The sequence below is a fragment of the Heteronotia binoei genome, chromosome 4 (assembly GCF_032191835.1).
Source record: "Heteronotia binoei isolate CCM8104 ecotype False Entrance Well chromosome 4, APGP_CSIRO_Hbin_v1, whole genome shotgun sequence".
In the NCBI taxonomy this organism is placed as follows: Eukaryota; Metazoa; Chordata; class Lepidosauria; order Squamata; family Gekkonidae; genus Heteronotia; species Heteronotia binoei.
The window spans coordinates 17,165,291-17,217,993 of record NC_083226.1 but is presented as its reverse complement, the minus strand read 5'-3'; the positions used below and the strand labels follow the sequence as shown (position 1 = coordinate 17,217,993).

The following is a 52,703-nucleotide window of genomic DNA, read 5'->3' as shown; positions in this document are numbered from 1 at the left end:
GAGAGTGCAACTGAAATGGCAACAATCAAAACACACGGCTGGAGGAGGTTTGGAGAGACAGACTAACTGGGTCTCTGAGTTACTTTTCAACTTGGATTAATAGACTGAGTTATTTGGTAGAGAAAAATGGCATTACCAAGCAAAATGTTTTGTAAAAAAGATATAATGGTTACCATAACTTCTCTAAAGCAAGATCTTGGTTCATTAACAGAGCTGATAAAAAAGCAAATGGGAGCTTTTGTGTTGAAAGCTAGAGAAATCTCAAATTTACATGAGCAGAGTGTTAAAGAGCTCTCGGTGACGTCTGTGGAATTGGAAATGGAGAGTGATCCGCTGGGAAACGAACAGAAGAAAACCAAAACGGAAGCTTATTGTGCAGTTAAAAAGAAGGATCGGAAATCGAGACTGACTGAAGTTTTTTCGAGAGGAACCAGTGGCGTGGGATCCTTACTATTTTTACCAAGAGGGATGACTGTGCTAAGGAGAGAGAAGGTACATCTCAGCAAAAAATTTAAGACGTTGAAACCTTTCAGAAAGAAGGGTCTTTGAACTGTTTCTCTTTCTGTGGGTAATTGGATACGGAATTCCCAACAAGAACTGACATGCGATTTTAAAAGGCCAAGTGAGATTTTTGGGTCATATTAGATTGTTCCTCCTAGAGCAATACGGATATAAGAGTTAAAGGATTGAAAAGTTTTGAAAAGAATTTTATATAAAGAAATAGTTAACTTGGATCAATTTTAAAGAAGGCAGACAACACAATTATTCTGTAATCTGATAGATCTTCTCTTAATATGTTTGTTTGGAGAAATTGTTTATACTGAGACAGATAAATTACTATGGTTTTTTTCTGCTTATTATTTTTTTTCCTCTACATTTTTGATATTTTAAATCTGATTTTTTTTTCTTTCCGTTTGAAATAAGTTAGGATAAGTTAGGATATTTGTTTCTTATCCTCATTTTAATGACGACATTGTTAAAATAATAAGTTAGTCTGTATTTTTAATATGGTTAAGCTTAGCCAGTTAGTTCTGTCTTGAGACTTCTCTGACTTTTTTATACTTATATGTACTGAAGAATAATAGTTTAGACTTGTATTTTAAGTAATAGTTCAGTAAAAAGTGTATAATGAAAGATAAAGATGGTAAAATATAAGGAGAAAATTTAATACTTGCAGGTAGAGAGAACTAGGTATTTCATTTGGAGGTAGAAATGTAACTGATATATTTGCATTTTTTTTTGTTTCTGGTCTCCCACTCTGTATCCACCCCTCCCCCTCTTTAATGCTTCTGTATCGATGCTTATGCTTTTTCTTTTTATAGTTAAAATCAATAAAAATTATTTTAAAAAGAGATGCCACAAGACCCAAGGGTTCTTCCTGATAGCCAAGGTCAGCTTCCAGCACTCACATTCTCGAAATCCTGGAATGGGGTGAATGGGAAGAGAGGAACCAACTGGGGACCCACAAATACAACAACAAGAAGGTAGGCACCATCTTTAGCTTCTTCCAAGTCAATGGACTTCTTCTTTCCTTCTCCTTGGGGCTGAGGTCCTTGCCCACAATAGAGAAAGCCCTGCTGCACAAAGCTGCCCCTCTTGAGGGGATCACAAAGTTGTGTACTCGTCTCTGCAAGGCGGCAGTTTCTAGGGATAGATCAGGAGAAGAAGTCAAGGGATGGAGAAAGAGAGAAAGGTCAGAAGGGGATCCTGCAAATGTCCAGGGTTCCCCTCAACAGTATACAGAGGACCACTTCAAATGGGATCAGGAATAGAAGAGCTGACTGCTGTCATGGGGGCTCTCCATATTCTGGGCATGGGGAGGAAGGAAGGCCTGGCCAATGAGAAAGATACTGCTATTGTGGGGTGGAAAAGGCATGGTTTCACTCACTTTCTCCACTCTGCTGGAAACCTACCAGCCCACAGCTGGAGATCTTGAGTGCCAAACCATTGTTCACCGGAGAGTCAGAAAGCTTGAGGCTGCCGTCGTTCCCAAGGATGCTGTGAAGGGAATGGAAGAGGCCGCTGAGAAAGCCCCTGGGAGCGCGGAAGGAGATGCTCTAGCCTATTTGAGAGCAAGCCCACCTCTAGCTGAGAGCGGCCAAATTTATAAGAGATTGCAGAGAAAAGACCCCTGAAAGATCACAGGCCTGGTGCCCACAGGACCACCCAGCAAGGATGACCTTTCCCTCTAGCTGTGAAGGAGCTTCTGAGCTCTGGAGGGAGAACATAACGGGAAGAGAGGGAAGGAAGGAATCACACCTCCCCCCCCCCCGGCCTTTCAGTGGGGGGTCTCTCAGCTGCCTTTATCAACTACCCTCCCTCTTTTACCTCAGTGTCCACCAACACACATTGCCTCTCCCTGGTCCCTCCTCACAATCCCTCACCTCAACCATGTCAGTGATGAGTTTGTAGCAGGAACCGGAGTCTAACTGAAACTCTCCTTCTCCTGAATGCCTCACTGGAAGTAGAGGGTCATGCAGCATTGTCCCTGTGCAAAAGGAGCGATCCCCAGTGAAGGAAGATCCTATGAAGACCTCCAGCCCCCCAGGCTCCACCCAGAGAAGACAGTCCCTGCCCACACTGGCCCCAACCAGCCCCATGCTAATACCCACCCAAGTGTGCTTTCACAAGGCAGTTGTTTGTGTGGAGGCGTTTCCCAAGCTCCCCTGCGTCAACCTTTTCCTCACTTGTGAGCTGCCGGGGTGGAGGGGGGCAGCATCCATTCTGGGTGGGTCGATGCAGGCCCTGCTGAACCAGGCAATGGGATGCCTCGCATCTGGAGCCGGGCAGGAGAGCGTCACTTCTGCTGAAGCAGGCCCACCGCTGTTCCCCAGAGGAGACTTGGATGAAGCAGCCAACGGGAACATTAACCCTCGAGGTGATCTGGGATGGTGCTCGTGGGGTCATCCCCGCTACATCTTGCAAGCCTTGCCCGTGGAAGTGCCTGCTCAACTTGGTTCCACAGGAGGCCACGACCACACAGCCTGTGCCAACCTAAGTGCACTATGTTTTGACTTGGCCCTCGGACACTTTTCTTTGTTCTGGAGTGCTGGGAAAAATTTATCTTCCTGTGTGTGTATTTGCAAGGGGGGGGGGGGGAGCAAATTCTATGCAAATCCCCCAGATCAACCTTCTGATCTCCCCCTCCCCTTTCCCAGCCACCCTGGAAACTTCTCCATCCCATTCCAGCTTCCAATTGCAAGACATTGGAACACAACCAGGGCTTTTTGGCACCGGGGGGGTGGGGTGGCCTAATATGCAAATGAGTTCCTCCTGGGCTTTTTCTACAAAACCAGCTCTGAACGCAACACATATATTTCCTGTGGAGAGGGTCAGAATGAGTGAGGGATGCAAAGGATTTTGAGGTCTCAGACAACCAAACCACGATCAGCACCTGTGATCTCTCCTGAGCTAAGCCTTGGATCTGTTCATCTTCCTGCTGTGTGTCTTGAGCAGCGGCTGGACAGCTTCCCAGCTGCGGACTAGTTCCGGTGCGTCCGTTTCTTTTCCTTCTCCTTTTCAAGGTACCTGTGCAGAAGGCAAAAGGGAGGCTTCTCCAGAGAATTAAATGGGGGTTGGGCTAGATGGCTTGTATGGCCCCTTCCAACTCTATGGTTCTGCAACACAGACGGAGGACGACAACTCCCATCAGGCCGAGTGGGAAAGTGTGCGTGCAAAAGACCTCAATGATAATGCAGAATGAAATGAACACCAAATGCTAAGACTGTTACAAAAGCACAATTTTAAAACCGCTGTTTGACCAATGAAGTTGCTCGATGTTTGTTTTTATGAATGGTTTCTGAGTTGCGAGCAGAAATAGGTACATGAGGGGAGGGAGGAGGACTCCGATTTGGATGTGTGAAATACTGCAGTCTGCATTGACTTGTTTGATTACGCAAAAACTTACCTGGGACGGAGGCCTGAGATTCTCCAGAACGGCTGAACTGACTGGCAATTCATCAGTCCCCACTCCAATCAGCATGAGGATCATGAGATGAACTAGTGAGTTCATCCCTACTTAGGAGTGACCCACCTCTCAGACTGGAACCACCAGTGGGTGGAAGGGTGCCCTGGGGATGGTGTAAGGAATGCCTATCTCAAAGCAAAGCAAATTACCCATGTTTCATTTGCAGCTCTTGATTTGCCCAGTGTCTGGCTCTGAAGACAAAGGTGTCCAACTGGCTAAGCTGAGGAAAGAACTCATTCAAAAACCACCCAAAAGCAACTCTTAGGTGAGGATGGAGAAAAGGACACAAGTTGTGGTACTTCGGTTCCAGTTCCTTCCCCCTTTCCAAGCTGCTTTTGCATCTGTGCAGCAGGGGAAACCCAGGCTCCTCCAGATGACTGAATGACACGGAAGGAGGACTAATCCCATAAGGCTGAGTAAAAATATGCATGTGTGAAAACCCTCGACAACAACAAAGAATGAAATGAACACCAAATGGTAACACTTTTTTTTTTTTTTTTAAATACATAATTATTACTGCTGGACTGATGAATTGGCTCTCTCTATATTTCTAAGATTGGCTACCATGCAGTTAACAGTGACGGCGGGTCCACAAGAGAGGAGGAAACCAAGACTCCCATTTAGATGTGTGAGCACATGCAGATGTGAAATAATGCCAGTGTTTTTGTATGACTATGCAAAAACGTACCCAATGGAAAGATGTCAGCGGCTTGCAAAGAGCCAAACTGCTCGGTGGAGAACCAGCTCTGTGCTCCCAACCAGAGAGCAGAACGTGAAGCAAAATGGAAGGCGTTTGAACATTCCTGCTGACGGTTGCCCTGGCTGGCAGACGGATCACCACTGGAAGTGGCAGAGGGGATGAAAGGGCTTCGGAAGGGCCAGTGTGGACAAGCCACTGACAGCACGTCCCTCTACCCCGGGAAGCCCCCACTCTTACCACAGGAGGGGTCATCCATGTCGAAGACACAGGGCGGGTTGTCGAGAGGAGGGCTCCCCTTCTTCCAGCGGACGGGCCCCAGCCACTCGATCTGCTTGTCTGCTCCCACGTAATGAGCCACCACCTGTGGGAAGGAGGGGCAGGATTCAGACCACAGACCCAGGATGTACATCTACTGTGACCTCCCAGAATCCTGTCCAAACAGAAAGGCCTGGAGACCTTGGTGTTTCAACTCTCACCACCCTCTGGTCCTCTACTCCCACTGAGGGGTCTTGAGTGCCTATTCAGTGCACACAAGTCCCATCGGAGACCCAGGGGGGCTGCTGAGGGACCCTCCCCCACCTAGCATGGCTGACACCTCCCCCCCCACTGCCCACACCTGGTATTCTCCGCTCTCCACATCCCTCATGGCCCACAGGTCGAAATCCATCTCTCTGTAATTGTAGTTGTTGATGTTCACCGTCCCAGTGACACCTGGATGGGTGGGAGCAGAGATGGGGAGCCAGTTTAGCATAGTGGTTAAGAGCAGCGGACTCTAATCTGGAGAACCGAGTTTGATTCCCTGGTCTTCCACATAAAGTCAGCTGGCAGGCTGACCCTGGGTCAGTCACGGTTCTTGAAAGAGCTCTCTCAGCCCCACTGACCTCGCAGGGTGTCTGTTGTGAGGAGAGGAAGGGAAGGAGATTGTAAGCCACTCTGAGACAACTTTGGGTAGCGAAGGGTGGTGTATAAAACCAACTCTTCTTCTTTGAGGACCCTGGCATCTGTTGTCACCCGTGAACCATGGCTGAGTTTGCCTCTTGGAAGGGCTCTGGGGCAGCTGCTCTCTAACGCCAGCCCCCTCCCCCATTATTCCCACCCCCTCCTGGCCTGATCTGTCTCAGCCCAGGGCATCCACTTGCTGCCTCCCCCAGCCCCAGTTCCTCAGCAACCTCCCCATCCTCCGGCCCCACCTCTCTTTTCCCTCCGCCAAACCTCCAATACCCTGGAATTTCTGGCCCCTCATCTTCTCCAGGATGCGGCTGGTGTTCCGCTTGGTTCCACCTTCCTGCAGCGTCTCGTTCAGGGCCTTGAGATACAGCAGCAGCACGTCGTGGAAGCAGCCGGCCACCAGCGTCCCCTGCCACAGGGGGACACAGAGAGGGAGAGAAACAGTATGGAACTATCCTGAGAGCCAGTTTGGTGTAGAGGTTAAGTGCGCGGACTCTTATCTGGGAGAACCGGGTTTGATTCCCCACTCCTTCACTTGGAGCTGCTGGAGTGGCCTTGGGTCAGCCATAGGCAGTTTGGTGTAGTGGTTAAGTGTGCCGACCCTTATCTGAGAACCGGGTTTGATTCCCCACTCCTCCACTTGCAGCTGCTGGAGTGGCCTTGGGTCAGCCATAGGCAGTTTGGTGTAATGGTTAAGTGTGCGGACTCTTATCTGGAAGAACCGGGTTTGATTCCCCACTCCTCCACTGGCACCTGCTGGAATGGCCTTGGATCAGCCACAGCTATTGCAGCAGTTGTCCTTGAAAGGGCAGCTGCTGTGAGAGTTCTCTCAGCCCCACGCACTTCACAGGGTGTCTGTTGTGGGGGTGGAAGATAAAGGAGATTGTAGGCTGTTCTGAGACTTTCCTTGAAAGGGCAGCTGCTATGAGAGCCCTCTCCAGCCCCACCCACCTCACAGGGTGTCTGTTGTGGGGGAGGAAGGTAAAGGAGATTGTAGGCCGTTCTGAGCTGTCCTTGAAAGGGCAGCTGCTGTGAGAGCCCTCTCACCCTCACCCACCTTTCAGGGTGTCTGTTGTGGGGGAGGAAGGGAAAGGAGATTGTAGGCCGTTCTGAGACTGTCCTTGAAAGGGCAGCTGCTGTGAGAGCCCTCTCAGCCTCACCCACCTCACAGGGTGTTTGTAGTGGGGGGAGAAGATGTAGGAGATTGTAAGCCGCTCTGAGTCTCTGATTCAGAGAGAAGGGTGGGGTATAAATCTGCAATTCTTCTTTTTCTTCTGCACCCCCCCCCCACTCCTCCCTGCTGTCAGCCACTGGCTTGGCAGTGCCAGATTAAACCCTGTGGAGGCCTCTAGGCAGTCAAAACCTCAGGGGCAGGGGGCCCTTGCATATTATCTCAGTGAGAGCCCTGCTGCAGCCTCCAGACACCTTCTCGAAAGCCCCTTTGACAAAGCTGCGGGGGAGAGGCGGAGAGAAGCAAACTTGACGACACCACCAGCAGCAGCTGCACCAGGAAAGTGGGGCAAAGAGTGGCTCAGTTGCTGGCTGCGCGCGCAGGCTGGGAGGGCTGCAAGCAGGAGGAAAACCAGGGGTGGTGGGGAGCCAGCCCGGGGTCCCTACAGGCTTGGGGTCCCATAAGGCAGTGCCTATTCGGCCTAACTGTTAATCCAGCCGTGTGCCTTGGAGGTCATCACCAGGGCCAATCTAGACACAGCTCTAGTGGACTCCTGAGAAATGCCCTGTGGGGGCCCATGAAGGTGTAGCTCAAATGTCTGGGAGCCAGAGGGCCCCTGGTTGGCTTCAGAACAGTGGCTTCTCCTTGGCTGGGGCAGGCGTCTGAGGCTGGGAATCCAGGGGTGTCTCTTGGTCTCTGCGGGTCTGGTGACCCCCATGCCTCAGGCCTAAGAGTACTGAATGACATCGGGAATTAATCACACTACAGAGAGCGCTGAGGTCAGCAGGGAAGAACCAGCTGAATATCCCCGGGCCAAGGGAGGCCAGATTGAAGACCACCCGGGATCGGGCTTTCTCAATTGCAGCTCCACTGTTATGGAATCAACTCCCGGAGGAGGTACGGGCCCTGCGATGCTTAGATCTATTCCGCAGGGCCTGTAAGACTTACCTCTTCAAAATAGCCTTCACCCAATGCTGAGCTAAGAAAGTGTCGCTGGATATGTTTTTAGCCACAGAGTGTATCAAGATTTAAGTTATAGCACCATAATTAATTTTAATACAATTTGTAAATGGATTTTTGTCGATTTCATAATTATAAGTGTAAGTACTATGTATAATTTTATAATTTTATTGTATTGTATTCATATGTTGTGAACCGCCCTGAGCCTGCCCTTGCGGGGAGGGCGGGATACAAATAAAAAGTATTATTATTATTATTATTACTAGCACCAACATTGTTTTAATTGTTTGTTTTAACTTGTCAACTTGTGGAGCTGACGAATTGCTCAAGTGGTTATTTATTGTTTTTACCGTTTTACTGTTATGAGCCGCCCTGAGCCTGCTTCGGCAGGGCGGGCGGGATATCAATCTAATCAATCAAATTAAGGTTAGATCTGACAGCCCACCCGAGAATGAAGCCTGAGATTCACCCTCCTTCAATTACGACATGGAAGAGACTCCTGGACCACAATATCCAGCTGGGTGGCAGATCAAGGACGGATGACCAGTCCAGACCTGGGTGACGAGAGGGAAGCCTGGAAGCACACAAGAAAGGCAGAACATGGGGGCAGTGCAGGCTGGGTGTGGGGCGGGAATGTGAAGAAAGGGGGGGGAGGGGGCAGTGGTCAGCCATAAGGCTGAAACACACAGCACAGGGAGCACAAGTGAAAACATGTTCAGGACAAAAACCGAGAAAGCCGGAAAGGAAGAAGCAATCGTGGTTGCTCAGAACAGAGCACTACCAAGAAGGCCATTGCAAACTCTCTGCTTAAGTTGACCAGGATCCATCAAGACAACCCCAGTAACCCACCTGCAAAGGCAAGCCTCAGCTGCCTTCCTCAACCCCAAACCTGGGGAGTCTCCTGGGTTAATTCTATGTCATGCTAGGAGATTCCCAAGGCCAAGGTGAAAAATGATTTGGGCCTCAGAAGGCCGCTGATCTCTCTCATTTCAGTCTATCCCATAATACCAGAGCTCAGAAGAAGGCATGCAAGCAGGAGTGTGTGGATTTACCGCTGAGTCGTTAACAGCCACACCAAAGTCTTTCTGAGCACGCAGGAACAGCTGACTCTGGAAACGCCGGTATTCGGGGGTTTGCGGCTCATGGGAAGTGATTACTAGCACCGTCTGCAAATAGAAGAAGAGATTGGATTTATATCCTGCCCTCCACTCTGAATCTCAGAGGAGTTAAAAATCTCATTTATTTTCCCTCCCCCCCCCCACAAAAAAACCCCCACCCTGTGACATAAATGGGGCTGAGAGAGCTCTCACAGCAGCTGCCCTTTCAAGGACAACTCCTATAAGAGCTATGGCTGACCCAAGGCCATTCCAGCAGCTGCAAGTGGAGAAGTGGGAATCAAACCCAGTTCTCCCAGATAAGATTCCGCACAATTAACCACTACACCAAACTGGCTCTCTACAGATTAGAGACAAAGGTCAAGGGAGCTCCAGCTGTCTGGGACTCCTCCAGGAACAACAGAGCAGGTCTGGGCAGCTCAGAAGACACACTATCAGGACAGCCAGGCCAGGGTTCTCCTAGGGCTGGTCTCCTGCATGATCGAAAAGACTCCCCATCTCAGAGGGCCAGCCTCCCCTTTCCCCCTCTCACCTCCCTTTGGGTCAAAGGATTCTGACCCAGAAACTCGTCTCTACACATAAAATTGAAGCCAGAGGCTCCATGGGGTTTCATCCAGGTGAAAAGCATTGTTGCACTTAAGTGTCACTGCTGTTTGTCAACTTGCCTTCTGTGCAGGCACACATCTAGGCCTGGACCTGTACAATCCCAACTGTGGGACTGCACAGAAGGCCAAAAACAAACCATCTCTTTGCCTGCTGAAGGAGGCCTTTCTTAACAACCCTTCCAAGTACCCAGCCAGGGCAGATCCCCAAAAACGCCACCTTCCTTCGCAGGTCACCCTCCTTCACAGATGGGCTGTGGCTCAGTCTGGAGGAGCCCAGAAGCAAACTCCCCTTCCCTGCATGTCGAGACAAAGAGTCTGGCTTTGGGGACTTACTCCTAAAAGGAAAGATCTCTGCATCTGCTCAGAATCACTTCAGGACTCATTTGTGCTTCACGTCCCCTGCAGCTTATAGCTCAACACATTAAACTGTGGCCTACCCTAATCCCACCATGCCCTTAAGCTTGCATTGCAACACACCTGGGGAAGGCAATATCCTTTGGGGTGATTCCAGCACTGATCCTCAGCTCCCAACTTTCCCTTTCCTTCCCTCCCTCCCTGCAGCAGAGACTGGGACTTACCTGGAAGGCCTCTCGGAGCCCTCCTGAATCTTGGCTCTCCTTGCTCTGCCAGGGCTTGGCTGCCTCGCGATGCCCCTCAGCTCTCATGCTTTTCCCCCAAATGTCCAGGTAGAAGAAGACATAGTCACCCCTGGTCATGTCCTGAGCCTGTGCCAGGCTCATGATCTCCTGCAACATCTCCAGGGGCCCCCAGATGCAGACCACTAAGGAGAAACCACACCAACCAGAGGAGTGCGTGTCAGACATGAACAACGAATGGAAGGCAGGCAGTGAGGTGTGACGTGCCCCTCAGCCATGCATGGAGTGCAAGGATTGACTTAAGATGCTCTGCATTATCTGGCTCTTTGGCTCCTCATCACACGGGCATTGTGGAGCAGTCTCCCCTCCCCAGTCCCGGCAGCCAGGTTCTCATCCACGTCCCCCCCCCACCCCCATAAGAGAAGCCATGTTGGATCAGGTCAATGGCCCATCCAGTCCAACACTCTGTGTCACAGAAGAACATAAGAGAAGCCATATTGGATCAGGCCAATAGCCCATCCAGTCCAACACTCTGTGTCACAGAAGAACATAAGAGAAGCCATGTTGGATCAGGCCAATGGCCCATCCAGTCCAACACTCTGTGTCACATAAGAACGTAAGAGAAGCCATGTTGGATCAGACCAATGGCCCATCCAGTCCAAACACTCTGTGTTACATAAGAACATAAGAGAAGCCATGTGATCAAGCCAATGGCCCATCCAGTCCAACACTCGGAGTCACAGAAGAACATAAGAGAAGCCATGTTGGATCAGGCCAATGGCCCATCCAGTCCAACACTCTGTGTCACACAGTGGCTGTAAAAAACCAAGTGCCATCAGGAGGTCCACAAGTGTGCCCCCCCACTGTCCCCCCCCCAAGCACCAAGAATACAGAGCATCACTGCCCCAGACAGAGAGTTCTAACAATACGCTGCGGATAATAGCCAGTGATGGACCTCTGCTCCATATGCTTATCCAATCCCCCCTTGAAGCTGTCTATGCTTGTAGCCGCCACCACCTCCTGTGGCAGTGAATTCAATGTGTTAATCACCCTTTGGGTGAAGAAGTACTTCCTTTTATCACAGGGGTGGGGAACCTTTTTTCTGCCGAGGGTCATTTGGATATTTATAACATCATTCGTGGGACATACAAAATTCTCAACTTAAAAAACAACAACGACCTTTATTGGCATAACAGCATAGATGTGCACAATCAGCAAGGGAGGAAGCATATATTACCCCAACTTAAAAAACAATGCTCCGCTGAGGGAGAATGATTCAGGCCAGCAAAATTAATACAAAAAAATTGTTTTTCTATTTGAAGTCATGTGGGGAAAGCCTAATTTGGCATACACCCCCCCAACCCACCACCCTAGGCAAATGCCTAGGTCCAGGACTTTTTTTGTAAAGGCCACCGCATGGCTTGGCTCTGCCCAGCAATCCCCGAGGGCCAGACCAAGCGATCTTGAGGGCCATAAACGGCCCTCGGGCCGGACATTCCCCACCCCTGTTCTATCAGCTCAATTTCATTGAACGTCCACGAGTTCTTGCATTGTGAGAAAGGGAGAAAAGTACTTCTTCCTCTGCCTTCTCTATCCCATGTATAATAATCTTGTAAACCTCTATCATGTCACCCCGCAGTCGACGTTTCTCCAAGCTAAAGAGCCCCAAGCGTTTTAACCTTTACTCAATGAACAAGACCATTTCCCCAGACTGCACTCTAACGCTCATGGACCTAGCAGTTCCTGGTGCCACAATGGATAGATTCTCATGACCTTTACGTGGTCTCCACTGAAAGTCACTTTAAAATTATATCTCTCAACATCCATAGACTGAACCTGAGATAACAAAGATCTAACACTTCATGGTGCCCAAAAAAACATGGATTCAAGGCAGAAATCTTCATGGCTCTTTAGGATACTTGCATTGCAACCCACAACATACACAGAAAGTGTACAGTTCCCATTGATTTCCAGAAAGTGCACAATAAAAATATGCATTCAGGTCTTTGGCTAGCCCCATGGTACAAAAACATGGATTCAGGGGACAGATCTTCATGAATTCATACCATTTTTACACAAGCCCTGTTCACAAGTTACAGTGGACACAATTACAATCCTAATACACAGGATACCTGTGTTCTTTGTAGGTGTGTTGAGTAATTCTCCTGTTACAGTTAACGCATGCACAGCTGAACGTGTGCTACAAACCCCACATTTATCTAGTACCGGTTCCCAACATCATTGGTTGAGTGAATATATGTTGGGTCTTCCTTATAAATAGATGAATGGATGTACACTGGGCTGTATGTGCATTTACTCAAAATAGATAAATGTTAGATGTTTGAGAGCCACAAGCCATGAACATCAGATGTTTGAGAGTCGCAAGACAAAGAGGGGCGGAAGAAAGGTGGGAAAAAAGCAAATAAACAAGGCAGGTGGAAAGAAAGCATCTTTAAATGCATTCTCCAAACTGCCAGCTGGCTTGACTTAGAGACTTCTCCAAGCTGGCCAACGGGGCAGTGGGGACTTCGAGAGCCACACAATATGTCTGAAAGAGCCACAGTTTGGCCACCCTTGATCGAGCATTTCATGGCCCTGCCAAAGTATAAAACTATGGGTGCCCTTTTTGAGTTCTTAAAATTTTTTATCAGGACTCCATCCACATGAAAACACATATCACACCCACATCAATGAACTGGATCACAAAAAATGCATTAAAAATATGGATCCTCTTCCAAAAAATGTACAACAGAATTTTATTTAAACCAGAATTTTTCTTGTGGAATATTATGCCAGACGTAACAGATAAGAGTCTGAAACACGTGTATGTACACTTAGTAATTGCAGCTAGAATTTTGTACGCCAAGAAGAAGATATTGGATTTATATCCCGCCCTCCACTCCGAAGAGTCTCAGAGCGGCTCACAATCTCCTTTACCTTCCTCCCCAACAACAGACACCCTGTGAGGTGGGTGGGGCTGAGAGGGCTCTCACAGCTGCTGCCCTTTCAAGGACAACCTCTGCCAGAGCTATGACTGACCCAAGGCCATCCCAGCAGGTGCAAGTGGAGGAGTGGGGAATCAAACCCGGTTCTCCCAGATGAGAGTCCACACACTTAACCACTACACCAAACTTAACCACTACACCAAACTAAGACCTTGAAGAAGGAGGAGACACCAGCAAAATCAGAACTAATTGTACCTGGAAGTAGTAGAGACGGACACTCTTACTGATTAATGAAAGAAGATAGCAAGAGAAACTTGGAGCAAATATGATCACTTCTATACATATGGCTGGAAAACCCTGCCAATAAACTCTTGCAGATAGTGTTAGAGGAATACTATAGAGCCTTGGTGGCTAACCTATGCCACGGGTGCCAGAAGCGGCACTCAGAGCTCTCTCTGTGGGCACGCACGCTCCCTCCCCCCCCCATTCCGCGCATGAGGCTCTGGGGTCATATCTCATTGAAGCTCCTCTTCTCCCCAAACTCAAGCTCCTTCCCCCAAATCTCCATGTATTTCCCAACCCAAACCTGGCAACCCTAACTGGGCCTCCTTCAGAGAGACGATGGGCACTCCAGCCTTTTTGAGCTCATGGGCACCTTTGGAATTCTGACGTGGGAGAGTGCAACCACAATGCAGCCCCCAAGCACAACACACAGAGGAAAATTCCTTGTGGGTGTTCCTGCAGTTTTAGGGAGGGGGTTAGATGGAGAGGGTCTGGCCAACCACTAGGGCAGGGTTGGCCAAACTTGCTTAACATAAGAGCCACATAGAATAAATGTCAGATGTGTGAGAGCCACCAGACACAAATGTCAGATGTCTGAGAGAAGAAAGTAAGAAAGGAAAATAGGTGGGGAGGGGGAGAGAGAGGTAGAAAGAAAGCAGCTTGAACTTTAAATGCCTTCTCCAAGCCACTGGCTGGCTTGGCTTGAAGAAGTGGTTTAAAGAGACAAATGCCTTCTCTAGTGGGGGCTTCAAGAGTGTGAAAGAGCCACATGTGGCTCCTGAGCCACAGTTTGGCCACCCCTGCACTAGAGAGATGGGTATAAAGCAGTTTCACGTTTTTATGCGGTCAAGACCTGGTTGCGTGTCATATTTCAAAACTTGTGGCACGGTCCAAGCCAAAGGGAAGAAGAGAGCATCGGTATGTGGGGTGGGGAGGAGAAGTCAGGACCTTGAATCAAGCATGTTTTTTTGAAGGGATGTGGGTTTATTACAGGAAATGTTGGATCCCACTAATCTGGCAGAAACAGCGGCCAGGATCGTCTCTGGTTTAGGAGTGGAAAGGGAGGAACTGCAGGCTTCCTTGCTTTCAAATACGATGCTTCTGATAACAGTATCTGAGCAGAGCCCTTTCAAGCTACAGGGACTATGGTTGTCCCTGTAGGCAAATTGTTGATAAGCTGTTTTTGACTGTTACATTGCTGTTCTGGTTTCTCAGAGCATCCCTGACAAGTATTTGTCCAGCCGCTGCTTAAAGACTGCCAGTGAGGGTGTTGATTGCACTGTTGAACAGCTCTTACTGTTAAAAAGTTTTTCCTATGTCAGTCCTCTCCTCTGCTGCCAGCTCCCTGCCCTCCTCTATGTGGCAGTCCTTCTAATACTTCAAAAGAACAATCATGTCTTCCCCCTCAACCTCCTCTTCTCCAGACTGAATATCCCCAAGTCCCTTAGCCTTTCCTCATTGGGCTTGCTGTCCATGGTTACTCGGAAGTAATCTACAGTGAGCACTGTGGCACCTACTCTCTACACATGCACAGGATTGCAGTTTTAGTTTAAAGAAAGAAGAAGATATTGGATTTATATCCCACCCTTCACTCTAAATCTCAGGGTCTCAGAGCAGCTCACAATATCCTTTATCTTCCTCCCCCACAACAGACACCCTATGAGGTAGGTGGGGCTGAGAGAAGCTCTCCCAGAAGCTGCCCTTTCAAGCTCTGTGATATCTATGGCTGACCCCATTCCAGTAGCTGAAAGTGAAGGAGTGGGGAATCAAACTCGGTTCTCCCAGATAAGAATCCACGCACTTAACCTCTACACCAAACTGGCCCTCCTTTCTCAAATCAGATTTTCTAGTTAATACAATTCAGACTATCCCTGAAGTTTTCAAGGGTAGCCTTGCTGGTCCATAGTAGAACAACTAGATTCGAGCCCAGGAGCACCTTAGAGACCAATAAAATTCGGGGGAGGGGGCACAAGCTTTCTAGGATTAGAGCTCCCTTGATTAGATAAAAGGAGTTTTGACTCTCAACAATCTTGTTCTCTAAGGTGCTGCTGGACTCAGATTTAGCCATATAAATCAGTGGACTCCTTTCATCAACTTAATTTGTTAACGAACATCATGTATCCCCTGCCTTCCTCCCCCAAAAGGACACTGAAGTGGTTTGACACACTCTCCCCTTCTCTTTTATCCTCACAACGAACCTATGAGGCAGGTTAACTCAGAGTATATTACTGGTCCAAGGTTTCCCAGCAAGCTGCCAGGGCAGAGTGGGCGTATGAATCAGGACCTCCCAGATCTGTTCCGGACACCCTAACCACCAGCTCCTACTAAACACACTATATTTTAATGTATTCTTTTTTCCCTAATGGCAAGCTAGAATGATGTTTATAAAGCATGTTGCATGTTCAAAAGTAAATTAGTTTGTTAATTTCACCATGAGTTGTTTTTTTCTAAACTAAAACCTCAGCATTCAGGTTAAATTGCTGTGTTGGCACATTGCGATAAATAAGTGGATTTTGGGTGCAGTTTGGGCGCTCGGTCTCTAAAAGGTTCGCCAGCGCTGCTATAGAGGTTCAGAGTTTGTTGACTTAAAATTGAAATGATGATAGGTATATAAACTAATTGATGGAGAAATATGTAAACCTTTATTAATAATGTGTGTGTGATCCCCTGTCCCCATTCTTTCCCCCTATTTCCCCCTTTTCTTTGTTTCTGTACCCTTCCTAACCTATAACATTAATAAATTGTTGAATAAATAAATTATGGTTTGTATATGGATTCCTGCAAACATAGCTTGGAAGACCCATCATGGAATGAGTGTTTACTAAAAAAAAAAAAAAGAGGTAAAGGCAGTCCCCTGTGCAAGCACCAGTTGTTTCCAACTCTGGGGCGACGTTGCTTTCACAACGTTTTCACGGCAGACTTTTTAACGGGGTGTTTAGCCATTGCCTTCCCCAGTCATCTATGCTTTTCCCCCCAGCAAGCTGGGGACTCGTTTTACCGACCTCAGAAGGATGGAAGGCTGAGTTAACTTCGAGCTTTACCGACTTTGGAAGCATGGAAGGCTGAGTCAACCTCCAGCCGGCTACCTGAAAACCCAGCCTTCGCTGGAGATCGAACTCAGGTCGTGAGCAGAGTTTAGGACTGCAGTGCTGCAGCTTTAACACTTTGTGGCACTTAAACACTAGACAACATGTTTAAAGTGTTAATGACCTTTTAGTAGCTTGAAAATATAATAGAAGTTCCAATAGAATAGAAGTTCTTTATCTCCTGGCAACCAATATTTTCAGACCCAGTCCGCCACTGTTTCTAGGCTCACCCATTCTCTGCAATGGGCCTTCCTCACCCTGTGCAAGCACCGGCCGTTTCCGACTCTGGGGTGACATTGCTTTCATAACGTTTCCACGGCAAACTTTTTTACGGGGTGGTTTGCCATCGCCTTCCCCAGTCATCTACGCTTTCCCCCCAGCAAGCTGGGGACTCATTTTACCGACTTCGGAAGCATGGAAGGCTGAGTCAACCTTGAGCCGGCTATCTGAAAACCCAGCTTTCACTGGAGATCGAACTCAGGTCGTGAGCAGAGCTTAGGACAGCAGGACTGCAGCTTTAACACTCTGCGCCACTTAAACACTAGGAAAAAGGAAAGGTCCCCTGTGCAAGCACCAGTCGTTTCCGACTCTGGGGTGATGTTGCTTTCACAACGTTTTCACTGTAGACTTTTTACGGGGTGGTTTGCCATTGCCTGCCCCAGTTCTCTACACTTTCCCCCCAGCAAGCTGGGGACTCATTTTACCGACCTGGGAAGGATGGAAGGCTGAGTCAACCTGGAGCCAGCTACCTTAACCAGCTTCCGCTGGGATCGAACGGTCGTGAGCAGAGGGCTCTGACTGCAGTACTGCAGCTTTACCACTCTGGGCCACGGGGCTCATCAATGACCTTTTAGTGGCTTGAAAATATAACAGAAGTTCCAATATAACAGAAGTTCCTTATCTCCTGGCAACCAATATTTTTAGACCCAGTCCGCCACTGTTTCTAGGCTCACCCATTCTCTGCAATGGGCCCTCCTCACCCTGTGCAAGCACCGGCCGTTTCCGACTCTGGGGTGAGGCTGCTTTCACAACAGACTTTTTACGGGGTGGTTTGCCATTGCCTTCCCCAGTCCTCTACACTTTCGCCCCAGCAAGCTGGGTCCTCATTTGACCGACCTCGGAAGGGTCGACCTGGAGCCAGCTACCTGAACCAGCTTCCGACGGGATCCAACTCCGGATCCAACTCCCTGCGGGCTGCAAGGCTGGAGGGGGGGAAGTGCAATACCCCGGGAGTGTGAAGGGGGGGGGGCTGACTCACCTCGCCCCTTGGTCTGGATGAAGCGGACGGCCTTCTCCGGCTGCCCGTCGTATTGGTGAACGGAGACCGTGACGTTGGCGGCACCGGGGATGTGTTGTTGGAAGACCAACCCGAAGGGGAAGTGCTCCCCGTAATCGTTCTGGGGGCTGGCGAGCAGAACGGCGCGGGAGGTCCAGTTGAAGCGGCGGAACAGCTGGCCCGGGAAGCCGCTGAGCTCGGGGGCGGGGTGCGAAGGGCCGGCGTACACCGTCGTGGTGGGATCTATTTCAATCTGGAAGAGGCCGGCTCGAAGGAGCGGCAGCCGCCAGTGCTTGACTAAGTGCTCCACGGTGTGGAAGCAGCCCAGCCCGAGCAGCACGTCGGGGTCCCGGGAGATCTTCAGATCCGCGGCCTTCAGCAGAGAAGTCGTGTAGTCGCAGGCGCCGCCGTGGTCCTCGGTGGAGGCGAAGGCGGTGCGCACGTCGAGGCCTAGGGGGCGCAGCTGGGGCTGCAGCGCCTCCAGGGCCAGGCTCAGGGCGGGTTGCACGCGCGGCCAGGCCCAGGGGTAGCTCAGGTTGCGCCCGGGCAGCAGCACCCCCAAAGTCACCTCCACCGACGGGGCGGCGCTGGCCTGAGCGGAGGAGGAAGAGGGCCCCCCCAGCACGGTCCCCAGCAGGGGCCCCAGGAGCAGTAGGGGCGTTGGCGCAGCCATGGACGGGGCGGGCGAGGAGTTCTCACCACTAAAAGCTAGAGCCCGTTTGTGGGGCGGCCTCCGCTGCGCTCCGTCGGAAAAGGCGACTCTTCGGCGGCCCTCCCGGGGGCGGGGCGAAGTGGCTGCATCTATCTTTGCGCCCTCCCGCGCAGCTCTTAAGGACAGGGGTGGGGAACGTTGGCTCGCCAGATGGGGTTTTTTGCCTACAACTCCCATCAGCCCCAGCCAGCATGGCCAATGGCCGGGGCTGATGGGAGTTGTAGGCAACCCCCCCCCCCCCCCAAGTCTGGAGAGCCAACGTTCCCTACCCCTGCCGGCAGCAGCGGTCCATGCGAGGCCGGAATCCGGCTCTTCCAGATGTCCTCCTCGCCCCCTGTTACAAAAGATCCCATACCAAACCTTTAATGGCATAATAGAATCAGATAAAAACACACAGAATATAAAAATTTAAACATTGGAGATAAAATCAAGATAAAACCGAGCTTACAGATGCATTCAAACATGGTCAGAATTAAATTTAAGGATGTCAGCCAGAAATTTTGCCACAGCCTCACTGACCACCCCCTCAGTATCACTCAATAAATAATAACAGGGTGGCAGAATGGACAAATCTGGAGAAAAAGAAAGCTTGCCAAATAAATCTTTACGGAGGTTATGGTATAAAGAACGATCAAGCAATATATGCTGGATTGAGTCAGGGGTATTTGCTCCACAGGAGCAAAGTCTGTCGGCTAAAGGGACTCGCTGATATCTCCCTTGTAAAACTTTGGAGGGAAACGCGTTTAGTCTAGCCAACATAAATGCCCTGCGATGACTTGGAGTGGTTAGGTCTGATAGATAATTGGGCATTTTGCCACAAAAAGCATAAAGACCTAAGGAAGCTGGAGAGCAAATATAAGGGTCATTCGCCTCCTCCTGCCCCCCATTCCCCTTGATCCTCAAGTCACCTAACGCAACCGCAGGTAGATCCAAGGGGGCAGCCGTGTCGGTCTGAAGTAGTTGAACAAAGCAGGAGTCAAGGGGCACCGTTAAGCCCAGCCAAGTTTCATTCAGAACGTCTTATTTAGAACAATACCTGACCCCCTCGTCTGATGAGTGCTTAGAGAGCGCACGAAAGCTTACGTTCTGAACAAAACTTGGTTAGTCTTAAAGGTACCACTCGACTCCTGCTTTGTTCAACTAACGCAACCGTGTTTGGAGACTGGATCTCAAGCCCACCTCCCAAAAGCGCTGCTTTATGAGTTTTTCAGGAGGGGGAGCAGAGGCTCTGACACAGGATTTCCCCTCCCCAAGTCAAGTTCATGCATACACATACACCCCTCGCCGCAGGCCGGTGCTTCTCTCGTGCTGCACCTGTGGGATGCAAGGCAGGCCCTGGCAGCACAAAGCCAAGGCCCCAAGCGCTTAAAGTCAGGGGGGTCAAACTCATTTGTTATAAGGGCCAGATTAACTATTAGGCCAAGCAGGCATTGACCTATGGGCCCCCACGCCTCTAGGGGCCCCTGGACGGCTCCCCCCCTGGTTTCCCCCTCGCTTGCAGCCCGCACAGCCAGCTGCTGAGCTGCTCTTTGCCTGGTGCAATGGTGCTGGCATCGTCACCGAGTTTGCCTCTTCCCTGCAGCTTTGTCAAAGGGGCTTTGAGAAGGTTACTCCAGGCTGCAACAAGGGCCGAGGGCAGTGAGTGGGGCGGGTGCTCGGACTGAGATAATTCCCACCCCTCCCCCAAGATTCAACTGCCTAGGGGCCTCCGAATCTGCCGAGGGGCCTCCGAACCAGGGTTTAATCTGGCACTGGCCAGATTTGACATAAATGAGACCTTGTCGGGTGGGGCCATGTTGGCTTGGGCCGAGCCTTGTCTGGTGGGGCCATGTGTCTAGCAGAGATATAAATTCGATAAAGAACACAGACAATACAAATATATAAATATTTAAAAGACTTAAAGCGTGCTTAAAACATTAGCACTCATTGGTATTAAAAATACTTCCTCTGTATTGCTGGGCAAAGGAAGCTCTGCCTCTTTCCTTCCTTCCCTAGGGGGACCAGGAGGGGGAGGAGCCTCAGCCAACAGAAGGAAGAGAGGCTTGGCTCAGCAGTTCTGCTGTGCAACTGAGAGAGCCTGGCAAAGCAAACTATTCCTCCCCCCCTTCCTCGCCAAGGGAGGAGCCTCAGCCAATGGAGAAAAGAGGCTTTGCTCTGTAGCTCCTGTGTGATTGAGCAAGCCTTGCAAAATGAGTTGTTATACAGAAGGAAGCAAGAGAGAGGGAGAAGGAAGCAGATGACAGCCAGATCCTTGGAGGCCTGTTAGGAACCCTCCAGAGGCCTGATTCAGCCCCCTGCATGTTTGACATCCCTGTCTTAAGTGGTGAAGAGGCAACGGAGCACATGGGGAAGAATCCCAAGGAAAAATATTCTCATACCAGCTCCACCACAGCCCCTCTCTGTCCTTGGTAGAAAGGTTGAAAAGTACCATTTGAAGCCAGGGGTGTCGAACAGGCCCCCAGAGGGCTCCAATCAGGCCCCTGAGCAACTGGCTGTCATCTGCTTCCTTCTCCCTCTCTCTTGCTTCCTTCTGTGTAATAGCTTGCTTTGCAAGGCTTGCTCAATCGCACAGGAGCTACAGAGCAAAACCTCATATCCTCCATTGGTTGAGGCTCCTCCCTTGGGCAGGAAGGAGGGGAAGGAAAAGCTTGCTTTGCCAGGCTATCACAATTGCACAGCAGAGCTATTCTCTTCCTTCTGTTGGCTGAGGCTCCTCCCCCTCCTGGTCCCCTGGGGAAGGAAGGAAAGAGCTGGAGCTTCCTTTGCCCAGTTCCCTGAATCCCATGGGAGAAATACAAAGAAAGCACCTTTAAGGCCTATGAATGCTAATGTTTTAAGCATGTTTTAAGTTTAAAAAAAAAAATCTTTGTGTTTGTCTGTGTCCTTTATAAAGTTTGTATCTCTGCTATCTAGTCTTAAATAGGTACACGTATGGCCCGGCCCAACAAGGTCTCATTTATATCAGATCCGGCCCTCATAACAAATGAGTTTGACACCCCTGATTTGAAGCCATTCCACTGCCTTTCCACCCCCACCCCCCTTTCTGTTCTGCAGGCTTGTTGGAAAACGCTGCCAAGAGTGGCCATCCTCCTAGAACACAGGAAGCTGCAAACCACAATATGGATCCCTTTACGTATCCATACAAAATATGCAGGATCTTTCAGAAGATCCCACAAGGTGGAAACATGCTATTTGAAACCATTCCACTACCTCCCCCCGCTTCTCTTCTGCAGGTTTGTGGGAAGACCCTGCCCCAGTGGATATCCTTTTAGAATACAAGAAACGGCAGCCACTGGCCCCAACCCAAGACAAGTGGACCGTCTGCTCTCTTCTTTGGTCCCACTGATTCCAGTAAGAAGCATTTTAAAAACTTTTTTTTCGTTGTTCATTATAAACAGAAAAAAAACCCAAGAAAACCTGCAACCACTACAAATACCCAGTTCGCCACCCCACCACATTGCTGCTCGTATTACTGCCAACTTACTTCAATAACATCAAAATAAAAATATTGTCTTGTATATCTTTGCCTCTCCACCCCAATTTAGAAGTTTCTTTTCCAAAAATGTGATGATGGGCCACCATTCTTCCAAAAATTTATTCTTTTTTGGCTCCCATTTTGAATTCTGACTTCTTTTGACAAGTTTATGGATAATTATAAGGTCCCAAACTTTCAGAATCCAGTCCCGTTCAGATGAAAGGTCTATTTTTTTCACTGTTGCGTATTGACAAGATGAGCTGCTGCTAATAAAGTCTGGATTAACTCTCTCTGTATAGTATGTCCATCATTTATATCTCCTAACAACATTGTCAGCGGGTCAAAACTTAGCTGTATCTTCTGTATGTCCACATGAATCAATCTCCAGAACGTTTGCATGTTAGTGCACATCTTTCCAACATAATCATTGACCAGCTTTATATAGCCTTTTCCTTGGGATAAAATAGCAAAAACCAATAAGCTTGATTTTTTTCTATTAAAACATAAGGATACATTAGAAGCATTTAGCAAATTGTTTGCCAATCCTCCTCTGCTATTTCCAATTTTAGCAATTTCCCATCTTTTCATATATTACGTCTTTATATTGTGTGTGTTTTTAACAGAATGTTGTGGTTTCAGAATTTTGCAGCATCTTCTCAAATTCTGTCAATGAACAGGTAATCCTGTAGTTTCACCAAATCATTTTCTCTTTATTTCTTGTTGTCATGATCTGAGGCCTAGTGCGGCCTAGAGGGGAGGGAGAAGCCTGCCCCAGAGTAGATACAGGGGTCTACATCTCCCAGAATCCCTTCTGTCCCTCTAATTGGGTAAAGATGATTTGGAAGGAAAACTAGCCTAAGGGTGGGATCTGGGAGAAAAGCATAAAAGGGCCAAACACCAGACAGGGTGTTTTTTTCTCTCGGGAAGGCTGAGCTGGAGAAGGCAGCAGGAGAGATCCCTTATCCCTTGGGGCAAGTTTGGTATTAGAGGAAGGGAATGTCTAGCTAAACGTGTCAGGGCTTCTGTTTACTTGTAGCAACCTTTACTGTTTCACAAGTGCACTAAATGTTTATCGCCCATTTATTGTTTTAGAACACTAATAAACTTTTTTGTTGTTATACTGCCTGGGTCCTCACGTCTCCTTGGTCACAGCTAAAAGGTTTTAATAAAAGATACAGGGTTTTTTTGGGTGCTCTGGGCCCTCCCATGCGGACCCTTACCAGAGTGGTGGCAGCCAGTAAAAGGCCCTCCTAGGCCCATGCTATGAGACACTTGTATTTGTATATATTCTAACTATGGCAATTTCACATTTTCTGCCAATTGTTGGAGCAATTTTTTATGCTGATCCAGATCCGCTTTTAAGATTAGCTTTTATCCAGACCAAACAATAACTTGGTGACAATTTGCCTTGGAATAACTGAAGTTGTGAAAGCCAAATTAACTGGGAGATTCCTGGAGATTAATATTGCCTCCATTTATCCTATACTTTCAAAGTAGTACATTATACTTCTTTATTATTTTGTTTGTCGTAGGATAGTTTCCAGTGACGTGGGAGAGACTCGATTTTGCTCTATTTCAGTCCACAAAGGGCCATAATTGGTCTTTCTCCTTTTCAATATTTTGGGACAACTATGATGCAGCATAATAATATGGCAAGTTTGGCATCATTATTCCCCCATCAGATATTTTTCTAAAGAGTTCAGGTCTGGACTCAAGGCCTCTTATTATTCCAAATAAAATTTAAACACTTTCTCTGCCAGCTTTGCAAAAATTGATCTGTAATCATTATTGGGAAAGTTTGAAACCATCTTTTCAATTGTAGCCTCTTTCCCAAGCTATGATAAGTTTAATCTAGACAAATCTTTCAATTCTTTATTAATATGTTTCAACAATGAGCCACAAATATACCCAAACAGTGGTGATAACTTTTCCATTACTATGGTAACGTTTCAGCCAATCGTTGCAAGCCTGTTCTCCAGCTTCTCAGGTTAAGTTCCTGAGTCCGTCACAGTGCCTTTGGCAAGGGCAGGTTCACATTTGGTTCACATGATGCTGAGAAACCTCCTGACGTGAGCAACAAGGTGCTCCCCAAAGCACACCACAGGCCAAGAGACTGTGAGGGAAGCCCCTTCTCCCCTGAAGGTTCCACACCTCCTCCTGGAGAAGACCCAAGAGTCCTGTTAGCCAAGGTCACCTTCCAGCACTCACAGTCTTGAAATGCCTGGCATGGGGGGAATGAGAAGAGAGAAACCAGGTGGGGACTAAAAAATGCAACTACAACAAGGCAGGCTTTGGCTTCTTCGAAGTCAAAGGAGATCTTCCTTCTTCCACCTCGAGGCTGAGGTCACTGCTCTCCACAGAGAAAGCACTGCTGCACACAGCTGTCTCCTGAGATGATCCCAAAACTGTACTTTTCCGCTTCTCACCTCTATAAGGTGGCAGCTTCCTGGGATGGGCAAGGCGGAGAAAGCAAGGGATGGAGAGAGAGAGAGAAAGGTCAGAAGGTGATCCTGCAAATGTGCAGCATACTGTCAGACTATGTTTCATTGAAGTTGTTTTGATTCCTGAAATTATATTTCTTTATTCAATACTAACCTAAGTGCTTAATAAACCTCTATGCTACTAACCCAGGTACCCTGCATAGCAAAGGGGGGGAGTGTAACCAGGATTTCAAAGGCCAGTAAGACCTTTGAAGTGCAGAGTGCTCAGCTAACTTCCCTGGCGCCTCCTGAGCAGAGCAAGGACACCACCGGGAGGGGGATGTAACCACCAACTGTGAAAGATAAGCGGGCGTGTGAAATGTGTTACTTGCAGGGTCAGTCTGTACTTTTATTATGAGAAATAGTTTAAAGCTCAAATCCTTCGAAGTGTAATCATAAATGCCAATGGTTCGAGCTATCTGCCATTAGTTCCAAGGAATCCTTGCTAGAGTAACATTGTAGTTACCGATAAATGCAACTTAGTTTTCAAAAGAAACAAGTCTGATTATGTTGTGAACTTCAACGAACCCTTTGCTGACACATGCCGAGGCCCACTTCAAATGGGCTCAGGAATAGCAAGGCTGAGTGCTTTCATGGGGGCTCTCCTTTTTCTGGGGATGGGGAGGAAGGAAGGCCTTGCCAATGGGAAAGGTACTGCCACTGTGGGGTGGAGTGTGGAAAAAGTTGGTTCGACTCACTTTTCCTGCTCTGCTGGAAACTGACCAGCCCACCACTGGAGATCTTGAGGGCCCAGCCGTTGCTCACCAAGAGTCAGAAGACTTGAGGCTGCCGTGGTTCCCAATGATGCTGCGAAGGGAATGGAAGAGGCTTCTGAGGAAGCTCTTGGGAGCACGGAAAGAGAAGCACCAGCCCACGAGAGCAAGCCCACCTTTAGCTGAGAGCTGCCAAATTTATAGGGGGGGGGCAGAGAAAAGACCCCTGAAAGGTGACAAGCCTGGTGCCCGCAGGACCACCCAGCACGGATGACCTCTCCCTTCAGTTGTGAAGGAGTTTCTGAGCTCTGGAGGGAGAACATCAGTAGGAGAGAGGGAAGGAATCAACCCCCCAGCCTTTTTGTGAGTGGTCACTCAGCTGCCTTTAGCAACTGCCCCTTCCTCTCTTACCCCGGAATGCCCTTCAGCTCTGCACGCACAGCTCTCCCTGGTTCCTCCTCACAGTCCCTCTCTTCAACAAGGTCAGTGAGGACTTAGTAGCAGGAACTCCGGTCTCCACTGAAGCTCTCCTTCTCCTAAATGCCTGGCTGGAGGGGGGGGGGGGGTTAAGAGTCATGGTCATGCAACATTGGCCCTATAAGGAGCAATCCCCAAGGAAAGAAGGATTCTATGGCGACATCCAGCCCCCCAGGGTCCCCCCACAGAAGGCTGTCCCTGCCCACACTGACCCCAACCAGCCCCCTTGCTGGTCCCACCCCGCAGTGTGCAGTCACAAGGCAGCTGCTTGTGTGGAGGGGTTTTCCAAGCTCCCCTACTTCAACCCCTTCCTCACCTGTAAGCTGCCAGGGGTGCAGCACCCATTCCGGGTGGGTCAATGCAGGCTCTGCTGAGCCAGGCAATGGGATGTCTCGCATCTGGAGCCGGGCAGGAGTTCATCAGTTCTGCCGAGGCAGACCCACAGCTGGCCCCCAAATGAGACTTGAACAGGCCGACGATGATCCGGGATGGTGTTCGAGGAGTCACCCATGGAGATGCCAACACAACTTGGCTTCACAAGAGGTCACAACTACACAACCTGTGCCAATTTGAGCTCTGTGCACTATGCCCTCCAATACTCACTTGACCCCCTGACACTTTTCTCTGTTCTGGGGCGCTGGGAAAAGTTGTTCTTCCTATGCATGTATGCGGGGGGGGGGGAGGGGGGAGAGGAAGTCAACTCTATGCAAATCCCCCAGGTCAACCTTCTGATCTCCCCCTCCCCAACCACCCTGGGAACTTCTCCACCCCATCTCAGCTTTCATTTGCGAGCCACTAGAATGCAACAGAAACATCTCCTGCGTGGAGGGTTAGAATGAGTGAGGGATGCCAGGAATTTGAGCTGAACAGGACAATGAAAGTGTGTTCAGCAGCCATGATCACTCCAGAGCTGAGCCTCAGAACTGTTCGCCTTGCTGCCATGCACTACGGAGCTCTGGGTTAGTTGTGGGGCTTCCATCCCATTTCCTTCTCCCTTTCAAGGCACTTTTGAATCTGCACAGAAGGTGAAACTGAGGCTCCTCCAGAGAATGACACAGAGGCAGGACGACAACTCCCATAAGGCTGTGGAAAAGCGCAAGCAGACGACCTCGACGGTAACGTGGAATGAAGTTAAGACCAAACAGTAAAACTATTACAGAAGCACACACTCATAATCACTGTTTGACCAATTAATTTGCTCAGTGTTTATTTTTATGACTGGCTGCTGAGTAGCGAGCAGAGATAACAGGTTTCTTGGGCGAAGGTAGGACTCCCATTGGGATGTATGAAGTACCACAGACTGCATAATACTGCTTGAATATGCAAAAACTTACCTGGGACGGAGGCCTGAGATTCTCTGGAAAGGCTGAACTGATTGGAAATCAGTTCCCACTCCAATCAGCAAGCACATCATGAGATGAACTGATAAATGTTAGAACATCCCTATTTTGGGGGGGGGACTGACCTCTCCGATCAGAACCCCCACTTCAGGCTGCAGAGTGTGGGTGGAAGGGTGCACCGGGGATGGCATCATGAATGCCTGACTCAGAGCAGAGAAAATTCCCCAGGCTTCACTTGCAGATCTGAATTTGCCCAGTGTCTTGCTCTGAAGACAAATGCGTCCAACTGGCTAAGCTGAGGAAAGCGCTCAGCCAGAAACCACTCAAAAGCAACTCATCGTTGGGGATGGAGAGAAGGGTACACGTTGTGGCACTTTGGCTTCATTTCCTTCTCCCTTTTGCATCTGTGCAGCTGGTGAAACTGAGGCTCCTCCAGATGATTAAATGACATGGAGGGAGGACTACAATGTGCATGTGTGAAAACCTTCAATGATAACCAGGAATTAAATGAGCACCAAATGGTAAAAAACAATCATTACTGTCAGGCTGATTAATTTGCTCTCTGTCTGTTTTCAGGATCGGCTGCCATGCAGTGAGCAGTGACGGCGGGTCTACGTGAGAGGAGGAAACCAGAACTCCCATTCAGATGTGTGAGAACACACAGATGTGGAATAATGCCAACCGTACTGTATGAATATGCAAAAACTTACCCAATGAAAAGATGTCCGCGGCTTGTGAACCGCCAAACCGTTTGGTGAAGACTCACTCTGTGCTCCCAACCAGAGAGCGGAACGTGAGACAAAATTGCCTGCGGCAGGCCAGTGAGATGAATCTAACCCTTGGACACACCCATTCTTACCACAGGAGGGGTCGTCCATGTTGAAGACACATGGTGGATTGTCAAGAGGAGGGCTCCCCTTCTTCCAGTGGATGGGCCCTGTCCAGTTGATCTGCTTCTCTGGTCCTGTGTAATGAGCCACCACCTGTAGGAAGAAAAGGCTGGATTCAGACCACAGACTCAGGGGGCACCTTCCTCCACATCTATTACAATTTCCCAGAATCCCATCCCATTGGAAAGGCCTGGAGTCCCTGGTGTTTCACCTGCTACCACCCGCAGGCCCCCCCACTCCCACTCAGGGCTCTTCAGTGTCTTTTTGGAACACACCAGTTCATTCAGAGACCCAGTGGGGCTGCTTGGGGACTCTCCCCCACCTATTGTGGCAGACACCTCCCCCCCCACCGCCACACACACCTGGAATTCTCCGCTCTCCACATCCCTCATGGCCCACAGGTCAAAATCCATCTCTCGGTCATTGTCTCTATTGAGGCTCACTGTCCCAGTGACACCTGGAGGGGTGGGGGCAGGAAGGGAGAGGCAGTTTGGTGTAGTGGTTAAGAGCAGTGGACTCTAATCTGGAGAACCAGGTTTGATTCTCTACTCCTCTCCCATATGAAGCCAGCTGGGTGACCCAGGGCCGGCCATAGTTCCCTCAGAGCTGTCCCAGCCATAGGCCCGTATATAGGATTTTTTTCTGGAGGGGGCTCCAGGGGACGCTAATTTAATTAAAGAAGCATAAACAAGGGGAGGGGGGGAGGGGGATCAGGAATGGGCGCGTCTGGCAGATTTAGGAGGGGCATTGCCCTCATGGACCTTTCCTAGTTTCAGCCCTGCCCATCTACCTCAGAGGCTGTCTGTAGTGTGAAGAGGAAGGGAAGGTGATTGTAAGGCCCTCCGAGACTCCTCTGGGTAGTGAAGGGTGGGGTATAAAACGTAACTCTTCTTGTTCTATCCCAGCATCAGTTCTCACTCATGAGCCATGGCTGAGTTTTCCTCTTGGACAGGCTCTGGAATAGCTCCTCTCTAAAGCCAGCCCCCCTCCCCTCCCTCTCCTTATTCTTCCTGGCCCAATCTGTCTCAGCCCAGGGCATGCATTTGGTGCCTCCCCCAACTCCCAGCCCCAATTTCTGAGCAACCTCCCTGTCCTCCAACCCCCTGCCACTTTTCCCCTAAGCCAAGCCTCCAATACCCTGGATTTTCAGGCCCCTCATCTTTTCCAGGATGCGGCTGGTGTTCCGCTTGGTTCCACCTTCTTGCAGCGTCTCGTTCAGAGCCTTGAGATACAGCAGCAGAACATCATGGAAGCAGCCAGCCACCAGGGTCTCCTGCCACAGGGGGACAGAGAGAGGGAGAGAAACGGAATGGAACTATCCTGTTCCCCACAGCCTCAATGAAAGTCACTCCTTTGGACCTGAAGGACAATCTAGACAGAACTCTGCTATTGGAGTCATGTGAAGTGACATGTGCTGGCCCCTGATGGTCTAAGCCAGGGGTCCTCAAACTTTTTAAATAGGGGGCCAGTTCACTGTCCCTCAGACTGTTGGAGGGCCGGACTGCCGTTATTGTACAAGGCCGTGGGCCATCAGTTCTCCGTCTTCTGCATCTCTCTCCCTTCCCCACACCACACACCCCGGCCTGGGAACTCACCTCACCTCGATATCGCCTCACACTTTGTCTCCGCCGCCTCAGCCCAGTGCCGGAAGTGTGCGTTGCTAACGCGAGTTTAGGTCGAACGTCACTTCCGGTCTGATTTTGCCATAACCCGGCGGGCCGCATAAACGTCCTCAGCAGGCTGCATCTGGCCCGCGGGCCGTAGTTTGAGGACCCCTGGTCTAAGCTCAAATATCTGGGAGCCAGAGGGCCCCTGAATGGCTCCAGACCAGCAGCTACACTTTAGCTGGGGCAGGAGTCTGATGCTGGGAATCAAGGGTCTGTGTGGGTGTGGTGATCACCATGCCTCAAGCGAGCCCACCAGAGATAAAAGGCCTGGGATTCACCCTCCTTCAACTGTGACATGGGGAGACTCCTAGACAACAACATCCAGTTGGGTGGCAGATCAAAGAGGGAAGACCAGTCGAGACCTGCGTGACGACAGGCAAGCCTTGAGGCATGCAGGGAAGATAGAACACGGAAGCAGTGCATGCTGGGTGTGGGAAGTGAACAGGAGGAAAGATGGGGGGAAGGGAAAGCGGTCAGCCACAAGGCTGAAACTCACAGCACAGGGTGCAGAACTGAAAATGCATTCAGGAGAGTAACCGAGAGAGCCAGGTATGAAGAAGCCACAACGGTTGCCCAGAACAGAGTACTACCAAGAAGGCCTCTGCAAACTCTCTGTGTAATAAAGGGTTAATGCTGACGCCAACCCCAGTGACCCACCTGCAAAGCCGAGCCACAGCTGCCTTCCTCAACCGCAAACCTGGAAAATCTCCTGGAGATTTCCAAGGCCGAGGTGAAAAATGATTTTGGCCCCAGAATGCAGGCTGACCTCTCATCTCACTTCTCACAAAGGGCCCTGCGCCCCATCCCATAATAACAGCGCAGAAGACAGCGTGCAAGCAGGGGTGTGTGGATTTACCATGGAGTCATTCCCAGCCACACCAAAGTCTCTCTGGGCACGCAGGATCAGCTGGCTCTGGAAACGCCAGTATTCGGGGGTTTGGGGCTCATGGAAAGTGATTACTAGCACCGTCTGCAATTCGAAGAAGAAGATACTGGATTTATATCCCACCCTATACTCTGAATCTCAGAACGGCTCACAATCTCCTTTACCTTCCTCCCCCACAACAGACACCCTGTGAGGTAGGTGGAGCTGAGAGAGCTCTGACAGCAGCTGCCCTTTCAAGGAGAGTCTCAGAGCGGCTCACAATCTCCTTTCCCTTCCTCCCCCACAACAGACACCCTGTGAGGTAGGTGGAGCTGAGAGAGCTCTGACAGCAGCTGCCCTTTCAAGGACAACCTCTGCGAGAGCTATGGCTAACCCCAAGGACATTCCAGCAGCTGCAAGTGGAGGAGTGGGGAATCAAACCTGGTTCTCCCAGAAAAACTTACCGCACACTTAACCACTACTACAGCAAACTGGCTCTCTACAGATTAAAGGAAAAGGTCAAGGGAGCTCCAGCTGTCTGGGACTCCTTCAGGCCTAGGCAGCTGAGAAGAAACACCAGCAGGTTAGGAGGGCCAGGGTTCTCCTAGGGCCAGTCTCCTGCAAGAGGGGAAGGACTCTCCATCTCGGAGGGCCAGCCTCCCCTGTCCCCCACCCCATCTCCCTCTAGGCCAAGGGATTCTGACCCAGAAACTCTTGCCTCTACGCATTAAATATAGGCCGGAGGTTCCGTGGGGCACTATCCAGGTAAAAAAGAGGGTTCCACTTAACTGAAACTGTTGTTTGTCAGGTTGCCTTTTGCGCAGGCACACTTCTGGGCCTGTGCAATCTCTAATGCGGGACTGCAGAGAAGGCTGAAAAGAAACCATCTCTTTCCCTGCTGCAGGAGGGCTTTCCTGACACCCCAATCCAAGTGCCTAGCCAAGGCAGACCCCCAAAAGCCCCACCTGCAGGTCCCCCTCCTTCACTAGACGGGCTGCGGCTCAGTCTGGAGGGGCCCAGAAGCAAAAAGTCTGGCTTTGGAGACTCACCCATAAGGGGAAAGATCTCAGCACCTCCTCAGAATCACTGAGGATTCATTTGTTCTTCACCAGGGCTTTTTTTTTTTTGAGCAGGAACACAGTTCCAGCTGGCTTGGTGTCAGGGGGTGTGGCCTAATATGCAAATGAGTTCCTGCTGGGCTTTTTCTACAACCCCTCCTCCGTTCTTCACATCTCCTGTGGCTTGTAGCTAAACACCTTAAACTGTGGCCCTCCCCAAACCCCACCACACCCTTAAACTTGCATTGCAACACATCCAGGGAAGGCAATATAGTTTGTGGTGATTCCCGCATCTATCCTCAGCTCCCAACTTTCCCTTTCTTTCCCTCCCTCCCTGCAGCAGAGTCCTGGACTTACCTGGAAGGCCTCTCGAAGTTCCCCCATATCTTGGCTCTCCTTGCTCTGCCAGGGCTTCTTGGCCTCACGATGCCCCTCAGCTCTCAGGCTTTCCCCCCAAATGTCCAGGTAGATGAAGACGTAGTCACCGCTGGTCATGTTCTGAGCCTGCGCCACGTGCATGATCTCCTGCAACATCTTCAGGGGCCCAGTGATGTAGACCACTAGGGAGAAACCAGAGTGACCAGAGGGCTGTGTGTCAGACACGAGCAAGGAACAGAGGGCAGGCAGCAAGGGGCAAGGTGCCCCTCAGCCATACATGAAGCACAAAGCTTGACTTAAGATGCTCTGCATTATCTTGCAGCTGCTGGAATGGCCTCAGGTCAGCCATAGCTCTGGCAGAGGTTGTCCTCGAAAGGGCAGCTGCTGTGAGAGCCCTCTCAGCCACACCTACCTCACAGGGTGTCTCTTTGGCTCCTTGTCGCATGGGCATTGTGGAGCAATCCACATTCCCCAGCCCTGGCAGTCAGGTGCCCACCAATGTCCACCCTACCCCCATCAATGAACAAGGTACATTTCCCCAGACTGCACTTTAAAACTTCTGGACCCAGCAGTTTGGTGTCATGGTTAAGAGTATGGACTCTTATCTAGGAGAACTGGGTTTGAATCCCCACTCCTCCACTTGCACCTGCTGGAATGGCCTAGGGTCAGCCATAGCTCTTGCAAAGTTATCCTTGAAAGGGCAGCTGCTGTGAGAGCCCTCTCAGCCCCGCCCACCTCACAGGGTGTCTGTTGCGGGGGAGGAAGGGAAAGGAGATTGTGAGCCGCTCTGAGACTCTTTGGAGTGGAGGGCGGGATATAAATCCAATATCTTCTTCTTCATGGTGCCATAGTGGATGGATTTTCATGACTTTTACCTGGACTTCACTCAGTGGACTCCTTTCCAATCCTTTAAAGAGGCTTCTGATGAACTCAACTGGCCACATTCCAGAATTTACCATTATTTAGTCAATGGCAGTGTGGCGCACATGCCTGATAGAGCATCAGAGTAGGTTCTGGGAATCCAAGTTTCGAACCCCCTCCCCCCACACCACAGAAGCTTCGGGAAGTCCTACACTCTCAGCCTCTCACAGGGTTGTTGGGAGATATAAAATGGGTGACAGAAGAAACCTGTCTGGCGCTTTGGGTCCTCACTGGGGCCAAGAGGTGGTATCAATAAAGTAAATGAAATCAGTAGTTGTTCCCTAAAAGGGAGAGGGGCTTGAGTTGTTCCTTGACACCACCGCAGTCGTTTTTTTAATGATTAGGGTTTGTAGAATCTTTCGGGCTCAAGTGCCGTGTTCTACTGGAGAAAGTTTTCCTTCCAGACGTTTCGTTCTCAGCTGCGGAGAACATCCTCAGTGGCGTTGCAGCCGGAGCAGGCGCTCTGACCTTCTTGGCTGCTGTGCATCGAGTGAGGGTTTTTTTAATGTTTCCCCATAATTATTTCTTTGAAAAAACCTCAGTGAGCCATCAAGGTGAGCAAGAAAAACGGTCAAGAAGCAACTTGAGGCAAGAAGGAAAACGAGACAGTCTCCCTGAAACGCCTCCAGAGTTTAGTGCCAGACAAGAGTTGCCGTTAAATCACAAAATATCTGTTCATCAGGTCTAGAAAAAAACGCGGAAATAATACAAAACACTGGAATTCAGTGGGCAGGTAATTAAGTCATGGGGATTTATGAGTAAAAATTATGTCCATTCCAGGCTAAATATCCAGCATGGAAAACCCAGCATAGGATGAGAGTTCATTGATGCAGCTCAAATGGACTGAGAGACCTTTTCTTGGACTGGCTTGAATTTAGCGCCCACCAATTTCATTTGGAGATCCACATTCGGAAATTACAAAGGAAAGGAAAACCCTTCCTGTTTTCTTCTCTTGAAAACTTCTTTCTTCAAGTTTGGTGTAGCAGATAAGTGTGCAGACTCTTATCTGAGAGAACCGGGTTTGATTCCCCACTCCTCCACTTGCACCTGCTGGAATGGCCTTGGGTCAGCCATAGCTCTGGCAGAGGTTGTCCTTGAAAGGGTAGCTTCTGTGAAAGCTCTCTCAGCCCCACCCACCTCACAGGGTGTCTGTTGTGGGGGAGGAAGATGAAGGAGATTGTGACCACTCTGCGACTTTGAGATTCAGAGTGAAGGGTGGGATATAAATCAAATATCTTCTTCTAAATATTCGGGGGGGGGGGGGGTTTGTCAGACTTTATCAAATCCCCTTTTCTTTCATCTCAGCAGAAAACTAAACTTGGCAAGGGAAATTCCAGACTGGCCTTAAAATAATAATAATGAAGTGTTAGTTCTTTGATGCCGTTTGGATGTCGCTCACAAACAAGGGCTTTCAATCCAGAGCTGGCCATGTGTTGTTTCAGGATCTATTTCAGACTGGATTAACTAGATTGGATGGAGTCTATGACGGACTGGGCTCCATTCAGAGAGCAGCCCGCTGTGGCGACCCCTCTCCTGCCCTCCCTCCCTTGGCTTCCTTCCATTCCTCCCCTCCCCTAGGGGGGCATTCCAGTTTATGGGTCGGGAGGGGGGAGGAATCTGGGTCATCTACCTGCCCTGCTTCGGAAGAAGATGCTAGTAGGTTTTTACCCCACCCTTCGCTACTGGAAGAAGTCTCAGAGTGGCTTACAATCTCCTTTCCCTTCCCCTCCCCTCAACAAGCACCTTGTGACTAGGCAGGTGGGGCTGAGAGAGCTCTGACAGAAACTGTTCTTGAGCAGAAGAGCTCAGAGAGAGCGATGGCTGACCCAAGGTCACTCCAGCAGTGGCATGGAGGGAAATCAAACCTGATTCTCCCAGATAAGAGTCCGCACACTTCACCACCGCACCAAACTGGCTCTCATCAGGCCCCCACATTAGGCAAAGTTGGTCTCCTACAGCTACTGCAAGGAAAGGAAACTTACCAGGGGTTTTTTTTGGTGGGGGGAAGAGGGAGCTAAGGCTGGAGAGAGGCCTGGGGGAGGGGGCTCCCTTCTATTCAGCATGCATTTCTAGGTTTGCTGTCCCTGCCTTCTTGCCCTCTGCAACACGCCCTTCTCAACCAATGGCCTTCCCTTAGTTATTGAAGATGGCGGGAGGGGGGTGTCAGGGTTTTTTTCCCTGGAAAAAGAGGTGCCGGAACTCTCCAGAGGGAGATGAAGGAGAAACGCATGGTGCCCCTCATGACCTATTAAATGAACTGGCTTGGTGTCAGGGGGTGTGGCCTAATATGTATATGAGTTCCTGCTGGGCTTTTTCTACAAAAAAACCTTGTGCAAAACAATAGTTACATCAGGGGTGTGGCCTAATATGCAAATGAGTTCCTGCTGGGCTTTTTCTACCCCAAAACCTGTGCATGTATGTATTTGTGTATAATACACACACACACACACACACGGCTTTTTTTTTAGCAGGAACGCAAAGGAACACGGCTGGCTCAGTGTCAGGGGGTGTGGCCTAGTATGTAAATGAATTCCTGCTGGGCTTTTTCTACAAAAAAGCCCTATATTAAACAACGGTGACATCAGGGGGTGTGACCTAACATGCAAATGAGTTCCTGCTGGGCTTTTTCTTCCAAAAAAGCCCTTTGTGTACACACACACACACACACATATAAGAATTTTATTTCCACCAAGAGGTTTCTGGAGCTCCGTTCAGCCGCGTTCCCCGCCCCCCCCCCCAAAAAGAAAGCCCTGGATCGCCCCAGGGGAGGGGGAGGCAGGGAGCCGTTCCCAGGGCCTGCGGGGGAAGGGACGGCTTCGGCTGGGCTGGGGGAGGCGGGAGGGCTGGCCGGGGTCGTGGAGCCCAATGACCGCGGCTGCCTCCCGTCTGGCCGGACTCACCTCGCCCGTTGGCCTGGATGAAGCGGACGGCCTCCCCCGGCTGGCGATAGTTGTGGAAGCGGGTCTCGAAGTCGTCGGTGCTCGGTCGGTGCACGTAGGGGAAGAATTCAAAGTAATCGACGTACTCGACGGCGGCGGCGCGGGAAGTCCAGTTGAAGCGCCGGAGCAGCTGGAGCAGGAAGCCGTCGAGGGCGGGCCCCAGGGGGCCGGCATACACCATCGTGCTGCTGAAAGCTTCCGGGCCCCTCTCATAGGCCCCGGCTCGAAGGAGCGGCACCTGCCAGTGCCGGGCAAAGAGCGCCACTGCGTAGCTTGTGCCGTAGCAGCCCGCCCCGAGCAGCACGTCCGGGTCGTGGGAGCCCTTCAGATCTATGGCCTTGGCCTGAGCCTCGTGGTGGAAGCAGACGCCGTCCTCGTTCTCGGTGGAGGCGAAGGCGGTGCGCACGTCGAGGCCTTGGGGGCGCAGCTGGGGCTCCAGCGCCTCCAGGGCCAGGCTCAGGGCGGGGGCCACGCGAGGCCAGGCCCAGGGGTAGCGCACGTTGCGCCCGGGCAGCAGCACCCCCAGCCTCACCTCCACCGACGGGGCGGCGCTGGCCTGGTGGGCGGCCTCGGGCCCGGCAGCGGAGGAGGAGGGGGGCACCGCCAGGGTCACCAGCAGGGCCCCGAGGAGCGGCGGCGGGAGCGGCGCGGCCATGGACGGGGCGGGCGAGGAGCTCTGGGCGGCAGAAGCCACAGAGAGCCCGTCTGCGAGGCCGCCGCGCTGCGCTCCCTCGGAAAAGGCGGCCCTCCTTCCCACCGTCTGGGCAGGGGCGGGGCGACATTGGGGGTGGCCGCCCCTCTGCACCCTCCCGCGCGCAGCTCTCCTGGGCTTAGGGTTGCCAAGCCCAATTCAAGAAATATCTGGGGGCTTTGTGGGTGGAGCCAGAAGACTTTGGGGGTGGAGCCAGGAGACATTGGGGGCGGAGCCAGGAGCAAGGGTGTGACGAGCATCATTGAACTCCGAAGGGAGTTCTGGCCATCACATTTAAAGGGACAGCACACCTTTTAAAATGCCTTCCTTCCTTAGGAAACAATGAAGGATAGGGGCACCTTCTTTTGGGACTCATAGAATTGGACCCCCTGGTCCAATCGTTTTGAAACTTGGGGGGTATTTTGGGGAGAGGCACTAGATGCTATACTGGTGCCTCTACCTCAGAAAACAGCCCCCCCAGAGCCCCCGATGCCTCCAGATCAATTCCCCATTATACCCTATGAGAATCGATCTCCACATAGGGAATAATGAAGTGCCCAGCAGACATTGCCTTCCCGCTCACCCCACCCTTCTTTCTGGCGACTTCTTCAAAGTAACACAGACACGCCATCCCAAGAGGAAGCCTTTCCAATCAGAGACTGAAGCCTCCGGAGGTGGAAAGTCACATGGTGGCTGTGGGGGCGGGGTTTCCCCTCACCGGCCAGCTGACTGGGGGTGGGAAGGAGCCTGGGAAAGCGGAAGAACCCCCGCTGGGACCTGGGGATTGGCAAGCCTACCTGAGCACAAGGCCGGCTGAGCCAGGCAGGAGCCAGAGCTGAATTCCAAGAGAGAAGCCTCACCCCTCCCCAGGCCCTCTTCTCCCAATGGGCTGTTTGCTGATGGTCAGTCCCCTTGATTGTCCCGAAGAAACAACCCCAAACCACCATCATTGGCAGCACCACGCCAGGCAGTGCCAGAATAAACCCTGTGGAGGCCCCTAGGCAGTCAAAATCTTGGGGCGCCCCCAGGCCTGTAGCCACAGGGGGGCCTGTGGAGGCACTGCCCTCTGACTTCCAGTCAGCCCCCTCCCCCAACTCCCAGGGGCCCCTCCAGGGTGCAGCCTGCCTTTTATTTTTACTATGGCTGAGCCAGCAAAGTGCCCTCGGTAGCAGCCAGTACCGGGAGAGCTGAGCAGGGCACAGTGTTCCGCAGCAGATGAAGAGAAGGAAAGTTGAGGAGCGGGAGGCAGAGGAAGCCACATGGAACGGGCCACGGGGGGGAGGGGAACAGATGGAGCTGCTGGCTGCAAAGCGCTGGGGTGGGGGATAGGGAGGTGGAAGGAAAACCCCCTGCTTGCATGCAAGATGCACTCCCTTCTTGGGCCCAAAGTTTTTTGGGTTTTCTGCCTCGACTTGGCCAATTTCAGAACCTCCAGCTTTTGCCCCGTCCCTAGAAAGCATCTGAGAAGTGGCAAGCCCTACAGTGAAGGGGCAAGGGGTGCCGCCCCCTGACTTTTTAAAAAGCCCCCCAACCTTTAAAATCCTGGCTACGGCCCTGGGCACCCCTCGCAAATGATCTCAGAGTCTGCTCCGCCACCCACGGCCCCCTGCCTGCAGGCACCTTCTCAAAAGCCACTTTGACGGAGCCGCGGGGGAGAGGCAGAGAGGCAAACTTGGCAACAATGCCAGCAGCTGCCGCACCGGGCAAGTCGGGCAAAGAGTGGCTCCGTAGCTGGCTGTGCGTGCAGGTTGGAAAGGCTGCAAGCAGGGGGGAAGGGGGGGGGAGCCGGCCCGGGGCCCTTAAAGGTGGGGGCCCATAGGCCAGTGCCTACTTGGCCTAATTGTTAACGCACCACGCCATCTAGTTGTTCCAGATGACCGCCCTCCCCTGTGTTAGGAAATAGGCATTAAGCCCCTTCCAATTTATCCTCAAATCACCTTCCACAACCCTGTTTGGAGACTGGATCCCAGCCCCTCCCCCCGAATCCCTTCTTTGACGAGGAGGGGGAGAAGAGGCCACTGAGCAGGGTTTTCCCACCCCAAGACAAGTTCAGGTCTCTCCCCCACCCCCGCCTGGAGGGTTCCCCACAGGAATTAATAAAGAGGTTCAAGGGGATAAAATCTGAACCCCTCTGAGCCTGGACCACCCCAGAGGACCTCCACAAACTGGGTGAGCAGGTGACAATGTGGCAAAGGAAGTTTACTCTTCGTAAGTGTAAGGTGATGCACAATGGGACCAAAAATCTCAACCTCAGGCATAGGCTAAGGGGGTCTCAACTTTCTGAGATTGAGAGAGAACAAGATCTTGCGGTTGTGGTGGACAGCTCAGTGAAAGTGTCTCTCCAGTGTGCTGCAGCAGTGAAAAAAGCCAAACTCTTATGTTAAGGGTTATTAGGAAAGGGATTAAGAATTAAATGAGGTTCAATGTGGCCAAGTGCAAAGTAATGCACATTGGGGCCAAGAATCCCAGCTACAAATACAAGTTGATGGGGTGTGAACTGGCAGAGACTGACCAAGAGAGAGATCTTGGGGTTGTGGTAGATAACTCACTGAAAATGTCAAGACAGTGTGCGATTGCAATAAAAAAGACCAACGCCATGCTGGGAATTATTAGGAAGGGAATTGAAAACAAATCAGCCAGTATCATAATGCCCCTGTATAAATCGATGGTGCAGTCTCATTAGGAATACTGTGTACAATTCTGGTCACCGCACCTCAAAAAGGATATTATAGCCAAAATTAAAGAATAAAGTTTATAATCTACATTCAACAAAGATATTGGACGGTAGTATTTAATGTCATCCAATTGTCCTTTCTCTTTTGGTATGAGTGTCACATTACTGCGTCTCCAAGAGTCCGGTATTTTTGCCGAACACCAGACCTCCTGTATTAGACTTTTGAATTGATTAATTATCAGGTCTTTAAAAGTAATATAATATTCTGCCGGAATACCATCCGGGCCAGCCGCTTTATTCTTCTTTAACTTAGACCAGGCTTCCTCTAATTCAAACATAGTAATTGGCTCATTTAAAGTTTTTATTTTATCTTCCGGTATTTCCATCAATGGCTTTTTATTCAAGTAAGCTTCTTGTTCTTCCCTACAAATATCCGCCTTTTTATATAACGCTGAATAAAATTCTTTTATTATCATCTTTATGTCTTCCGAACCGACTTTAGGTCTTCCTTCTTTATCCTTTAACGCTTAAAAAGATCTTACACACCACAATCCACCCAGATCAAACGGGATTTTTGCCATCCAGATACTTACGTAATAATATTCGTATTCTTGCTAACATTTTGGAATATTTGGATTTATGTAGGGATAAGCAGGCTGCTTTTATTTTCATTGATGCTGAAAAGGCGTTCGACAATCTTGACTGGAATTTTTTATTTGAAACCTTTAAGAAACTTAAGTGTGGAGGAGATTTTTTTAGAAATATTCAAGCGATCTATGACAAACAATTGGCTAGGATTGTGGTGAACGGAGAGCTAACAGATGAAATAACACTCGAGAAGGGTACAAGACAGGGTTGCCCGTTATCCCCTCTGCTATTTATTTTCTCTTTGGAAGTCCTGAGTAATTCGATTCGGATGAATGATAAAATCAAAGGCATTAAAGTAAAAGGAGAGGCGTACAAGATTTTGACGTACGCAGATGATATGGTTCTGATTTTGCAGGACCCTCTTGATTCAGCTGAGGAAGCTTTAACAGAATTAATTAAATATGGTGAGGTGGCAGGCTTAAAAGTTAATAAACAGAAGTCAAAAATTTTAACGAAAAACATGCCTGGTTCAGCATCTTTGGAATTAGAAAGGAAGATGGGCTGCAAATTAGAACATAAAATAAAATATTTAGGTGTACGCCTCACAAATAGATGTAGTACCATCTACGACAATAATTTTATACCGTTGTTAAAAGAAACGGAAATACTGCTTAAAAAGTGGAATAATTTAGGACTATCATTTATGGGGAGGGCAGCACTGATTAAGATGTGTATTTTACCAAAGATTCTATTTCTGTTACAAACGGTGTGTTTCGCTGTTAAGAAGCCGTTTTTTGCTAAAATGAATAAACAGTTCAGATCTTTCATATGGCAGGGTAAGAAACCCAGAATTAAGTGGAAAATTCTGTTGGATAACAAGCAAAACGGAGGTTTAGCCCTCCCGGACCTGGAAATATATCACCTAGCCTGCACGATTTTATGGCTTAAAGATTGGGTTCTTTTAGAGAACAGGCGGATATTAGCAATAGAAGGCTTCGATCTCCAGGCCGGTTGGCACGCTAACCTTTGGTATGTGGGGAAGCCACAGACCTATTTTAAAAACCACTTGATTAGAAAGTCCCTTTTGGAAGGCTGGATGAAAATCAAAAATAAGATTTACAGGGGGAAGACCCCTAGATGGTTATCACCGGAGGAAGCAGTAGTTCAGCCTAGCTTATGGAAAGTCACAAAACCAATTAGATATACTGATCTTTTGGATGATATGGATAAATTAAAAAATAACGAAGAGTTGGCCAACCAGGGAGTGAAAATTGACTGGTGGTTAATGATGCAGATTACCGCGAAATTTAACAGAGATAAAATTTCAGGATTTACTAGACCGAACTATGATTTTGATAAACTGCTACTATCAGGCTCATATAGATTAATTAAAAGGGTATACAATTATGTTTTACATATGGAATTAGAAGATGAAGCAGTCAAGACCACAATGATAAAGTGGGCGCAGAATCTGGAGAAAAACATCATGTTAGACCAATGGGACATTTTATGGAAAAACAATTACAAAATAATCAAACCGGTCAGCTATAGAGAGAATTTCTTTAAAATGTTTCATAGGTGGTACTTCACTCCGTCCCGGTTGAGTAAAATGAAGATGGAAATGTCACCAAAATGTTGGAAATGTGAAGCTAAAATAGGCACTTTTTTCCACTGTTGGTGGACATGTGAACTAGCAAAAAAATATTGGGTTATGGTTTATAATTTATTAAAAGAGATCTTAAAGGTAAACATACAGCTAAAAGCTGAGATAATGCTTTTATCTTTAGTCCGGGATAATTTACCAAAAGAAGACGAATACATTACAGTTTACATTCTAACGGCCGCCAGAATCCTCTATGCCAAGGTCTGGAGACAAAAAATTATTCCCCAAAGGGATGAATTAATACAAAAAATTTTGAATATTGCGGAGATGGATATTCTTTCTAACATGATCAGAGGTTTATCAAAAAAAGAGGCAATTGTCAAATGGAAAAAATTGCATGATTGGCTTGATTTATTAAAATGAAGGAGGAAAGAGTGTAATAAGAAGATTGAAATGTTGAAATGGTTGCTAAGATAATGTATGTTGGAATTATCTATGTCTGTATACGCCACAAGCAACTTCAATTCGTGTAATGTATTTAGATAAAGTATTTTGTGTTCTAAATAAAATCTTAAAAAACAAAAAAAATAAAAAAAATAAAAATAAAAATGGGGGCAAGTCAAAAAAAAAAAAAAAAAAAAAAGGATATTATAGCATTGGAAAAAGTCCAGAAAAGGGCAACTAGAATGATTAAAGGTTTGGAACACTTTCCCTATGAAGAAAGGTTAAAACGCTTGGGGCTCTTTAGCTTGGAGAAACGTTGACTGCGGGGTGACATGATAGAGGTTTACAAGATAATGCATGGGATGGAGAAAGTAGAGAAAGAAGTACTCACAATACAAGAACTTGTGGGCATTCAATGAAATTGCTGAGCAGTCAGGTTAAAACGGATAGAAGAAAGTATTTCTTCACCCAAAGGGTGATTAACATGTGGAATTCACTGCCACAGGAGCTGGTGGCGGCTACAAGCATAGCCAGCTTCAAGAGGGGGTTAGATAAAAATATGGAGCAGACTGATTCAACATGACTTCTCTTATGTTCTTCTGTGACACAGAGTGTTGGACTGGAGGGGCCACTGGCCTGATCCAACATGGCTTCTCTTATATTCTTCTGTGACACAGAGTGTTGGACTGGATGGGCCATTGGCCTGATCCAACATGACTTCTCTTATGTTCTTCTGTGACACAGAGTGTTGGACTGGATGGGCCACTGGCCTGATTCAACATGACTTCTCTTATGTTCTTATGTGACACAGAGTGTTGGACTGGAGGGGCCATTGGCCTGATCCAACATGGCTTCTCTTATGTTAATCTGTGACACAGAGTGTTGGACTGGATGGGCCATTGGCCTGATCCAACATGGCTTCTCTTATGTTCTTATGTGACACAGAGTGTTGGACTGGAGGGGCCACTGGCCTGATCCAACATGGCTTCTCTTATGTTCTTATGTGACACGGAGTGTTGGACTGGAGGGGCCATTGGCCTGATCCAACATGGCTTCTCTTATGTTCTTCTGTGATACAGAGTGTTGGACTGGATGGGCCACTGGCCTGATCCAACAGGGCTTCTCTTATGTTCTTCTGTGACACAGTGTGTTGGACTGGAGGGGCCATTGGCCTGATCCAACATGACTTCTCTTATGTTCTTATGTTGGCTGATAAACAGCCATTAAACAGCCAATCTGTGGTGCGGCCTCATTTGGAATCCTGTGTACAGTTCTGGTCATCGTGTCTCCAAAAAGACACTGCAGAGCTGTAAAAAGTACAGGGCACGATGCATTATGGACGCAGATGGTTAGGTGGTTGGAGAACTTTCCCTGTGAGGAAAGGCTGAACAGGCTGGGACTTTTCAATTTAGAAAAGAGATAACGAAGAGGAACACAATCGAGGCTTACAAAATTTTGTGGAGAGAGTTGACAGAGAATTTCTCCCTTTCCCAAAATACTAGAGGCGGAGGGCATCCAATGAAGTCGGTTGGCAGTCTGTTCAGAACAGACAAAAGGAAATCCTTCTCTCCACAGAGAGTGGTTAAAATGTGGAATTTGCTGCCAGAGGCTGTAATGATGGCTACAGGAACAAACAGCTTTAAAAGAAGAAGAAGAGTTGGATTTATACCCTGTCCTTCACTCAGAGCGGCTTACAATCTCCTCTCCTGAGGAAGGTGGGGCTGAGGGAGCTCTTTAAGAACTGCTCTTGAGAGAACAGCTGTGAGAGAACTGTAACTGGCCCAAAGTCACCCAGCTGGCTGCATGTGGAGGAGGAATGGGGAGTCAAACCTGGTTCTCCCCGATCAGAGTCAAACTCTTAACCACCCCACCAAACTGGCTTTTGTGAGGGTTAGATAGATTCCTGGAGGATAAGTCTCTCAGGGGCTACTAGCCATGATAACTTAGGGCAGGGCTGGCCAATGGAAGCTCTCCAGATGTTTTTTGCCTACAACTCGCATCAGCCCCAGCCATTGGCCATGCTGGCTGGGGCTGATGGGAGTTGTAAGCAAAAAATATCTGGAGCACTACCGTTGGCCACCCCTGACTTTGGGGAAGGTCCACGTTCAGAGGCACTAAGCTTCTGAATCCCAGAGCCAGGAAGCAACATCAGGCAAAAGCCTTGGCCTTCTTGCCTGTTGTTGGCCCTCCAGAGGAACTGGTTGGCCACTGTGTGAAGAGAAGGAGGACAAGGAGAGAAGGAGGACCAAGAGATTGGATTTATATCCCACCTTTCACTCGGAGTCTCCTTCCCTTCCTCTCCCCACAACAGACACCCTGGGAAGTGGGTGGGGCTGAAAGAGCTCTTTAGAGAACCGTTCCTGAGAGAACAGCTCTGAGAGAAGTTGTGACTGACTCAAGATGACCCCAGCAGCTTCATGTGGAGGAGTGGGGAATCAAATCTGGTTCTCCTAGATTAGACTCCACAGTCTTAACGACTATACCAAACTGGCTGCCTAGACAGGATGCTGAACTATATGGACCACTGGTGTAATCCAGCAGAATTCTTAACTGAGGTAAACTGGTGGTTTGCTGTTAAAAAGGGGGAGGGAAGGACAGGTGAGGAGAGGACAGAAATTCAGCTCTTAGAGCTGTTGAAAGAGGCCATATTAGAATAGCTTTCTGAGTCATCTCTTGGGCCCTTGAGCTGATGACCTTTCCGTGCAATCTTAAGCAGACTCTAAACCCATTGACTTCAGCAGACCTTGTGGTGGAGGATTTTGGTTTAAGACAGCACAGCAAACTCTCTTGCTGAACAAGAGCAAAGTTATTTGGGGAGGGGGGAAGTGTTGGCACACTGTTACTGATGTACGTCCTCAAATTGTACTCCTTCCTTTATATAGCACTCCTGTAAGTTTTCCCTTGGGGGTGAGAACAGACCACCACAGAGGACCCTTTTTTGTCCCATCTTTCTCCTTCAGCTTTCCACGTACCTACTGCAACTTCTCAAGAAGGTAAGGTCCAGGTGTGTGCTTGTCCAAGACTTGTGAGTGGGTTGGTAGGCATGAGTGATGGGAACTATATTTAGGGGAAGGTCCACAACAGACCTTTCGCACAACAGAATTAGACACAGGAAGCCGAACAGGAAGTGTGTCTGATGGGTGTGCGTGAGCCATCTCCATACCTCGCCAGGCCTCCTGGGAAGGGAACTGGCCATTTCTGAGCCAAAGACACATTTCCTGGAACTGCATCAGGAGCAATTGCCCCCTTCCCCACTTTCATCCTCCACCTCAGAACTGAGACCGGGCTGAGGCAACAGGTGGTTTAAACAGGCTGTAGAAGTCCTCAGAACAGCATTCTGCAGAAAAACAGGATCAACAGGATCTTTTATCTGTTACTCGTTTATCATAGATTCAGTTTTTATCAGTCCAACTCAGGAAGACTCTGTGCCTTCCTGGCAACTCTCCTTATCTACTGAGGTGATCACAAACCCAGATTAACAGCAATGTCTTAAATGAACGTTTTCTGTTCTGTTTTGCTGCCCAGTGGCAGGAAACTCCCCACCCACCAATCACCCCCTGACATCCATCTTGTTTCCACAGCCGGTACCTCAGTGTGGAGACAGGCCAAGCCTTGGGGTTGGGGAAAATGGTGGGTGCCGCTCCCTGGTTCTGGGTTTTTGGCTCCTAGTGCAGCAAATGAAATATCCTGATGCTGACCATACATGTCTGCCCTATAGCCATCTCCCAACCTTTCTTCCAGAATGCTCATGCCCATCAGCAGGGACTCAGTGGCCTGGCCACTGTCTCCCTACAGCCAGCCATTTTCACCTCCTCTGTACACAGACGTCTGTACACCTGCTTGCTCTTCTCTCCAACCCCTCCAAGATTATACACCCAGAGGCTATTTTCTCATTCACCATCCAGTCTCTCTCAGCCTAACCTTCTTTACAGAAGGGTTGTGAGGAGAAAATAGGGTATTCCCCATGTGTCCCATGGAGAAAGGCAGGAGAATACAGATTGCAGGATTATTAAGGCACAGGCCAAGAAATGGGGTAACCCAGGCATTGCTCTCTCTGTCTCTGGATGTTGTCCTGGCTTCAAAAGTGAAGAGGGAGAACAGAACAGAGTTGGGACAGGCCTGGCATGCTGGTCGCCCAAAGCCACAGACGGACTCCCAGAGCAAACTGCCGATATGGCAGTTGAGTGATTGGATGTCTGAAAGGGACCACTGAGACTGGGGTAATATGGAGCACAGGTCCATCAGTGGCTATTAGCCACAGTGTATGGAGCACAGGTCCACCAGTGGCTATTAGCCACAGTGTATGTGTGTATATAACATTTTTTGCCACTGTGTGACACAGAGTGTTGGACTTGATGGGCCGTTGGCCTGATCCAACATGGCTTCTCTTATGTTCTTATGTAAGTGGAGGTGAACTGATATTTATTTTTCTCTATGAACCAAGAGAAGAGTCCCGTGGCACAGAGTGGTAAAGCTGCAGTACTGCACTCGGAGCCCTCTGCTCATGACCTGAGTTTGATCCCAACGGAAGCTGGTTCAGGTAGTCGGCTCCAGGTCGACTCAGCCTTCCATCCTTCCGAGGTTGGTCACATGAGTCCCCAGCTTGCTGGGGGGAAAGCGTAGAGGACTGGGGAAGGCAATGGCAAACCACCCTGTAAAAAGTCTGCTGTGAAAACGTTGTGAAAGCAACATCACCCCAGAGTCGGAAACGACTGGTGCTTGCACAGGGGACTACCTTTGCCTTTTTTTAATGAACCAAGTAGAAAAGGTCCTGTGAGCACTGCCATGCTATTTAATAGTCTGAAGAGGGACCAAAAGCAGCCAGAGAGGAGCACCGTGGGCTTCTGTATTTTATTTGATATCTACTTGGAAGATAATAATCTGAACTAAGTATGATGTTTCGGTCTGTGACTCGTTCCCTCTCTATGGCAAGGAAGTGCCCAGCCAGCCCTACCCTCCAAACTGGAATGTGGATCTGGGAAGTTCCTCTCCAAACTGCCACCCCCTACCTTGCCTGAGGCATGGGGGCCGATTTCCAACAGTGCCCAGTCATATTTCCCAGAGAAGCCCAAAAAGAGAGCTGGCAGACAACGGCCCTTGCCCTACGGACTGCTCCCTGGTATTTTGTCAGTCAGAAGTCTTCTCCCTCTGAACTCGCAGCATACTCAAGATTGCTGCAGCCCGTTGTCTTCAGATTTTGATGCCGTAATCCAGAGCAAGAGGCGTCAGTTATCAGAGACTGTTAAAACAAAATGTTGCAAGTACGCTAATGTTCTAAGCATGTTTTAAGTTTTAAAAAAATTGTGTTTGTCTGTGCCCTTTTCAAAGTTTATATCTCTGCTCCCTGGCATTACATTTCATGACCATGCATGGCCCGGCCCGACAAGGTCTCATTTATGTCAAATCTGGCCCTCATAACAAATGAGTTTGACACCCCTGCTCTATGCTGATTCTGCACGGAACAGGGGGTTGGACTAGAGGGCCTTTTTGGCCCCTTACAACCTTGTGATTCTCTGAGTCATCTCTGTAATTGTGCATTGTTTTATTAGCATTTCTTCTTTCAATAAAATGACCTTTCTTGGTTAAGAAATGGACTGGTTATTTCTGAGAGTTCTCTAAGGGAAGAATCCCTTATTAGGAAGAATCCCTTAATTATTAGGAAGGGAATTGAAAACAAATCAGCTAGTATCATAATGCCCCTGTATAAATCGATGGTGCGGTCTCATTTGGAGTACTGTGTGCAGTTCTGGTCGCCGCACCTCAAAAAGGATATTATAGCATTGGAGAAAGTCCAGAAAAGGGCAACTAGAATGATTAAAGGGCTGGAGCACTTTCCCTATGAAGAAAGGTTGAAACGCTTGGGACTCTTTAGCTTGGAGAAATGTCGACTGCGGGGTGACATGATAGAGGTTTACAAGATAATGCATGGGATGGAGAAAGTAGAGAAAGAAGTACTTTTCTCCCTTTCTCACAATACAAGAACCCGTGGGCATTCGATGAAATTGCTGAGCAGACAGGTTAAAACGGATAAAAGGAAGTACTTCTTCACCCAAAGGGTGATTAACATGTGGAATTCACTGCCACAGGAGGTGGTGGCGGCCACAAGTATAGCCACGTTCAAGAGGGGTTTAGATAAAAATATGGAGCGCAGGTCCATCAGTGGCTATTAGCCACAGTGTGTGTGTGTATATAAAATTTTTTGCCACTGTGTGACACAGAGTGTTGGACTGGATGGGCCGTCGGCCTGATCCAACATGGCTTCTCTTATGTTCTTCTGTGACACAGAGTGTTGGACTGGATGGGCCATTGGCCTGATCCAACATGGCTTCTCTTATGTTCTTCTGTGACACAGAGTGTTGGACTGGATGGGCCATTGGCCTGATCCAACATGGCTTCTTTTATGTTCTTCTGTGACACAGAGTGTTGGACTGGATGGGCCGTTGGCCTGATCCAACATGGCTTCTCTTATGTTCTTATGTTCCCTGTAACATATAGGTAGAGAATCTCACTGTTTACCTCCCTCTCACATGCTCTGTCTCCTGGCTGATTCCTCCAATGAAAACAGGAGGCAGTGCCCATTTTGAGCAACCAATAGTGCTTGAGGTAACACAGGTCGCCCTAAGTAAATCTTGGAAAAGAGCCCCTGAGGTCTACTAATTCTTCCATCAAGAAGCCTCATTCCAGGCTGTAGGTGAAGAGCTCTAGAAACCGGGACAGTGTAAAGCAAAGCAACCTTGACCTCTCCTCAGGGGTTAATGTTAATAATAGTAACGTGTCTTGTTCATCCTACAGGTATTAATAATTGGTTTATTTGCCTGTACAGTTATAATCGTCAGGGCCAGAGGTGGAGTTGGCATGAGTAGCTTCTCATGGGAACCTGTTGCCCATAGGATGGGGGTGGGGTAGAGGGCTGGAGGTGATGAGGTAATGTTCTAGAAGTTTCTCTAAGGAACAAGCTCTGATTGGATCTCATCCTCATGTTGCTGGACCAAAAACTATAATTCAGCTAAGGCCCAGAGAGAAAGAGACTAGATGATTCTGATCTGCCAAAGGCCTGAACTGTGATCTGCTTGAGCCACAGTTGCAAAAAATGTAGGGAATGCCTTTGACTTTGAAACGTAAGGCCTTTGGCCTTTGAAACATAAGGTTTGTGCCATCTAATACAAGTCCAACATGTGCTAGACAGCTGAACTAGGTTCTTTGTTTCCTTGCTGTATTATTTTAAGAGTATTGTGCTGGCTATAGGTTATACTCTTCATCTGATTGTGACTGAAATAAACTTAATACATTTTCTTTTAAAAATAAATGCCAGTTTAGTTAATTGTGTAAAACAGCGCTGAAGGCCCACAGGGTTCACACGTGAGCTCCTTGACAGACGGAAATAGTCAAGACTCAGGAGGAAAATGAGCCAGGAGACGTTCTGTGGCCACCAATAGAGAAATGCTTGGGCAGAACTCTCAAGAAGCATTTGGAGGTATCCCTGAACACCCCAGTTTACTTTTCTGGAAAGGTTCTGGGGAGATCAATTCACAGGGGCCATGAGGCTAAAATGGTTTATTGAGGTTCTGTGACTAACACACTCTAAAACTGTGGCCAAACTAAGGGCTTGGTAAATGATAAAAGGAAAGGAACATCTTATCATGTTCGCACTTATCATTCATTTAGCTTTTTCCTGCTTCATGTTTTGCTGTCCGTAGTGTCTAGATAAACTGTTTTTATCAGGAAAACCTGTGGACCTCTGCGGCACTGATGATTGCTATCTTTATGCAGCAGGGTGATCAAATTAACCCCTATATCATACTTTTGAATACTAGACCTTGCTCTTCTTCACCAGCAGCCATCTTGTTTCTCCAGGTTGTTTTAGTGACATGACTGGGTGCTGCTGTTGCTCCCTGGCTGTGAGTCTTTGGAGCCTGCTGGGAGACAAGGAATAGCCTTTCCTTGTCTAGGAGAGCCAGTTTGGTGTGGTGGTTAAGTGTGTGGACTCCAAAGAGTCTCAGAGCGGCTCACAATCTCCTTTATCTCCCTCCCCCACAACAGACACCCTGTGAGGTGGGTGGGGCTGGAGAGGGCTCTCAGAGCAGCTGCCCTTTCAAGGACAACCTCTGCCAGAGCTATGGCTGACCCAAGGCCATTCCAGCAGGTGCAAGTGGAGGAGTGGGGAATCAAACCCGGTTCTTCGAGATAAGAGTCCACACACTTAACTACCACACCAGACGCCTGCCATTTTACCTCACGTTCTGTTCTCTGGTTGGGAGCACAGAGCTCATTCTCCACCAAATAATTTGGCAGTCCACAGGCTGCTGAGGTCTTTTTATTGGGGAAGTTTGTGCATATTCGTACAGTACAGTTGGTGTTATTCCACATCCGTGTGTTCTCTCAGATCTGAGTGGGAGTCCTGGTTTCCTCCTCGTGTAGACCCACCGTCACTGCTCACTGCTTGGCAGCCAGTCCTAAAAACAGACAGAGAGCAAATTGATCAGCCGGTAGTTATGATTGTTTATTTTTTACCATTTGGTGCTCATTTCATTCCTTGTTATCATTGAAGGTTTTCACACATGCACGTTTTTGCTCAGCCTTATGGGATTTTAGTTCTGAAGTGGTGATTCTGATCGGAGAGGTCAGTCCTCCCGAAATCGGGATGTTCTAACACTTATCAGTTCATCTCATGATGTACTTGCTGACTGGAGTTGGGAACTGGTTAATGGCCAGTCAGTTCAGCCATCCTGGAGAATCTCAGGCCTCTGTCCCAGGTACGTTTTTGCATATTCAAAAAAGTATAATGCAGTTGGCAGAATTTTGCACATCCCAATTGGAGTCCTACCTCCACCCAAGATACCTGTTATCTCCGCTTGCTACTCAGCAGCCAGCCATACAAATGAACACTGAGGAAATTAATTGGTCAAACAGTGATTATGAATGTGTGCTTCTGTAATGGTTTTACTGTTTGGTCTTAATTTCATTCTACGTTGTCGTCGCTGTCCTCTGCATGTGCGCTTTTCCACTCAGCCTTATGGGAGTTGTCGTCCTCCCTCTGTGTCATTTGATTCTCTGGAGGAGCCTCAGTTTCACCTTTGCACAGATGCCAAAGTGCCTTGAAAGGGAGAAGGAAATGAAACCGAAGCACCACAAATAGTCCAGAGATCCGAAGGTTTTCAGCCGTTGCTCAAAGTGCATGGCACAAGGTGAACAGATCCAAGGCTCAGCTGAAGAAGAAGAAGATATTGGATTTATATCCCGCCCTCCACTCCGAAGAGTCTCAGAGCGGCTCACAATCTCCTTTCCCTTCCTCCCCCACAACAGACACCCTGTGAGGTGGGTGGGGCTGGAGAGGGCTCTCACAGCAGCTGCCCTTTCAAGGACAGAGTCTCAGAGCGGCTCACAATCTCCTTTCCCTTCCTCCCCCACAACAGACACCCTGTGAGGTGGGTGGGGCTGGAGAGGGCTCTCACAGCAGCTGCCCTTTCAAGGACAACCTCTGCCAGAGCTATGGCTGACCCAAGGCCATTCCAGCAGGTGCAAGTGGAGGAGTGGGGAATCAAACCCGGTTCTCCCAGATAAGAGTCCGCACACTTAACCACTACACCAAACTGGCTCTCCAGCTGAGGAGCGATCATGGCTGTTGAATGTAGTTTCTTTGTCTGAGACGTGTTCACCTCAACTCCATGGCACCCCACACTCATTCTGAGCCTCCCCACGGGAGATGTTTGTGTTGCATTCCAGTGACTTGCAACTGGGAGGTGAGATGGAATGGAGAAGTTTCCAGGGTGGTTGGGGAGGGGGAGATCAGAAGGTCGACTCGGGGGATTTGCATACAGTCGGCTTCCTTCTCTCCCCCCACCCCTCCCACCCCACATACATAGGAAGAGCAACTTTCCCCAGCATCCCAGAACAGAGAAAAATGTCAGGGGGTTGTGAAAACTGGAGGGCATAGCGCACAGAGCTCAAACTGGCACAAGTTGTGTGGTTGTGACCTCTTGTGGTGTGAACATCTGCAGGGGTGAAAAATGCATCCACAGAGGGAATGTCCCCACGAGCACCATCCCAGATCCCCTTGGGATTTCATGTTCCCATCGGACACTTCAAGTCTCCTCTCGGGGCCAGAACTGAGGAGCTCCTGCCCGGCTCCGGATGTGAGACATCCCATTTCCTGGTTCAGCAGGGTCTGCATTGACCCACTCAGAATGGATGCTGCCCCCCTGGCAGCTTACAGGTGAGGAAGGGGCTTGGAAAACCTCTCCACACAAACGACCACCTTGTGCTTGCACACTGGGCGGGAGGTGGATTCACAAGGGGGATGGTTGGGGTCAGTGTGGGAGGGAATTGCCATCTCTGAGTGGATCCTGGGCGGCTGGATGTCCTCATAGAATCCTCCTTCATTTGGAGATCACTCCTTTTCTAGAGGGCCAAGGCTGCATGATCATGACTCTCCCCTCTCCCTCCAGCCAGGCACTCAGGAGAAGGAGAGCTTCAGTGGAGACGGGAGATCCTGTAACTCATGGGTGACCTTGTGGATTTGATGAATTGTGAGGAGGGACCAGAGAGAGGTCTGTGTGTGTACAGCAGGTGGGCATTGTGGAGTAAGAGAGAAAGGGGCAGATGCTAAAGACAGCTGAGAGACCCCCCCCTCTTGAAAACCCAAGGGTGATTCCTTCCCTCCCTCCCTCCCTCCCCCTGATGTTCTCCCTCCAGAGCTCAGAAGCTCCTTCCCAGCTAGAGCGAGAGGTCATCCTTGCTGGGTGGTCCTGTGGGCACCAGGCCTGTCACGTTTCAGGGGTCTTTTCTCTGCCATCCTATACATTTGGCAGCTCTCAACTGGAGGTGGGCTTGCTCTCAAGCGGGCTTGTGTGTCTCCTTCCATGCTCCCCAGGGCTTCCTCAGCAGCCTCTTCCGTTCCCTTCACAGCATCCTCAGGAACCACGGCAGCCTTAAGTCTTCTGACTCTTGGTGAACAGCGGCTGGGCACTCAAGATCTCCGGTTGTGGGCTGGTAGGTTTCCAGAATAGAGGGGAGAGGGAGTAGAACCACACTTTCCCCATCCTGCAGCCCACTAAGCCCACAATTTCTCATTGGCAAGGCCTTCCTTCCTCCCCATCCCCAGAATAAAGAGAGCCCCCCCTGAGCTGTGCTATTCCTG

At 49.3% G+C, this 52,703-nt stretch overlaps 2 protein-coding genes across 2 annotated transcripts; both read right to left on the bottom strand.

Annotated features, from left to right (window-relative positions):
- Positions 1-4,878: 4,878 nt before the first annotated feature.
- LOC132569886 (atrial natriuretic peptide receptor 2-like) lies at positions 4,879-18,324 on the bottom strand. Its single transcript, XM_060236317.1, has 6 exons — positions 17,634-18,324; positions 10,045-10,247; positions 8,799-8,912; positions 5,889-6,024; positions 5,284-5,378; positions 4,879-5,028 (listed from the first exon to the last, which is right to left on the bottom strand). The coding sequence occupies exons 1-6, from the start codon at positions 18,322-18,324 to the stop codon at positions 4,879-4,881; spliced, it is 1,389 nt and encodes a 462-aa protein (XP_060092300.1).
- A 5,788-nt stretch (positions 18,325-24,112) lies between these two features.
- Positions 24,113-36,221, bottom strand: LOC132569885 (atrial natriuretic peptide receptor 2-like). Its single transcript, XM_060236316.1, has 8 exons — positions 35,528-36,221; positions 31,686-31,888; positions 30,262-30,375; positions 28,876-29,011; positions 28,101-28,195; positions 27,708-27,831; positions 25,017-25,125; positions 24,113-24,284 (listed from the first exon to the last, which is right to left on the bottom strand). Exons 1-8 carry the CDS (start codon positions 36,219-36,221, stop codon positions 24,113-24,115), a joined length of 1,647 nt encoding a protein of 548 aa, XP_060092299.1.
- Positions 36,222-52,703: the final 16,482 nt, after the last annotated feature.

What these genes read in the sequence shown, in the direction of transcription:
- LOC132569886 (XM_060236317.1), bottom strand. Translation starts at nt 18,324, where the DNA reads ATGGCTGCGCCAACGCCCCTACTGCTCCTGGGGCCCCTGCTGGGGACC. An exon ending in CATCCAGACCAAGGGGCGAG is followed by an intron (nt 10,248 to 17,633) that starts GTGAGTCAGCCC and finishes GTTTCTCCTTAG; the next exon opens with TGGTCTGCATCTGGGGGCCC. An exon ending in GAGGGGCCAGAAATTCCAGG is followed by an intron (nt 5,379 to 5,888) that starts GTATTGGAGGTT and finishes CCACCCATCCAG; the next exon opens with GTGTCACTGGGACGGTGAAC.
- LOC132569885 (XM_060236316.1), bottom strand. Translation starts at nt 36,221, where the DNA reads ATGGCCGCGCCGCTCCCGCCGCCGCTCCTCGGGGCCCTGCTGGTGACC. An exon ending in TGGCTGGGAATGACTCCATG is followed by an intron (nt 29,012 to 30,261) that starts GTAAATCCACAC and finishes CCCCTGTGGCAG; the next exon opens with GAGACCCTGGTGGCTGGCTG. An exon ending in TTTCCAGCAGAGCAGGAAAA is followed by an intron (nt 24,285 to 25,016) that starts GTGAGTCGAACC and finishes TGCCCATCCCAG; the next exon opens with GAAGCTGCCACCTTATAGAG.